A 72089-nucleotide genomic window follows, 5' to 3' on the forward strand; every position below is an offset into this window, starting at 1 on the left:
CTCTCTTGTCTGTTTCTTTGGTACTGTTTAAGATTTTTCTCAGCATATTCACCCAGGCAAATGGGAGAGTCTCTAAACTCAGCAGGGAGAGCCCTATTTTTCTGAGCAAAACTGATTCTCATTTCTTAATTCTATAGAATGGTTTCCATTTACCCACAATCGTTACATTTTAACTAGCTATGATAATCCAAGGGATTATTGACATTGGTGAGGCCTCATCTGGAGTACTGTGTCCAGTTTTGGGCCCCACAGCACAAGAAGGATGTGGAAAAATTGGAAAGAGTCCAGCGGAGGGCAACAAAAATGATTAGGGGTCTGGAACACATGACTTATGAGGAGAGGCTGAGGGAACTGGGATTGTTTAGTCTGCGGAAGAGAAGAATGAGGGGGGATTTGATAGCTGCTTTCAACTATCTGAAAGGGGGTTCCAAAGAGGATGGATCTAGACTGTTCTAAATGGTAGCAGATGACAGACCAAGGACTAATGGTCTCAAGTTGTAGTGAGGGAGGTTTAGGTTGGATATTAGGAAAAACTTTTTCACTAGGAGGGTGGTGAAGCACTGGAATGCATTACCTAGGGAGGTGGTGGAATCTTCTTCCTTAGAAGTTTTTAAGGCAGGCTTGACAAAGTCCTGGCTGGGATGATTTAGTTGGGGATTGGTCCTGCTTTGAGCAGGGGGTTGGACTAGATGACCTCCTGAGGTCCCTTCCAACCCTGATATTCTATGATTCTATGATAATTAGTCATTCTGAAATTAAGTTTTATCAAAGTAGTGAAGCGTGTGCTTGAAATCTATAGGACTACTCACCTGTTTAAAGTCACAATGGAAAATAAAGGGAAAATATCATGTTCTATTTCTCAATTCAGTTGTACAGATCTGTCTACATAATTACTTCCATTTAATTTTTAGCACAACAGCCGTATTTTTTATACAACTATGTGCCTCATCTTTCAAACACAGGATAAATCCAACCCACATTTTAGAATTATGACCCAAGTTAAGCTGCTAAAAGATTCTCTGGAATGTTAAGAACAAGTTTGTATCACTAAAATATTTTCCTGCTACCAAAGAAGAAATGATAATGAACTAAAATAGAATCTCATTGAAGGGGCAGGTATGTGTGTGTGTGTGGGGGGGGGGAATGGAAATAGCCTTTCATTACAATGGTTTCCATATTATTTTTGATCTGTATTATGAGGAATATAAAGCCATCAAGGGCCTTGCATCTATTTTGACAGACTGCCCTGATTTATAGTTGACCACTTATAGGTCCCTGATCTGAATTCCTATTAAAAACTTTGAAAAAGTTGTCACAGTGTCTTTAATGGCAAATCAGGAAACACTACATTCCCCTGTAGCAGTATTTCATAATTTGCACTCATTCAAAATTATAGCAATAGTCAGAATGTTAGTAATGAAGCTCCAAAGTAAAATACATATGCATGCCAGCTGTTTTTGCATCACCAGATTCATAGTAGTGAGAAAATCCTACAGTGTTCCTGTCAGGGTTCCCTCCCCACTCTGAACTCTAGGGTGCAGATGTGGGGACCAGCATGAAAGACCTCCTAAGATTATTTCTACCAGCTTAGGGTAAAACTTCCCCAAGGCACAAACTCTTTGCCCGTAGAGGGTACGCTGCCACCACCAAGTGATTTAACAAAGAATCAGGGAAAGGACCACTTGGAGTTCCTATCCCTCCAAGCCCTTAAACCCCCTTTCCTGGGTAGGCTTGAGAATAATATCCTAACCAATTGGTTACAAAATGATCACAGTCCCAAACCCCTGGGTCTTACGACAATAGAGAAATCAGTCAAGATCTTAAAAGAAACAGAACTTTATTAGAAAGAAAAAAGGTAAAAGAAGCACCTCTGTAAAATTAGAAGGGAAGCTAATCTCACAGGGCAACCAGATTTAAAACATACAGGACTTCCCTCTGGGCAAAAACTTTAAAGTTACAAAAAGAAAACCAGGAATACACCTTCCTCTCAGCACAGAGAAAATCACAAGACAAAACAAAAGTAAACTTATGCATTTCCTTGCTAGTATTTACTGATTCTAATGGAGTTGGATTGCTTGCTTTCTTGATCTCTCTACAGCAAGCACATAGAACAGACAGACAAAAGCCTCCCGCCGCCCCGGATTTGAAAGTATCCTGTCCCCTTATTGGTCCTTTTGGTCAGGTGCCAGCCAGGTTACCTGAGCTTCTTAACCCTTTACAGGTGAAAGGATATTGTGCCTCTGACCAGGAGGGATTTTATAGTACTGTATACAGGAAGGTTGTTACCCTTCCCTTTATATTTGTGACAGTTCCCCTTTGGCAAACAATGCTTTGCATGGCAGAAAATGAAGGAATAGGATGGGATTGTTAATATGGTAGCTGAGTGATTACTGAAAAACCTTATCCATATTTGCTCAAATCTAAAAATGGCTGTGACCCTTTTTTGTGGCAGTTCTTTTGCCTTGTTTAGTGTTTGCTTTCCAACTTGATTTTTTTAAAGGAACCTAAGAGAGTTAGGTGCTCAACTCCCTTTAACATCCAGGGGCAGTTGAGTGCCTAATTCCCTTGAAGATCCCGGTTCCAAGAACATTCACTGGATCAAGTTTTACCCATAGGAATGTTCATGCAAGGTGAATGTTAAGTTTGCATCTTCAAATACCAGTACTAGCATGGTTGTAGTTTGTATGGAACACTACACTGTGTGACAGCAGGGGGACAGGGTTTCCAAAACTCTGGCACACAGACAATTAAATGAGCTAGACAAGGAGTTGCCCAAACCATCCACAAGTAGCACTGCAGATGTACATGTACATCCCATGAAGTTGACAAGTGAAAGCTACATTTCTACTCTCTTTGCATCCAACTGCTTACAGTATCCTAATGCTTCTAGGAATGATACTTCAGACAAGGCCTATCTGACCCGGAAAGAGAGAGGTTACAAGTGTTCTAAACTTCCCTAAACCTGCTTGTTTGCTTCTTCTCCCTGAGAGATTCAAAACCCCTTTAGCTCAAAACCTTTGATTTTAAGAGTTATGCCCATGAGGAGACAGAAACAACACTTGTGACTTACATGATCTACCAAAAACACTTAATGCAGTTCAGATTTTAACCCACCTACTGTTTTGGGAGTCTATCTGACCCCAATGTGTACAAAAGTGTAAATAAGATTTTTACTGTCAAATCTGTGCTGCTTCATACATCAAGTATTCTCTGACTAGGATGAGGTCAATTGTTCTACATTGGTTTTATCATCCTACCTGTTGTGGTTTTTGTGTAGCAAAAAGTTACTAAAAAGGTAGTGGGATGAATTAGACCCAGGAATCTTAATCATTGGGGAAAATGAAAGTACTACACTTCCAAGGTGTTTGAGGATTTCTTGGACCCCAAACTCATAAACATTTAAGTAAAACATAAAGCAAACAGCAACCTCTTCTTTCTTTAAGAATTCCCAAACTATGATGAGAACAACCTATTAGTGTTGGTTTTCTCTGCATATCTGTTGTGGTTTTAGTGTAGTGAAAAAAGTCACTCAAAAGGTATTGGGGTCAGTTAAACCCCAAATTAATTACTCAGGTATTCCAGCATCAGATTGTTTTTGTTTTGAGGCCACAGTTATGATTTGATTATATGACTCTTTCAGTATTGTTTTTATCATTGTAGTTTCAGTGGTTTGGGGTTTTCAACAAAATGCACCAAAAGGGGTCGGGGTCTCTGAAACCCAGATAACATGTATCATGTATCATAACAGTTGTCCAGCAAATTGAGTTTCTTTGAAGATAATGACATCATATTATTTTCTCAAAAGCCTACACTTGCTAGAAAGAGTTTCTGGGGAAGCCCCAATTGTCAGATACCTTTTCTGGCAAGCCCACACTTGACAGATGCTATTGCTAGGGCAAAGTCAGTCAGCGTTGCTGGGGAAAAGACTCTGTTGCATTGCACATAAGCATGGCATGTCTGAATACATATATTGTTTGCATTTTGTTGAATTGCATATGGCATAATACATCTTTGAGTAAGAGATGGCTGTTTCTCAGAGACCTGGGTACAGAAATGGTGAAGCCACTGGTATAGGAAAGGAACATTGCAGCCTTGCCTCAGGCTTCCAGGGAAACAGTGTCTAATGTGCTGGGTACTGATGCAGCCTAAGAAATGGGGAAGATGTTACATCTGCCCCAGAGAACTAGGCAGAAAAACACATACAAATGTGCAAAGTGTATGAGCCTTGTACATTCAGAACAAGCCACCTATTAACTCCATTTGTTCAAATTAGTAGGCCATTTACTGCTACTTTGCTTTGTTTGTGCCTTTTATATTGTTGCTGTTGCTATATATGTTCATGATGTAAACATGGCTTCAGTCAGACCCCAACACCTGTATAGTGTGTAGCTTTTTAAAAAATGTTTGATCATGGGGTCAGTTAGGCTGCAACACAAGTACTGTGTAGTGTGCTTCTTGATATAGGAAAGATTTGACTTGTTCATAGTTTTATAGTTCACTGGTTAGAATAAGTCCGTTTTAAACACATCCCATTTGTTTTTGGTTTTCCAATTTTGAGACACAAAGGGTCTCCAAGACCACAGTTCGGAAATAGCTGGGTGATTTTTGGTCCAATATGAGAGTTAATTACTGAGTAGTAAAAAGAAAAGGAAAGGAGTACTTGTGGCACCTTAGAGACTAACCAATTTATTTGAGCATAAGCTTTCGTGAGCTACAGCTCACTTCATCGGATGCATACCTGAAGTGAACTGCTTACAATCAATCCAAGTAGAAACCAAAACAAATATTTTTCAACAAGCTAACAGTCAATATGAATAATGACTACAACCAAGGAAATCTCAGTCTGATTGCAGACATTCAGTGAGCACAAAATGAGGCTAAATTTGTCAAGTATGTTATTTGCTGTGAATTATTGCTTAAAATGTTGCTATTAAGCCATTTTATTATTATTATTATTATTATTATTATTATTGATGCCTAATACACATTTAGGTGCATTTTTAAACACACTGTCAGTACAAACCACCCACATTCATATAGCATCCATCCTATTAGGTGTAATTCTTTATTGATTTACTAATGGGAAGTCTTGAATATATATAGGACGTCTTCTTCCAGAGATTACAGTTTACTAGTGTACTGTGCTTTGAATGAATCTGTACTCATCCATCACACAGTGCATGGCTTTCAATAAGAAGTTTTCATCTTTATCTGATGTTTCTTTTTCAGGTGAATGTTTTATCTTCTTTGCGTCAATGTTTAAAAATCACCCACTGCTTTGACAATATCTTGTTCCACTGTTCACTTCATGGTAATAAATCTCTGCAACCTTCAAAGAGGACACAATCAAAACACAACCTAATCTGATTTTCCTGTGACTACGTTTTACATTCATATCCCACAATGAATGAACATAAAATAATAAGAATTAGAATGGAAATAACTTATTAAGTCATCTCATTTATCCCTTTGCCATTGGAGGGCTTGTTCCCTACAGCGTAGTATCTTGTGCTTTGTCCGGTTTAGTTTTAAATAACTCAAGCTATGAAAAGAAAGATATGGTAACCTACTTTATGTGACATGATTTTTTTTCTGATTTGGTTCTGAGCTCCTCAGTAGTTGATTTAAGAATGTTTTCATTCTTGATCTCCTTCCTTCAATACAGAAAGTCCTTGGCAGTTTGTCCTTTATTTTTCATTTCTTGTATCTGCACTAAAAATTCTTTTGCTGCTACCATCTTCATTCTCAATTTGTATGTCCCTGACTTGAATTGTAAATTCCATTGACCTTCCTACCTTCTTGATCTATCTAGATTTCTAACACACCCACCACCAGAGTCGATGCCATATCCTTAAATAAACGCTGCAAGAAAGTGTTTGTGAAAACTTACTTCAATAAAAAACACAAATCTGCTTCAACAGTATTCACAGATGAATAGATTCGTAGTGTTTTAAGGCCAAAAGGGACCATTAAAACATATGGTCTGACCTTCTGCATATGACAGGTCATTACATTAAATCGAGTTACACTTGCATTGAGCTTAATAATTGTAATATGTTAATAATGTAACACGTTTGATTAAAGCATAACTTTATGTTTGGCTAATGCATATTCATAGCGCTTTACAGCTTTTTGTGGATATTAGTGAAGGGGAAAAAATTGTTTGAAAGAATATTTGTTAAAAGGCAAAGTGTCAGAAATATGCACCTGAATGTGCATTTGCACAAGTGTTTGTGCACAAGTATTTGTACCAGAAGTGCTCATTTAAGTGGCCATCTGCAAAGTTCTTTATGGGTTTGAGACTCATCCAATCAGAATATAAATAATACCATATGACCTATGTGTTCACTCACACAGCGCAAATAATAGTTACAGACACTGAATACTAAAAGAAGCAGTCATAGTGAATAGTTCATGATGGGCATTCCTTAGGCTGAAATATATTCACATAAACTTTTAGCTGAATCATTCTGAATAATGAATAAATTTGTAACAATCAAAGTCTGTTTGCAGATCATTTATGAACAGGAAAAGGAGCTAAATTAATCAAATATAACGTTAATGGTGAATATTGCAGCCAGCTCAGCATGACTGATACTACCACTTAAATTCAGTGGTGGAAATAGTACAATTTCTGGCTTTCCGATTTCCTGGTATGTTGTCCTTTATAGTAACTTCCACTTTCCTAAATAGAGTTGGACAGATGCCCATTATTTAACTAAACGGTATATTTTTTGTTTCATTAATAGAAATGAGTAGGATTTGAAATTCCTGTAATCTACATATACCAAGGATGCCCCATATTATCCATGTATTCACTGACCTCGAATGTATAAAGTGGTATTTTTGGAAGTGATGTCACAATTCTAGCAAATTAAGCTTTTCTCTTCTGTGACATTAAATCCCAAAATATCCGTATCCAGAGGTGTTGCTTCTATTAATTTACTTTAAAAGAATTGCAGTGCATTTGTAGATAGACAGAGGTGCAGGGATCTAAGTCCTCAGCCTTCTTACAGAGCAGCACTATCCCCGTATTGAAACTTCAGCACTTGTCAGAAATTCTTGTGAGATTTAAACAATCGGTAAAGTAACCAGTTCCACAATAGTTAAGTACTTCCCAATTGGAATAGATCAAATCAGTTGTCAGTGATCTCTTATCAGCTTATTATATATGTATCATTGACAGATTAGACCACAGACTGCAATGCATGATGTGTTTTTATTGATGCTAGAATACAGCATGATGCTAAAAGCTTGAATATTTGTATGAATTAAAATGCAACATAGTAAAGAACATACAATGCAGTGGATATGATTGTTTCAAACAAGTCATTGGAAAGACTTGGGTGCAAGCCCAAATGGTTGTATAATATATGTAATGTGCTTTGCAGATGTTGCAGAGATGCAGTGACAAGAGGCAAATTAAGAGGATTGTACCACTGAGTCACAATATGTGGTATTATCATTCACGGTCTTGGCGAACCCAGAGTGATTTTGCAGAGTGGCCACAGTGAGTTGTAGTAGAGTTGTGAAAAAAATTCAAAAACTCACCTTAGGTTTCTTTGGAAAATCAAAACGGAGTCAGCTTTGTAGAGATTTGTCAGGGTCTGTTAACCTTTCGGCAAGTGTATTCCATAGTTCCAACAAGCCTGGGGTAAGTTTCAAAAAAATTGAACTGAGTTTCAAGCAATTTGGGGTCCATTTATAGTTTCAGGGGGAAATCATGCAAGACATTTTGTGGGTTTGATTTTAGTTTCATTCAAACCTAAAGGTCAAAGTGAAATGAGAAGAGGGAGAATCTACCTAAAGCACAGTGATTCACTTGTGCAAACAAAAAGCTGGTGAGTTTTGCTTGTTAATAGCCGATATCCGCAGCCATGTATTTCTTGCAGCAACAACAACAAAACACCTTTTAAAAAAGTGTTTGCTGAAGATATTGGGTTTTTTTTGTTTATCTCAAACAGGGATAAATAAACAATAAAAACTATGGAGGCCATGAATAAGTGTTTTTGTAACCCACAGTTAGTGGGCAGATTTCAAGCAGATGTGCTGGGAGGGGGAGGGATTTTGGGGGTGTGTGGAGAGGGAGGAAGAGCTTGTTATGTAACATCTCCCCCTAGTGGGAAGTGACATGAAATGTTAACATCCAGCAGTTTCGAGAGAACCCAAACTTTCTAAACTTCACTTCTGTTCCTAAACCAATAAATAAATATATCCTTTTCTTTTAAGAAGAGCCTCACACTGGGGGAAAGCACTCACTGTTTCACAACAATTTGACTCTTAGTGATATTAAAAAAAAAAAAAACCTGGAGGAAAATTCTAATGTAATGAATTTAAGTTTTATTTTAATAACTTCAAATTGTGTTTTAAAATCTGAAAAGAGACTGTAAAAATTGCATTGTGGCATTCCATGCTTCCTTTCTCTCAGTGTATTCCCTGTTACGTTTGCTCAGTTTGCAGTGAGGTTTTTTCTAAGTGCCAATGCAGCAAACTGTGTTTGGGACCTGAAAGTCAAGCTGTGCTTCATGCATTATCACTAGGAATAAAGATTCTGTGGGGTAAACTCTATCCTCAGTCATACTTGTCTCTTTAAAAATAAACATCTGAAAAATTTGTATAACAATCTGTAACTTTTTATCTGTGAAGTTGTATGGAAATTCCAGTTTGTATTAATTGACAAATAATTTGTAATAGCATAAAGATAGACCATACTTTAAGGCATAAGTACAAGGGACAAAGTTAAGATTCAGAATTAACACTGTATGATTACTAGCCGGTGTGCATGCATTTTCTAAATTATATCATGAACATAAGAAAAAGTACTCAGGTTTGTAGTCCACTCCTTTGTGACCTTTCCTTTCTTCTGAGATAAAAATGTTGCCATCCAGTCTTGGATGCCATGGGACTAAGGCCCTGAACTTTTCTGCAGGACAACTTATAAAAATAAAAGGGAAAAAAGTGCATTATTATTCCCTGGACCACCAAGCCTACATTTGTGAGATTATAGAGAAGTCAAAACTGACTGTCATACATTGTTTAGTGTACAGTACTGTTTAGAATGTGTTTTCCTAAAGTTAATGTATATTTAGACTGGCTATGAAAGGTTATGTATATCCACGTAAGTCACAGTTGCCTGTCTTTTGTTATATATATTTATACACATGTCCACTCAAAGGGCAAAATTCTTCTCTTAGAGAGAATAATTTTGCCCTGTGTATGAATAGGTATCACTTTACAGTAAGTGGATGTTGAGTCATGAAATGATTTGATATGTATATAGCATAGCCATAAATTTGTTACTGAAATAATACAAATAGGATTCATCTTGGTTTTTAACACTGGGATTGCAGCTGTTGCTTTGTGTTCTCACTTTCCTAGGATTTAGGCTGTCTTTAATCTTTCTAGCTCAATGGCATGATTCCTTTTCCTTTATCTAGAAACCTTTTTGGCAAGCTCTTTCTACACTTATCAGGCTAACTGGCTCCACACCTGAGACTAATTTCTATATTTCAAGAAAGGAATCTACTCTGTGAGATGCCAGACTATTAGTAAGCATAAACAGAGACTTACAACGATTGCCTGTTCCTGAAATATCTTAAGCATTCACCATTTCCAGAAGTTAATATGTGATGGGTACATCTGAGAATTACCAGATATATACAGATTGTACCTCTTTGTTCTGTGCACATCTGCAAATGTCAGAGATGAACAAAATATTTTATTCAGACACCTTTCTTTGGTTCTGTACCTTGATTTTTTTATTTTATGTCTGGAATCAGATGTTCAACAAGTATCAGTGTTTTGGCTTCTTGGCACATTGCCAAAAATCAAAAGAGATCATTGTCACAATACGTAAGACAAATCTTTAGTTATAGCTAGTGTATAGCTTATAAACGTGAAGCTGGGAAAAATAACTCTGCTAATAGATATTACAATTAGAGTTGGTCAAAATTTCCCCAAATATGATGTTGTATCAATATTTGTATTTATTATTATTGTATTTGTTATTATTATGTACTGTGTGCCAGCAATGTGCGCTGCATTGCATAGCACATAAAGACAGACCTCTCTCTTGTTTATAGGTTCACATTGTCTGGAACCATTATTTGCCCTTTTTGAAAGAGAAATACATTGCTTGGAAGAAGAATAGACAACCAGCCTTCTCTCATCTTTGAAACCTTCTCAGCTGTAAGGCATGCAAGAGAAGAGACTTACTCTCTAGTTCACCCTGAGGCCAATATAATATAATTGGGTTAAAAAAATTAGATAAGTTCATGGAGGATCAGTGCATCAGTGACAATTAGCCCAAACCCAAGCTCTGGGTGTCTCTAAACCTCTGACTGCCAGAAGCTGGGACTGGATGACGGGATGGATTACTCGATAATTGCCCTGTTCTGTTCATTCCCTCTGAAACATCTGGTACTGGCCACTGTCAGAGATACTGGGCTAGGTGGACCATTGGTCATTCTTACGTACCAACCACAAAGTAAATACCTATTATAGAGACATTAAAAGAGTACCATAATTTAGGCATCTATACTAGGCACACAAGTCATTCTTTTTAGTAGGATTTCTACAGTCACACTTAAGGGGTCTGTGATGGGATGTTCACCCCTCAAAAGGCAGAGCAGGTTAAATTAGGTCAATTAACTTTATAAGCCACACCTGGAAGAGATTCAGGGACCAGTAAAGCTTACTGGAACATGAAGTCCTGTTGAGAAGTGGCAGGCTGGGCTTGTATAAAGGGATGAAAGGTCTGCCTTCACTTCTTGTGAGAAGGGAGATTTGTTTGGGGCTACAGAGTCTGGCAATAAGTCAGAGCTGAAAGTAGTCTTCAGTTACTCACTGGTAAGAGGGAGTTTGGGTTGGTAAACCCAGAGAGGGGTGGGGGTAGGGGTGGGGGTGGAGGCAGAAGATAGAGAAGTAGGAAGGAGTCCAGGGAGATAGTGGCATGGTCTGGGAGCAAACAGACCATAGTTGCTGGACATAGGAATCCTGAACTGGAATCCAAAGTAGTGGAAGGGCCCAGGTTCCCCAAACAGCTGCTGGGAAAATGGCACAGGACCTGGCCTTGGATTGGAAATCTGTCTGGAATGGCATGTGGATGACTCATCCAGTGGGACTTCGATACCTCAGAAGAGGGCTGGGTCACAAAGAGGAAGCACTGTGAGTCCTGGAGAGTGGTGGTAGTGGTTGGGGGAATGCAATGTAAACAACCATCAGAAGGGAGGCACCAGCCCTGAAAGGAGTTAATCCCCAGACCCAGCCACAAGAAGGCACCCCAGCAGTGAGGGAACCTACTACAGGGTCATAATTAAAATATAGTCAAAATACTGGAGAAACTAGATGGGCATTAGTGTTCAAATAAAGCGGGTCCTCATGTCTGTTTCTGAATAGAGTTGGCTGGAAAATGGAAGTCCCTTCCCATGAGAAATTTCACTTTTTTGAAAGTTTTGCATCCTGAATCAAGATGAAAAGTCAAATATACCAAAAAAAAAATTCCCTTTTGGAAGACCTAATGCAGATTTTTTTACGTGCTGGCTGCTCTTCTGCCTCCCTGCAGGCAGAAAGTGCACTTGTCAAGAGCCTTCCAGGTGGGCTGCTGGAGGTTGAGAAATCAGACTTTCCATGACCCTGGCTGTCCGCCTCACGCCCATCCCCACAAAGTAAGTTGTTTACTGCATTAATTTTGGTTAAAGTAAAAGTGTTTAATTTGAAATGGCAAAGAGTATTTTGATGTTTGGAACTGAAATGTTAATTTGATACTGAACCTTGGAAGTTGTTTAATGTTTAGCAAACTTTGGGGATAACGTTTCCTATATTTGAGGCTGGAAAAGATAAACCTACCTTGAATTTAAGTTAGTTTTAAATAAATGAAAAATGAACTTTAAGCTTCAAGACTGAAGGAGTTTAAGAGTATTGTACATATACAACAGAATGCAAAGAGACTGTTAGAGCTGTTCTTGAATGTTAGAAGACAAATTAACAGCAGAAAACAGAACTAAAAGACCTCAGAATATTACCATTGGCATAATAATTTAAATTCTCTTTTAGATTTATGAGATTCTAGAAAGCACCTTTGTGAAGTCTGAATGCCAGCTACTGGATGGGTGGAAAGAAGTCAGTGACCCCTGACTAGCCTAAGTGATAGATATTATCTATAACCTGAAGAAGGGTCATCCCACAAATTTTCTCTATCCAATGGTAAAAGTGCTGATATCAGAACATGGTGCACAAGGAGATGGCCCAAAACCATCTATGCAACTGAATGGAAAATTTGTGCATAAAAAAAGACCCTCATCACCATAGGTTGGTGGAGTAGCAGCCGCACCTGAAGATCCACACATCCTGAGTGAAGAGTTGTCTTGATCCTGATCCAGAGACTCTCCACTCACTTCTTATAGTCCTGAAAAGGTAATCTTCCTCTCCCCAAAACAGAGGCATTTCTTTAACCAAGTCCTCCATGAACAAAACATTTGGAGGATTTGAGTACTAGGATCCCATATCCTAACCAAAGTTGCCTTGGGAAATAGAATATTTCCTAAAGATTGAGGACATGAAGAACATCTCTAGGCAGGGAATTCAAGCTGAGGGTGAGATTGTCTTATCCTGCTTCAGTGTAGAGATGTTGAGCAAAACAATATGTGTCACACATATACTATAGGTGAACACTGTGCTCTGAAGGGAGTGTAAGATTTTGACCAGGGAAAGAAGAAAGTACTGCCTTCCTAAACAGTTAAAAAAACTGGAATTAGAATCTTTGTAAAACCAGTTTTCAGTATTCAGTTTAGTTTGAACAGTAATGAAGTTGCTAGAATTGCACTAGTAATGGTTTCAACTACCCATGTGTAGATAAATATTAGCATTGAGCTATATGGTTGTTACCTGATTGAAAGCTGTTGCTTTTTAATACTGTATTAAGCTTTAGAAACTTTTTATTTCATTCTAAGGCAGTATAGAAAGAATTATTAGACTTAAACCTACTTTGGTTTAATAACGTTTTTATGGTATTAATATAGTTTAATATAGTTTTTCTCACTTTATTTTTTTATTTCTTTTGTTTGTTTCTAGGATGATTAGGCTATACTTTAGGTTATATTAGAATATGATTTAAGTATATCTGGCTTGATTACAACATTCAGCTAAATAACTACTATTCAAATGCACAACTATGATTAAAAATGCTTAAACACATAAAGAAATATAAATTCAATCTTTTTTGTTTCTTTACACATAGTGCTACTTTGACTCAGTTATTTACCTTGTATACTGTGTAATTCCATTGTACATCCTTCACAGTTCAGTTACATTTACAATTTTGTTTAAATAAGTTTTGTTTCAAAGTTAAACTGTTTTGTCTATTTGGTTGGTGTGCCTTAAAAAACTCAGTTGTATAATGTGGGACCACCTTTTTGGGATAGTCTCATAAATATTATCAATACCATCTGTTGATTTTGTTTCCCCTGAACTATTCCTAAGAGAAAGAGTTAGTTAATAGTCTTATCTCACCCATTACTGTTTCTCGCAGTTGTCAATCTTGTCATTTTTTTTTTTTGGTAATTTTAATTAGGTCATGTGATGTTACTCTTATCCGCACCCCAAACAAGTTACAATGTGGCATATTACCAACTGTCTTTCCTGTCATGGTTGTTGAATAAGAAGAGGGCATTAAAGTTACCAACATACGCTGAATGCTGGTGAGTGCCCACGTTTGACTAGCTCATCCAAATGTAACTTGCTAATCTAAACACTGCGTGCACACAAGTGCTACCTAAAACTTTTTTCTAATCTTGATATGATAAAAATAAAGCTAATAATTGAGTTAGATCATGTTCTTCCTATAGGAAAGGAATAACAAATGCACAACTGGCAAATGATTGGCTCTCACTGTCTCTTTTCTAATTTACAGCATGGACTCAAAGAAGAAATGTATTTCCAAACACCTCTTGGTACTAAGTCATTTGAAGAACACTATAATTAAATTCTCTAGTTTGATGTTGTGGATAAAACACTTCGTCTCCCACCCTCACACTCGTATCTCCAGATGCCCAAATGAAAAACTTGGTTTAAATAATATGAAGGATTTGAATGAAACTCAGAAAACCCAGGAAATTCTAAATTCAGGGTGAAAAGAATCAGTTCTCCTAGGTTCTCTTCCCCTGGCATACTGTTAACACTCTGTAACTCAGACTTTCCAGCCTAACCTTGTGAGCTATTGTAGATATTGGTGTTACCAGGTATTAATTAATATTTGCAATCCTTGGAGAAAAAACAGCTATGTAAACTCTATGGTAAGTACTATTATTTACATGTTAATCATTTCATTTATTATAACTATCATGGGCATGCAGATTATTGTGCAGACTAATAGTACGTCAAATTATAAGAACATTCAAATGATAATGAAAGCATTTTTAAAATAACAGAAGTTCAAAAATGTCTTAAACTGTTAAACCTTTAGGGTTTTTGCAACCTCTTCTCCTTTTATTCATAAATAAGGTTCTAGTTAGGGTTCTGACTGTGGAGCCCTTGCTCACTATAGTGAGCAGTTACTCATGGGCAGAGTCCTAAGAAATTCAATGGGATTACTAATGTGAGTAAATACTTGCCAATGTAAGTAAGCACTACACAGTCTGGTCTAAATTCTAACATACCCTTACTGAATCCTCTACACACCAAAAAAATCTAAAAGAATCTAAAGATCACACATCTTTAAATAGTCCCAGCTGCTACTCTGACTTCAATTCCCTAAAGTAATTGAATTAAAAATACTCCCATATAAAATGATAAATTAAAGTGAATGATAAATACTCCCAAATAAAAAATACTCCCACTCTTTGGAACTGAATTACTGAAAAACCTCTGCTTCAACACGTGGAGATGAAGATTCACTAAAACGCATGAGAACCTATCTGGGTAGGCTTTTGAAACTGAACTGGAAAGTAAAAACAATAACAAGTGAAAATAGCATTCAAGACACAATTTAATTCATGTTTATTTTCACTGTGTACAGAAGGTGGAGCCAAATTCTCAAGTATCTATAGACACATTCTTCATTCCCTGCTTGAAATGCTCTTCTGACTGGCTTTTTCATTTATATGACTGCTTTGATGGAGGGTGGTTTGTTCAGAAGGGGTGGACATTAGCCAGAATCAGTTACACTGATCAGTTAATTTTTTATTTGAACAAAGCCACCACTTTTCAATCTTTAAGTTCTCTTCATTAAGTTCTGCTAGCACAGTCAAAAGGAATCAGAGGCACCATTCATTACCCTCCCCACATTCTGTCCACCAACCAGCGAATAAAATTGGGGTGAGTTAGTATGTCACGGGATGTGGCATGAGAAGGGGGCAAGCAGCACTGAGTACACTGCCATGAGTGAGTAGTGGTGTCAGCTCAGTTGTGAAGAATGCTGTTCAGTTGCATGCTGTGATACTTGGAGTGGGGTGGGGAGAGCCACATCCCCTGCAGCCCGTCCTCACTTCAAACCTCGAGTTACTTCAGTAACACCTGTTGTAATTTTTTTTAAAAAAAAACCCTGAATTTAATTGTTCTTACTGCTTAAACAGTATTTCAGAAAGACTAGAGAAAGGTGTTGTCCTGGGAGTTAGTAGATCTCCGTTCTAGTTCTGTCTTTATCAATAGCTGGCAGTGTGGCCATGGGCAAGCTGCTTAATTTCTCCATATTTTAGTTTCCCTATGTGTTAAAATACTTCATACTACATAGCTTATAGGAGTAGAGTAAGGCTTAACTTTCACTGATGTTTGTAAAACACTCTGAGATCCTAGACAGATGTCAGGATAGAATCTCAAAATATTACTACAGCAGGAGTGACAGTGATTGTTATTGTTAAGGTTGAATAAAGAATTCTATTAACCACCTGGTTTTAGTCACTTCTAACTTTTGGAAACCTTCAGCTGAAATTCTTCAGTCTTGATCTCTGCCCAAAGATGATACCCTATATATTTTTAATTGTAATGTTTGATTCAAAAATAGTTTACCTGATTTTGAGTAAAAGGAGAGTAAAAAACATTAGAAAAGATTGTTGCTACCTTTTTTGAACAGCCCTACAGTCACAACACCTTGTGGGTAGAAAGGAATGGCAATAATGCTTGCTAAGAAGGAATCTTTTGAATGTCCCAATTGTTTTTCATTCTCAGTAAATATTTATATAATAGTAGCACCCAAAGGATTGGGGCCCGAGTGTGCTGTACAAGCAGAGAAAAGAGACAATCCCTGCCCCTTGGGTTTACAATCTAAAGATTTTTGGCTTGTATTTGACCAAGTAATGACCTTTTGAAATTCATAAGCTGTGCATTTTGTGGTGCTCCCTCCTGCAGTCCTAAATTGTGTGGGATAAGGTCTTCTGGGTGGATTCTAGGCCAATGGTCCTAGATTATGGAAATTACCAGGGTTTTGACCAATTTGTTGAACGCAAGCAGAACTTCAAAGCTATGAAGAATATAATTCTTCCTTTTCTTAATTTCACAAAATAAAACCAAAACACGACTATTCTAAAAAAATGTTAAGGTTGCACATTTAAGCACTAAGATAAGTAAGATACCATGCACAGTTATGGTAACATGCATTCTGAATTACCAACCCTCCATCAGCAAGACATGGGACATTGCAGCTCTGCACCAACCATAACCCTAAGCATACAACAAAGAATGATGTTGAAATTTTTCTGGTCATCTAGGGTCATAGTTAAGTTACTTTCCTGGTTAGAGGCCTAATTCCCCTGTAATGCACAACTGGTGCTGTGCATGCGTGCACAGCTGAGTGTACTTTGCATTGAATGGCCTCATTCTCTGAACCACAGTTAAGGAGGGCTGAGCAGTACAGGGGAGTACAGTGAAGTTAGATTTGCAGTCAACACACTCAGGCTTTGTCTACACTCCTCACCTTTTAGTGACACAGTGTAGCTGCTGTTTGTTGGCAGGAGAGAGCTTTCCTGCCGACAAAAAAACTTCCACCCTCAACGAGTGGCAGCAGCCTTGTTGGCAGGGGAGTGCTCCTGCCGACAAACGCTGTTCACACACTGGTGCTTTTCATTGGTAAAACTTTTGTCGTTCGGGGTGCGGGGGTTAACACCCTTGAACAACAAAAGTTTTGCAGACAAAGTTTCAGTGCAGACAAAGCCGCATGCTCAGATTGCAGCTCAGGAAGAATGTGCTATGCATCCACAGCACCAGTAGGATAGTGACACCCCTTTGCTCTGAGTGGGTCTTAGAAGTCAATGGGAAATTTTTGCCTCTGTAATGTCCACCAATTTGGACAAACAGATTTTAACATCAGTGACCTGATAGACATATTAATACTATATTTCAAATGAAACTCCACTATTCAGCCTTTCTTGGTGAACTAGTTGATTAAAAAAATAGCATCTTTTAGAATAAAGCCTTTGTGTAGAATTATATATTTTCACCATACCATATGTGTGTGTAATAAATAGAAAAGGAATACTGGACTGAGTGCTGTATTAAAGACAATAAATATTAAATAAACTGTCAGAATGTGTAGTTAATTTCCTCTCTGATAAATCTGAATCCTGGACAGAAAAAATTGAAACAGAACTGCAGTCTCTGAACTGTTGCCCTAATATAAAGGATCTTACTCCAGTGATGACTGAACAGAGAATTAAAAGAAATACTGCATAAATTGCCTCTGAGTTTTAGTCACAATGATCTATGTAACAGAAGCTGAGTGAGGATAAAATGTTTGAGTAGGAACCTGAACTTGCCTGCACTGGTTGCATTCTAGCCTGCCAGATCAAACCCAGACATGTTCCACAGAAATAGCATTGCCACGCTCAAGTGTTGCTTCATGACATCATGACTTATGCTTCAAAATGCAAACATCATCAGATGGCAAGACTGGTCCCAATACTCCATGCTCTAAGATCTCATTCCAAAAAAGTGAAAGATGTTTGGGTTCAATAACAGAAAATCTCCATGTGAGATCCCACATCCATCTTTTCACTCACCCCCTAGTCCTTCTTAGATAGGAACAGACCTACAAATATCACAGCTCTGACATCCTTCAAAATTTCTGCTGAACACTGAGGAATCTGACTGGAGGGCAGCTGTGTGAAAATGTTCACTTGGTTTGAAAAAGTTAGTTTAATTTGTCACACAAATAAAGGTGAGTGGAATTTTGGCCCCTTTTCTGGCAGAGCTGGTAAAATCGAGCTGTTAAACATGAATTCAGTGACAAGTCTAATTCTTAAAGAGACATTGGCAAGGTATTTGCCATAAAATAACAATAATAATAATCTTTCTTATTTCTTTATAATGTCCTGTTGGAAGTTTGAAACAGAACACTTTCCTTTCAGAGGGCAATGCCAAGTATTACATTTACTATTACCAAATTTCTTTTTCTTATAGTGCTTATATGCACTGGCTCATTATTGTATGGTTACACTATGAAGTTGGGTTGCTGACATTTACTGTTGGTTTATTTAGGTGGAGAAACACTTCCAAGCTTTTCTTTTGAGAACGACATGCATGAAGAATTACAAAGACCTTCCAGACAGATATAGGAGAAAAAAATAAGGTATGGCAAATTTTGGCCCAAGGACCCTGAAAGTCTCTCATATAGATTACAGCACTGTATTCCAGCATGCCAGACTGTAGAGGAGAATCTGATTCCCTTTCAAATTAAGGCAATCTTCAGGAGGAACAACACTTCCACCAATGGCAAACTCCAAGCCACTCCAAATCTTCTCACCCACCTTAGTAGGTGTGGGGCCTTCTGGGTCCAGCTGATAATCCCATGGTCACCTAATGAGGTTTGTATCCATACTCCACTTAATAACTAAAGTCTATACTAGGTTGCATTAGGAACATTTTATTTACTTAAGTGGCTATCCTCACCCATATTCAGGGAGGGAGGGAAGAAGGGACCAAACCCCATGGCTTGTAAATTATTTTAACTTTCAGCAAGGGCCCAGGGCCCTCTAATGCACATAGCCCCAGTCCTCTTACCCAGATGCTCTCCCTCTTCAGAGTTAAAGTTCCCAGTAAAGGAAAAACAATACTCACAGGGCTTGGTGACTACAATAACTAAAAAACACCTCACACAACAGACCAATATCAAGGGAAACCAGACAAGATAGAGAATCAAGTGTATCAGGCTGTGGCGGCAGGAAAAGGAGGGTTTAGGGGTATATAGATAACCCATGTGTTATCTTTTTAAAACAGGAGACAGTGTGAACACTGAACTGGGAGTCAGTATATTTGGGTTCCTTTGCCAGTCATGCCACTAACCTGCTGTGTGTCTGTGGACAAATATCTTTGCCTTATTTTCCCCATCTGAGTAATGATACTTACCTTAATCTATAAAGTACTTTGAAAGCTATGGGTAGAAAGCACTCTATAAGAGCTAAGCAAAAGACTATGATATTATCCATGCTTAGGGTTACATGGTTTGACATCCATAGTTCCAAGAAGAAGATGAGTAGGAAACTTTACCCAAAATCAGGGATGAACACCAAAATGGCTATTATTTTACCTTCTCCCTGTTATAAGTCTTTTAAGTGAGACCAGAAGCTGTGAACCCTGAATGGATCCAGAAGTACCCTTCCCTGAGGATTAGGGCCCAAAATGAACCTGAAAAACTCTAAGTGTAGAAAGAAAAGGAGTACTTGTGGCACCTTAGAGACTAACCAGTTTATTTGAGCATGAGCTCCACAATATGCTATGCATCCGATGAAGTGAGCTGTAGCTCACGAAAGCTCATGCTCAAATAAACTGGTTAGTCTCTAAGGTGCCACAAGTACTCCTTTTCTTTTTACGAATACAGACTAACACGGCTGTTACTCTAAGTGTAGAGCATCACAGAAGAATGGTCATGGGGAGCTGTCCAACCACTTGGAGCTGTTGGAGTAGTAGTTAAATCATCCTAGTCATTGCCCAGGCCAGGGCAATAAAGGAGCCAACACCACATGATACAGAAAAATACAAATAAAATTCCTAATGTAGTGTCCAGAATGGTCCAGTTCATATGGACACTTGTTTGACTCTGTGTCTGAGAAACCTCACCATAATGGACAGTACAAAATTTGCTGTGTTTTACAGAGAAAGCATTTTGTTGTAAGGGGGTTTATCGCAATCAGGTCGGGGCAAAAGCCATTTTGGCTTCAATCCAGTTGGAAGGGTCTTTTTTCTTTTTCTTGTGCGCATTCAGTGAAATGAACTGAAATACTGTGATTACTCAGTGCTGCTCACTATTTGAGATTGAATGCCCTGCATTATTTTGTGGGTGTTGTACTGAAATTTCCTGGCATGAGTTTTCTGGAATGTAAGTTCACTGCTCCCCTGGAATCTTCACCAAAATATAATGTGCTGTGCATCTCTTGAGGCAACCAGAGGGCTGAAAAAGTACATTAACAAACACACTGTTACTTTCTGTTGAGCACCTAAGGGAAATGGAAGCAAGTAAACTAAAGATATGCAAAGAAACTAAAGATAAACTTCTTATGCAGTGACTGCCACTCCACAGGGAGGAGAATGAAGAGGGCAAAATAGACTATCCCAAGCCAGAGCCTGGCAGGCTGGCTCAGGTTACAAATTGATTCCTCTCACTCTGTTCCCTTTCCTAAGACTCCACACTCCTTAAGAAAGTTAAACCACCTCATTTGTCCCAGGTAACCCTGAGTCCTATTCTGGATAAACTACCACTCAGTGTATCACTTAGTATATCTCAAATATTCCTTACTGAGTGACTCTTCATTTGTTCAACTTCAATACACTCAAAACTCTCTCCTTTATTCCAAAATGTTTTCTGCTGTCTCTTCTTGCTTTTCCTCCTCCCCCTTTTCTCCTCCCCATTCCCTAGCTTTCCCTCCTCTCCCCTCCTCCCTTCAGTGGCTGGTTAAAAGCTCTCCCAGTGTTCCAAGTTTGAAAAAACCTTTTTTTACGAGGTATCAGCACTTTTCTTTCATTAGTGGGCAAGGAAGGATGAAAACTACAAAACAGCAGTAGACTTTTAAAGTTTAAATAGACAGGTCTGAAAGCCTGAACTTGCTTTTCCATTTTAGCTCACTCTTCCAAAGAGGCACTTGTTTGCTTGCTTCTCTGATCATCAGCAGGGGTAAGTTGGAAAGTTTTTACTTTGTTTGATTTCAGGAGTTTTCTATTGTTTTCCCCATTATTGGAGTATTTAAACCACAACTGTACAAAACAGCACAACATTTGTAAAGAAGTTATCCAGTTAACATTTCTGGAGATTTATTGTTTGTTTTTGTTACATTTTGAACATTTCTCTAAATAATTTTAATTTTCAACTACTAACCTAGTTCTACAACAGGTAAACTGTGGCAAAACTTCATCTGCAAAACTGGATTATGAGACTCTCTATTGGATTTTGGTAAAATAATTCAATGTGCACAATTTTCTAGGTCTAAATTTGCTAGTTTACTTTTAAATTGTTATTTTTTCTTAATCAGTGTGCCGGAATCCCTTGTTGCACTGAAAAGGTCTCAGAAGTTAATAACAGAGAGACTGTATACTAAGTGTTTCCCATTTGTCCCCCATGCATTTTGCTTTCATATGGCAATCTTGATTGATGTTTAATAGTTTGTGCAAAGCAAGGTTCTTAATTAGTTGCTTTGTTAAAATTCTGCTGGTACTAATCTGGTGACTTTCACATGGTCTTGCTGATTTTTTTCTCCCTTCTTTTAAATGGATGTGACAAAATCCAGAAGTGTGTTTAAGGATTTCTTTAAACCCAGTTTGTGTATAGTTAGTCTGTGTTAGCAACCCCAGTGAGGGATTTTAGAGGAGCCCTGCAGCACTCAGGCATCCGCCTCACCACGCTGGCAATGCCTGTGCAAGTTCTGTAAGGGAAACAGTCTGAGAATAGTCCCAATATGTGTCAGGATACATTTCCAATAATCTGCCTTGAATGCTGTAGTACAGGACTGAAGAGGAACGGAATTCTTGGGCAGCATCTTTCACAGAAGTGACTCTTGTCTGAAGTTATAACAGATTGCAAGACTCTGGTGTGATTCTTTATTGTTGTTGTTGCATGGGTGCTTGCCAGTAATTAAAGAACAAAACAAGGGGGATGAAGAAGGGACTTCAGTGGAACATCACAATTGTGTTTTATTGTGCCCAGCTAGGATTTCCCCACATCTGTCCTAATGTAACTGACTGGCCCTGCAGTTTGGGGTATTTTCCTAACAGAATGTTCACTGAGAGTCTTCTAAGTGAGTTTCATTAAAACCAACAACAAAGCAGACCTGAGAAACAACTCATGTCTCTGATTTCTCTGTGTCTGTGCGCATGGAGGGAACTTGCACTGAGCCTTTCATCTTGCCATCTTAACATCTGGACAGCACACACTGCGCTGTAGAACTCCTGAAGTCCCCTGACTTTGAAATGTTTACTGAAGTGTTTCCCTCAGAACCTTCAAAGCTAAACATTGGCACTGACCCATGATACCTAACAAGCAAATACAAATAGGAGAAGGATGAGCAACGGGCTGAGTTCAAATGGGGAAAAGGAAGGAGCAATGGATTTGATTTGTAGCAAATATGTGTATATACACACACTAAATATTGTAAAATGCTTTCAGCTCTCATTTGTATCAAGCCTGAAAAACGAGTACAGTCTGATGCTGAAATCAAATGCACCTCAGTTTAGGTAAAAAGACACTTGTGGGATTGGAAGTCTATGCAGTGTTCCTAGTGAAACAAATAATATTCCCTCCACCCTTTGAATATGGGCACCTGGATACACATTTATATCACATTTCCTTTGCAGGCTTCCTTATTTGAAAACTTATACATGTTAAACATACAGGATCAAATTCATGCCTACAGTACGTGGATGCAGCTTTCACTGATTTCAAAGGGATCTGCAGCGACTTACACCACAGATAAATTTGAACCAAAACATGAATGCATGGTTCATAGGCTGTTAATGGGTTTCATAAGCTGGAGACCTGACTTGTACAACTGGAAGTTCTTGTGTTTTTTCGGTCTTGCATTTGGTCCCTCTGTAAAGCTCCATAGAGGTAGATTGGGTAGAAAAGAATGAGATAGATGTAGAAAGAGCAGCTAAAGATGGAGGAGAGAATCCATCAGTGGTTATTAGTACTGGAAGCTTGGAAAAGAAAACAAATGACCAGTTATGACTGTTGAGCACCAATTACTGTGCAACCATTTAGGGTGCCCTCTCTGTCTTGGTGGGTGAAATTCTCTATCCCTGACATGCATCTACAGACCTACAGATGGACTCTACCTTCCCAGTGGAATGTAAGAGTACCATTTCCCTAACCTTTGTGAGACTGAATACATGCAACATTAAAAAAAAAAAATCCTCAACCCCAAGTCTCGTGCATCTTAGCTCCTTTCCCTCAGCTGTCGGCTGCTCTTGGGGAAGGCTCACAGTGATCGATGCTCAAGGGGAAGGAATCCTCTCAAAGGCTCTGTTTTCTATTAGTTATTTATTTCTATTTGCGTTTCAAGGGCAGGCTTTTGCAGGAGTTTAGGGGAGGGCCAGAGCTCTTAGCCCATTTCCTAAACGCTCTTGCAGCTGTACAGCCCCATTTCAGATCCCACACACTTACTGCACTGCAGCCCTGTGCCTGATCTACTCATTACCATGTGACCTACTGACACTGCAGTCAGACCTGGACTCTTTAGCAGGGCACTCAGAGTACCCTATTCCCCCTGGAAAATATGAACCACATGACATGATGAATGTCTTCCATAAAAAAAAGTTCTCAAATTTCTCAATTGTGATGTATAGATCAAATTTCTTTTACATGTGGCCATCCAAAACTCATACAGATGAATATTGTCATAGTTCTTTCTTCTGTACAGCATAGTCTCTGTCTCTACACACACACACACACACACTCTAGAACCGAGAAGAAATCCATCTACTAAAATGCTTTACAGTCCAAGTTTTGTATTAGCCATCTCAAAACACGCTATATCATCACATAAAATAGTAATGAGTAAGAACTTAGGCTACTTCATGCCAGTCCCATAGTTAAGTACCTTGCTGAATTTGGGGGTCTGACTATTTATCAGTTATATCAGCCACTGTGCTATGATGCAATCATTCCATTAGGATGACATTGCTAAAAGCAGTCTAAATCATAAAAGGTAAGAGATATTAGAGGCTGCTCACTAAAGGAGATCTTTAGTTTTAAAGCAATTTAAAGCAGTAAGAACATTTAAATAGTTGTTCATTGCAGAAATAGAGAAAAACTCTTTGTAATATCTGGTAAACAAATAGTGTAAATTCATTAATAGAAATGCTCTTTTGGTACACTGAAAGTAAGCAACGTAGATTCAGTCAATGAATTTTCTCTGCAACAAACTGAAATACTGTGCTTCATAGAACAATAGTCTCTACTTAAGCAAAGGAATAATATGTTTGTGCCATTTCAAGGTTATCTGCTTAACAGCACACTGTTATGATTTGATGTAAGTGTTTTAGCACTGGCAAATGCTAAAGGGTAATTGATCTCTTTTTTTAAAAAAAAAATTTGCTTTTCAGAACTATGTATAAGTAATTCAAGCAAGGAATGTGTCCTCCTGGAGTTTGTATTGCCAGAGGATATAATGAAACTTAACAATTTTGCATGCTGAAACAAATTGGAAAATAGGCAATAAATTCTAAAAATACTGCAGGTGTGGGATTAAGTAAGTCAAAACTGGAGTATATCATCCTATATTAAGGGACCCGAGTGGAGTGTAATTAAAAAGCAAGCAGCCTATAACTGCCTAGAAATAACACCTCTTCTGTTTTTTTAATCATACTTTTAATCTGAAATAACATTTACACTGTAATGAAATCCACTGAGCCTGGGGAAAGCCTGCTAATGCAGTATTTTCAAATCATTCAAAAACTGGCTAATAAAATCAAGAAGCTATTATTTGAAGAAAAAAAATCCTTGCTTTTGTCCATTTCCATAGTTAGGACATGGAGAAAGGAGTTTGCCTTTTAAACAAACTTAATATATTATGCACCACAACAGATTGTTTTCTGTTTCAACAATTATAGCTTGAGAAGCAGTGTTTTACTGAGGTAGCATAACCTGCCAGCTTTTATGATAAAAAAATTTGCTGCTGGGCTCATAATCTTTTTTCAGAGACCCTTAAATGAATGTGTCAGTCTCCTTCTCAATCAAAATGGACCAGTGAGGACAAACACCTTTCCCCAGAACTAACATGGGAAGGCAAATAAATACTTCCTAGAATCTCCCTTGTAGAGGTTGATACATGGCCTCTTGTGCTAAATTCTAAAAGAGGCCTGATTCTTCAAAGGACTACTTGCATGAGAAAGAGCTAATCTTGTGAGGGGGTTTAAAGGTTATTATGGGGAGTCCTTCTTCATATCCTTAGGAGGATGTCCATGTGGGTTAAGGAGGTTAGAAGGAACTCAAGGATAAGAGACAGCAACCACAAGTAGGTCCTTTAAACTCTTGCCTCTTCTTGCTCCCTCAGCCTGCTGCCTGTGGGAAGGAGGTGGTGCCAGTTAATTTATTTAACAGCAATTACTATGGTTAAGGTTGCCAAACAGTTTCCATTATAACCTCCTGTTTTCCTTCACTCCTAACTTTCCTAAAAATTATCTTCAGGGGCTGAAATGTCCTATTCTAAGTCTATGGTGGTTTTTTTTCCCCCCGAGAAAGTTTAAAGAAAACAGTTTCAATCATTTCTGGATTACGAATATGTGAAATGTAGAACTTGGCAAGTCAATAGCCCTTACTGAGGAGTACATCCCTAATCCACTGTGAAAGAAACTGGTTAGAAGTTAATAAAGTTATGAATATTGGAAAATCTTTTACTCAGTTTGCGTGGTACTAAATATCACTATCTGACAAATCATGCTTCCAAAGGGATGCTTCTTTTAGGTGCAAAATTTTCAATGCCGGTTAGATGTTCCAGGATACAGATTTCTAGGTAGGTTAACATGTACCATTTGGCCAAAGGCAACAGTGCTTGTTACCTCTGCCAGGAATCAAGCATGCAAAATTGACCATTTCATTACATTTTAAGGTATTTGTGTATTTGCAGATATGCTGCATAAGGTACACATAATCTAGAAATGGACACTTCAATATCAAATTGAGAGAGACAGTTAAACTAGCCTTATTTCAAACTTCTTGAAATGCATACCTATTACTTGCACACTGCAGGGCTGGCGCATTAGTTGAAGGCACCCATGTGATATTTATATGGTTAACAATGGGGGAGATAGGAAGGATTTGCTTTCCTTTTTGTTCCATTATTTCCTTTTTCTCTTTCAAAAAAAATATAGAAATTTAAATGCAGAAATTACGTAAACACAAGGCTAAAAACAACACAAAATAAGGAAGCCACATAAGTCAGGAAATGCAGACATTAAGGTTTCTTCACTATGTGAACCTTAGCCTGGCTACATTTCATATATTTAATATTTTCTGGTCCTGTTTTCTGTGTTAAATGTATACACTACGAGTCACTTCAAGTTAAGCATGTGTGCAAATATTTTCAGCTTTTGGACCTATATTCTTAAACATATCACATACAGTATACGGAGTGAAAGTTGGCTGAGTTAACTATGCAAAAATAATTTTAACCTATGTATTTTGTGATTTTTATTATTTTAACTGTACAACCTTTCCACTGCTTTTGCATGATATTGCAATGTGTTTTCTTTTCTTTTTGACTGAAGTATGAATGTAGTACTTGTGAAGATTGATCTAGATTGCTGGCCAAGCATTTGAAATATTCTGTTTATCCAGAGAATACTCGGGCAGCGTCAATGCAAACTTCCCCAGACTGCTTCCATATTGAACCTCCACTTTGATCTGGCTCATTCAGGCTTTGGCATCTGTGCTGAGACTATGACAACAAAGATGCCAATTAGTGCCAACTCGGATGGCAACTTTTGTGGTGGTGACTGCTTTCCATTGAAAAGTGGAATGAAATTGGCAAACACATTTCCCATAGGGCACTGAAATACAATGCAATATTTAATTTGTCATATATTTTATTTACATTAAATACAGGCCTACAAATTAAGGAGCTCACCATAAAGCATTTCTCTTCTGTGAGTGTAAATCAGTGTAAATGCAAGTTCCTAGAGCTATACCAGTTAACATTATAGTGGACTGCCAGTTCTACTATCAGCAGAGGATCTGGCTCTATATTTTGTGCATGTGGACTTCCTATAGTGACTCCTGCTTGATACCTCACCAGTGGAACTACTACTATGAAATATTCTCCTTGTTGTAGAAGGAGAGTTTTTCTTGGCCACCTACATATCCCCCTCTATACTAACATCCATGAACCAAGATAAGGACTGTGTTATGGTGGCTTACATGCGTTATAAACCTACAGGTGTGAATACAGTTAACATAGCTTTAATTATTACTATTTTTGTTTTGTTTTTAGCCAGCATCCTGTGAAGATGGGTGACTGGAGTGCCCTGGGAAAACTTCTTGACAAGGTTCAAGCTTATTCTACTGCAGGAGGGAAGGTATGGCTCTCTGTCCTCTTTATTTTCCGCATCTTGCTCTTGGGGACAGCAGTGGAATCAGCCTGGGGAGATGAGCAATCTGCTTTCCGGTGCAACACTCAGCAGCCTGGTTGCGAGAACGTCTGCTATGACAAGTCCTTTCCAATTTCTCATGTGCGCTTCTGGGTTCTGCAGATCATATTTGTGTCTGTGCCTACCCTCTTGTATCTGGCACATGTGTTCTATGTGATGCGGAAAGAAGAGAAACTGAACAAGAGAGAAGAAGAGCTCAAGGGTGTCCAAAATGATGGTGTGAACGTGGAGATGCACCTCAAACAAATAGAGATGAAGAAATTCAAGTATGGAATTGAAGTGCATGGCAAAGTTAAAATGCGAGGAGGACTGCTCCGTACTTACATAATCACCATTCTCTTTAAGTCTATCTTTGAAGTGGCCTTCTTGGTGATACAATGGTACGTCTATGGGTTTAGCCTGAATGCTATTTACACTTGTGAGCGAGAACCATGCCCACACAGAGTGGACTGCTTCCTCTCCCGTCCAACTGAGAAAACCATCTTCATTATCTTCATGCTGGTAGTGTCTTTAGTATCTCTTGCCTTGAACATTATTGAGCTTTTCTATGTGTTCTTCAAGGGTGTCAAGGATCGTGTGAAAGGAAAACCAGACCCCTACTCTCCCACCGGTACTGTGAGTCCTGCCAAGGAATGTGGATCCACAAAATATGCTTATTTCAATGGCTGTTCCTCTCCCACTGCCCCCTTATCACCCATGTCTCCACCAGGCTACAAGCTTGTTACTGGTGACAGGAACAATTCCTCCTGTCGTAACTACAATAAACAAGCCAGTGAGCAAAACTGGGCAAATTACAGTGCTGAGCAGAACAGATTGGGACAGGCTGGCAGCACCATCTCCAACTCTCATGCCCAGCCCTTTGATTTACATGATGATCCCCAGAACACTAAAAAACTGGCATCAGGGCTTGAGCTGCAGCCCCTCACCCTTGTGGACCAAAGGCCACCTAGCAGAGCCAGCAGCCTAGCCAGTAGTAGACCTAGACCTGATGACCTAGAGATCTAACCATTCCGAGCTGCTCAACTATTAAATGAAATGCATTGGAAGATGCATGCAGTGTTCATTTTGTTCCAGTGGAGGTGGTACTTAATAGTCTCAACCAGGAGTTTTTAACAATCATAAACACTTTTAAGTTACTTGGTGTTTTCTGGGGCTCTAGGGGTGGCATGGGGGTGGTACAGTACATATTGGTATTTAAAGCAGCTGATTTAAAGAATTTAAATACTAAGAAAGAAGAGAAGATTAGCCAACATTAAGGTAGGGTTTTGTTTTTCTAGAAAGGATGTAAATGTCTAAATGTGTGTGTGCATAGTGTGTTCATTTCTAAAGTCTTCTGTTGTACTAAAAAAAAAAAGAAATCACTTTTTTCAGAATGAAATGCTGCCTGAAGATGAAGATATGTTTTTCCTGTTGAACAAGTGAAAGACCTAGTATTGTCTTTGATCATTTCCCTGTCAAGAACATTCCATTATTAAAATTTGCACTTTGAAGGTAAACTTCCTCTTTTCATCCTCTTGGCATCAATAGACTTCTTCATGGATAACTTTATATCCTTTGAATCACATCAGTGAAAATTTCAAACAAGGCCCACCAAAATACGTTGATCAGAGGCTTCTCGATTCTTCATACAGGTAGATTTTGTTGTGTGTGGAGTTTGGATGTTCTGCACACCTACATCATTCCTACAGTATCATCCACATTTTGTTTTCTAAAGCAATATTCACATTCAACAGCTCACACATACAGTATAATGAAAGCCTTTTAAAAAACCATTTTGCTACCACTTGCAGATTTAAGAGTTGGAGTCAGACAATCAAGGCACCTTCAGTTATTTCTATCACACATGTATGTGTATTTGGGATTTGTGTGGGGAAGGGGTTTCCCTGGAGACATGCATACATAAGACACACTCACAAGCTTTGAGAAACACACACAGCAAACTTATAGTTGACATTTTCTGATGGTATTTGTGGAGATGTGGGCCACCATGGTGTTTACATTATATGATTCCTGCAGTGCAAATAAAGCACATGTCTGACTTTTTATTTTAATTCAATATCTTATTTTCCATGTATCCTATGATGGATGCTATTACTTTGTTAGGTATGAATAGAGGGTTTTGTTTTGTTTTTTTAAAAGCGCCTAATCCTGTAGATCTTACTCTGGAAAAACTCTCTCGAATGCCAGTGAGAGTATTGCCTGAGCAAGGACTGTATGATCAGGTCCAAAAAGCAGCAGTGGTGCTCTTGCTGGCATGAATGATTTTCTTTTGTAGCTGTTAGAGATGGAAAAGACCTATTAGATCATTTAGTCCTTCTCCCTGTTATGTAATAATTGATGCTTGAATGATAGAGATTGTAGTACTGTAAACAAGCTTTAGTCTTTAATGTGAGAAACTTAGAAGAAATGCTTTGAGTTGGATTAATAATAAAATGTGCCTACATGAATTTTTCAGTAACTGGGTTTTTTTTGTTTTTTGTTTTTGTCCTACACATAATCATATACTCAACTGTAATAGTCTGGTTCAATCCAATGTTGACAGTTAAATCTTTCTAGATGAATTCAGCAATTTTGATGTTTGCACTTAGATTTTGTTTGGAATGAAAGTGAAGCTGAAAGGGTTTCTAAAGAGTACAATTCTAACTAATTTATTTGAAATATATGCTAAAGAAATCTACCAGTTTCTTCAACCACATTGCCTTTTAGCTCAACACAGATCAACCAAGGGAATACATTGCTTGGTTTCATTGCGCAGTAGCACAGATAAAGGGTTTTGTTTAACACATTATACTAATTTGTTTGACATTCCATGTTAAACTACCGTCATGTTCAACTTCATTGCATGTATGCAGCCATAGACCATCAGATCATGTTGTCTGGAGAACATACTTTAGTCAATAAATTTTTAATTTAGTATAAATCAGCTTTCTAATTGTCTTTTTACTTTGACACGATTGTTGTTTATCTTTTGTCTCAAGATTGTGGTGCGATGGAAGGATTCATCCAAGCATTTCCCATATAAAAACAGTTTACATGGGTTTATGTGATGGTTTGTATTGTGGGTACGCACGTGTTTTCAAACTGGATTAACTTAGTTTGATCTGATTTAAACCACCCATGTACACAAGCCGTAAATTTGCTTTGAATTGAAAGTTCACAGTAATCATAGAATCAGATTCTGGTTCCCTGAGTGAAACTAAATTAATGGAATCAGTGGGACCACTCATGCAGAAAGGTGCTAGTCCACTGAATCAGGATGTCAGACTCTGGCCTATAGTTTGGGAATATACATTTAATTATCTGCAAAATAATAAAGGATAGTATCAAGACACAGCTTCTTTTAAAAAAAATCCTTATATATGCTACTAATTTCTTAATTATAGAAGCAGACTCTAGTTTACATTTCACCAGCTATGCTGTTTGTTTACTTCTGCACTGCTCACAATGAAACTAGACTAGTTAGTTTAACTTTCTGGGTAAAATCCTGGCCCCATTATAGTCAATGAGAGTTTTGCCATTGACTTCAAAGGGCACCAGGATTTCTAACCAGTTTCACCTTCTAGTCAGGTCACCCCTGCAGAAAAATATATGCAAGAAGAAGACACCTGAATATTCTGTATGGATCACTCCTTTGAGAAGGAAGAGACAGGAGACAAATGATAGAATCATAGAAATGTAAGGTTGGAGGTCACTTAGCCTATTCCACCACACTAAGGGAGGACCAAGTAAACCTAGACCAACCCTGACAGTTGTTTTTTCCAACCTGTTCATAAAAACCTCCAATGATGGGGATTCCACAATCTCCCTTGGAAGCCTGTTCCAGTACTTAACTATCCTTATAGTTAGAGTTTTTTCTAATATCTAACACAGTACCCCAGCTAAGGCCTCACCAGTGTCGAGTAGAGCAGGATAGGCCTTTGTCTTATATATGACACTCTTGCTAATGCACCCTAAAATTATATTAGTCTTTTTCAAAACTGCATCACATTGTTGACTCATATTCAATCTGTGATCCACTAGAAGCCCAGATCCTTTTCAGCCTAGCCAGTTATTCCCCATTTTGTAGTTGTGCATTTGATTTTTACTTCCCAAGGGTAGTACTTTGCATTTGTTTTTATTGAATTTCATCTTGTTAATTTCAGACCTGGTACACCAGGATATATCAGGTTCTGCTGGAAACATTGTCCCAACAGTGAGGGTCAGACCCGAACTCAGTATCTCTCCCAGTCCCCATTCACTTGCCACGTCACTGTAATTTCAAGCCCCTCTCTAGGGAGTTTTTCAGGAGTGCCAATAGCTTTATTTGCTATTTACATAGTTGTTTGATCTGTCTGTAGGCCTTTTTTTATTTTTTAACATAGCAGATGTCTATCAGCTACCACACCCATCACCCCAATTTTCTATGGAGCCTTTTCTGGCCTTTCCACAGGCTCAGAGGTAGGGGAGCATGTGGTATGCCTAGCTTGACCAAATTCTAGAGAGGTTTTTCCCATTTTTTGTGGGGTTTTTTTGCACTTTTTCTCCTCATTGTGCTGGGCAGAAGTTGGGAGCATCTGGCCTTAGTTTATATTTTCACTTTAAAATACTTTTTTTCTGATTTTCCTGTCTACTGAGGGAAACAGGAAGCTATCCCTGCTGCTGAAAAATGGATGGGGGCAGGTATTACCCAGAAAGTAGCCAGAGATTCCTTGAAGCTTAATTGACAGATGCTGCAGCCACTGAAAATTAACCTGTTTATGGTGTAATAGGGTTGCACTTCATATTTCTAAGCATCTCAGTATATATGTATCCAGAGTTCCCCCAAATCTGTGTTATTTCCAGTCTCTGGTTCAGGCCCAGCTCTTCTTTTATCCTTAACAATTCTTCCACCACTCCCATTTTCAGTATTTGAAGTAAACAGTGTAGGGCAGACAAGGTGGGTGAGGTAATATCTTTTATTGGACCAACTTCTGTAGTGTAAGGCAGAGCATTTACCTTCTTCCTATAGAGTTCTCTTCTCTAAATATGTCTGAAGGGTCACTTTTATCCTTGGCTCAGAAACTGCCTCTGAAGAGCACTTTTTTAAATGCAATAGACTGCACCACATGATATATTTCCACAATGTTTTTCTGAGGGAAGATTGCCCCCAAACTTTCATAAAGGGTTTTATCCCACTCCTCTACTAGCTGCTCAGTTCAGACACTTGTAGCTTGATCCTCCAGCTGATTCTGACCATGGCGCTGATGTATCTGGCCCTGCAAGGATCATTCTGGCATGTGGAGAATCCTCTGGTGACACAGAGCTGGTACAGAGGGCTCCGCACTGCCCTTCTCTCTGCTACTAACATAAAGGGTGTGTCCAGAAGAATGGGGTCATGGCTGGGAAACCACTACTCTGAGCCAGTCTCTGGCTGAGGTTTCTGCCCATTTGAGCTGTTCCAGGATCCTCCAGGCTATTGTAATTTATACTTGAAGATTAGCTCTGCCCCAGGATCAGGAGACTGAAAGGTAAGTTTTATATCACCACTGCAGCCTTTGACCTCCTCTGATTTGTACTGTGTGCTTCTTGGCCATAGCCAAGGATCGACCTTTTCCCAAACTCTGTCTTTCTTGAAAACTTCTTAAAGTGCAAATTCCATGATGCTCGTGCATCGCTGGGTGAGAACAGCAATAGCATTCTGATCCTAGTAAAGAACTTTAAATGTACCCTTATTCTTTGGTAGAAGCTAAAGGAACATTGTATAAACATGTCTTGAATACTTATTATTAACAGCTGGTGTAAAGAGCTGTCAGAAGAAGCCATTTACAGTGCACAGCTACAAGTTTTATTGGTCCTGTCAAACCTAGGAGCTATACTACATATTCTTGATCACCATTACTGGCACCCTATTTGTTAACTAACTGAATATATACAGCGATAGAGTACTCCTGTAACACTGACTGGTGCCAAAATGCTAATATCATTTCGTACCCATGATGATCCAAATGCAGCCGCCGATGCACCAGCATGTTGGGATTTAGGGCTGGAGGTAATTTTGGTGGGAGGGGGTGGTTAGAGTACTGGCAGAGAAACACCCAGAGACAGCCATTCTTGGGATTGTTATTAGGGGTTAGTAGTGTACAGCATATGGGATCATATTGCTGATTACTGCCAATGGAATCTGTGTGGCTAAAACAATGAGGAGTCCGGTGGCACCTTAAAGACTACCAGTTTTTTTGGAGTCATGTATCTGAAGAAGTGGGTTTTTTACCCACGAAAGCTTATGCCCAAATAAATCTGTTAGTCTTTAAGGTGCCACCGGACTCCTAGTTGTTTTTGTAGATACAGACTAACATGGCTACCCTTCCGATACTGTGTGGCAAAAGACCCTCATGCCAAATGAACAGTGCAATCCCTACTGCATTATTGAGAAACAGAAGTGGCAGAAGTACCTGGATAATAAAAGAAGAATCAGGACTAGAGACCTATTTAAGGGGGCAAATGGGCAGACATTTAAACTCTTCCTCAAGACAGATCTAGTCCAGAGTTGCATGTTTCCAACTGGTGGGATAGTGGATAAAAATATTCACACATTTTAATCAACATAAAAGCGCCTCTCAAATTCAATGGTCAGATGATCAGGCTCATGAGGAGATATGATGAAATCTAATGTTCATGAACTTAACCCCCCTCCAAGGAAAGGTTGTGCAGCTAAATTGTTTAGTCTTGCTTCAGTGAGTTGTGAACATACTCAGAGTCATACAGCTTCCTCATGACTTTTCATTGTAATTCAGTTAAGTGGCAAAACAATTTTTAAAAACATTAGCGGCTGCTTTGTGACAAAAAAACCCATAAATATAATAAATAGAGAACTTGGTGTCAAATCTAGGAAGAGCTAGATTGGGACAGTTAGTCACAGTCCTGCATTGAAGCAATTCCATGCTGTGCCAATCTGGGGAGTGCCATGCGGTGTTCTGACTCCTGTAGCTCCCTGGATCTGCCCCATCACTTTAAGAGGTGCTGGGGCATAGTGTACTTCCCTAGCCCTGCTGGCTTGTGTAGCACGGGGCCAGAGCTAGGGCTCTTCCTCCTTTCTGCCCCTCCCTGCCCTCTTTGTTTTTTGGAATGTTGCTTATAAAGGGCCTGATCAAATACTTGAGCAGCAGCCTCACACTCCTGAGTTCCAGCTCCTATGTATGCTCTGAAAGGGTGGGGAGCATCCTTTCCCCATCCTCCTTTCCCCACAGCATAGCTATGTAAGGGGAATCCATAATCTGGCCCCAAATAAATAAGACATAGGGAACAATCACATTGGATGAAAAAGGCTCCAGCTGGTGTGATCATGAAACATGCAGATTGGAACTCATTAGTGACACTGGCCTCCCTTATAAGTTGTCAAGAACTAAATGGGGGAAAACAGCATGGAAAATACTTTAAGGGATTATAGAAACCTCTGGATACTTTAGGATCTTAATACCACTAGTCCCTGCTGAAACAAGCACTTTCAGTCTCAGCTTCTGCTGAGTCATGGAGTTTGCTGCCTCTGAAGACTCTGAAGTAGTTTGGCTCAAAGTTGAAGCTGTTCTGGAATCACACAAACTGACACTTTAAACATAAGAACAATATTTTCTATACCATTCACAAAGTCATTTACATCTCACCGGGGTACATTCTGCAACACATAAACACACCAGCAGGACCTGTTCAAAATACAGCATCAGCCTTCACTTGGAATGTTCCTAGCTTTTGTCTGGGCGTCAATAATCCTAACATTGCTTCAATGTGTTTTGTTGCCAATAGTCTAAAAGATTTTCCAGCACTCGGCCTGTATTTATATGCCTTTGTGTTTTCGCGTCTCATGGAAGTTATCTGAAAGCTAAATATAAAGCCAACAAACAGCCGTCTATACTTTGGTGCAGATAAAAATACATCTCTTGGGTCAGAGCCTCAGCTGGTATAAACTGGCATAACTCCACTGAGGTCAATGAAATGAAACAGTTGGAGATGCAAGTCATGTCTATATCTCTTTTATTCCCGCAACAACTTCTACTCAATAATCTGTCTTCCCTAAGGTTTTACACTAAGGTAGCTATACTACCACAACCTCCCCAGTGCAGATGCCCTGCCTGGGTGTAAATTGGTGCTTGTGCTGCTATGACTTACCCCAGTGTAGCGTGTGTATGTGAGGGTATTGTACTGGTGTAACTGGTTCAAATGTACCTCATCTATACACGCACCAGGTCTAACGTTTGAAATGCATTACACCCTATGGCCTGGATCCAGAAAATGTATCTGCTCCGATGGACCTGCATAGAGTTCCCTGAAGCTAATGAGGTTTTGTGTGGGTGCTGGGATATGCCTATTCAGACTAACTGGCAACATCAGGGCTTATTTTTCTTCTCTTACTTAGTAAATTATTTTGCCTTACCGTCGAAAGGGGGTTTGATTCTTGGGGAATGAGAAGAGGATCAAGGTCATGAAACTTATGGATCTTCTGAGATTGGCTTGAGAGCCGGACTATTTCCCCAGCAACCCAGTGCCTCCATGCTGCCTACAGCCCACCTTAGTCTACGTGGACTTTGTGCTTTCCCCTATACTGGCTATGGCATTCAATCATCCAGTGAGTGAGTGGGGTGTTCAGAGTGCTGAGGAGAAAACTAGATAGATAATCCTGATGGGATTTGTATGCATCATCTGATTTATTTCCTGTGGGGTTTGAAAGAGAGATACTGTGAAGATCAACCACTCAAATAGCACTGCTCTGCAGAGTTCGGTCTCCACAGAGAAGCTATGGAGGGGCTTCCATGGGCTTTAGGGGAAAGGTACAGAGCCCATACTCCTCCCTTCCACTCCATCGGAGTCATCTCCATTGCTGGGACCCAATGGGATAGCCAAGTTCTACCTATTTGTTCAATAAATGCTCCTACTCCTCTCCCCATTCATAAAGCCCTTCCCGTACCCTTACTTACCCACATAACCCTTTACCCTTATGCATTCTTTTCCATTTTCACACATAGGCATTCAATTTTTTTGTACTGTAGCAAATCTCCCCTTCCCACCTCTGCGCATCATACGGTAAGGGGGCATTCAAAAGCTTTAGAATAGGCTGTTCCTCTGAATATCTTTTTATAAACAAATTGGTATTGAAAGCATTTCAGAGCTGTCTGGGTTTGACTGCATCTTGCCAGTTTTAACCATTGTTGTGAGGGAGTTTGGGCTGGACAACTCAAAAAACCCATTTTACATCTCTCTTTTCAGCAGTCTACACTTGCCTAGATCTCTTTCTTTTCAGTTGCACTTTATAATTAAGGCAAACAGCAGAGGAACTGAAGGTGCTAGTTATCTCAATTTCCCAGCTGCACAGATGCAATGAAAGTAGTGGGATATAGAATTTGTGCAAAGCCTTCTTCCACCTTCTTCCCAACTGCACTTAAAGCCAGGCTTCCACTGGTGACTATGCACACTATATAAGTAATAATAATACTTAGAGTATCACTTACACATCTTCAAAGTGCTTTTCAAACATTATGTCAAAAATGTGGTCTAGCGTCATCTCTTCTAATAATCTGGGAACTTCTCTCACATGTGTTGTGGGAGCAAAGAAGAGAGTCTGAACAGCTACAGAAAACTTCACGTATAACCACCATCACCACTATACTGAAATTAAATAGAAAAGGCTGACTAAGAGCATTTTAGTGATTAATGAATGTAGAGCTAGCTGGAAACCAAATTCAACAAGTTAAGAAAATGGGTAGGTTTGCTGTGCTGGCAATCAGCTAATTGAGGTCTCCAAACACATTTCACCTTGACCTGTGTCTCAGTCAGGCTGGCAGTAGATCACAAGTAGGTTAGCTCATTTACATGGAATCTTAATCCTTATCCATCTCTATGTGACTTAATATGTCCACCTTTCTTTTAATAAACAGGCCAAGGTGGTGCAGACAAGGTACTTCTGAACATGAGTAAGGCATCAGAAGCTGGACCGTGGTTAACATCCATCTTTAGATCATGATAGACTATTCAGAGAGTTTCTAGCGTGTGCATTACAGCTCCTTTTGCATCCCCAGTAGCTTACTCTTTTCAACCTAGTGAAGATTTGCCTAAGAAGATCACCCTGTCATTGGTTTGTAATTGGCTCCAACCCTCCTAAAGAGTGTTGACTCATGGGGGGGGACTAATTTTTAAAAAGTGCATTAAGAAATCTGGGTTATCTGAAAGTAAACATGGCACAGAGAGACAGACTATTTTGGATCAAGAGAACTCAGAATATCATTGGACTTTTATCCCCTAAGCCTCCTACCCTGCATACTTCACCAGCAGAAAGTTGCTTTTATCAAAGATCTTTTTTTCACATAGAATTAATAGGGCACATAAATCAGAATGCTGTAATTCTAGAGGAATATTTTGTAATGCTCTCTTAAATCATGAAGTGTGTTGAATGGACAGCTGGGGTATAATTTTAAACCTGGATGCTAAAAGGTGTGATTGTACAGAAGTAACTATGCTTCCCAGGCTGTTAATGAAAGCGTGCATCACATACCTTCATTTACACTCTATTTTAAGAGTCAGTGTTTTTTAAAAAGTTGTGTCCTTTCCTGTTCTTTTTAAGTATCACACAAAACCATAAACTCAACCATATGTCAGAGTGGGGCTCTGCTCTGATTGACGGTTTAGACTCTGCTTCCCTGCTTTTATTCTGACCACTGAGTTCCATTTATAGTTGGTAAAAATGTATTCTTTCTGTTTCTCATATTCAGCATGTTTGTAGCTGTTGTGGTTCTAAAGGAATATAACTGGAGGAAAAGTCAATGGATGATCTCAAGTGGCTCCGGCTTCAACTTTCTGTTCACTCTCTCTCTCGTCTCCTGGTGCATAAGGCCATGCTCACCAGTTGTGCCAACCATGACTAGGCCTAACAGGTGCCCTTGTGGAGAGGCAGAAAGGCCAGCACTGGGCAGTGGAGCAACAGCAGTGAGGTGAGCCAGGTGGGCTGCATGAGCTTAGCAGCTGCTGCTGCACCAGCTGCCTCTCAGGAGAAGCTGACCCTGAGCACTGTGGGATGTTGGCTGGCAGGAGGAAGGAAAGTGAATGAAGAGACAGGCCTGAGGCACAGGAGAAGCAGGCTAGGGAACAGAGTTGACCACAGGGAGCTGGTTCTCTGAGAATAAAGGGTTGCAATATAGTGAAAGTGCTGAGCTATCCTCAACAGGAGACTAAAGTGATGTATTGGGATTTGGTACTAAAGTGTTAAAATATGGGAGGTGGGAGAGACTCAGGACTTTAGGGCTCACTGGGTTGGTCACGCCCTAATATAGCATCCTTCTGAAACACATGACATTCAACATCTAGGCTTGTAACAGCTATGATGGGGTCACTTTAGAACGATGCCAAACCTTGTACAGGATTATACAAGAGAACAGTGTAGCTAAAAATAAGAGGGATGTAATTAAGAAAATCAACCCCACTCCCCCTTCCACAAAGTTTAGATTTCTCATTTTTAAAACAGTCCATAAATCCATGTTTTCCTACATCTTACTTTTATCTCTTCCTATACCCCTGTGTTCTTGTTATATTTCCCTCTTGATTGCTTCCTCTGTCTCCTTCCATTTGTAAATACATACCTTCTTCCATGCTATACCTTGTGCTTGTTTTCCATTTACTTTCTCAAAACTGCAGTGTTCTCTGAGGCACTCCAGCTGTAAAGGTCACTAGAGACTCTGTTTGTTCTGTTTTCCATTGTTCTGTATTGTACTCATCCTTTCCTTTTAGACTGTACTCAGGATAGGAATTCCATTCTTTGGCATGCTTTATCGAATGTAAATAGAGGTGCACATTTATAGCACTACATAAATTAAGAAAAAGGATATTTCTTCAACAGTGAGATCCATTAGACAGTACAGTATGGTCCAGTCTTTAGATATTTAGCACTAGACGAGTGGTTCTCAAGCTGTGGGTTGTGACACCATTTTAATGGCATTGCCAGGACTGGCTTAGACTTGCTAGGGCCTGGGGCCAAAGCCTGAGCCCCACTGCCAAAGCCTGATGGCTTCAACCCTAGTGGGTGGGGCTCAGATTACAGCCCCCTCCTCCCCCTCTTGGAGCAGTGGGGCTCGGGCTTTGGCCCCCCCTTCTGGGATAGTGGGGCTTGGGCGGGCTCAGGCTTCAGTCCCCATTTGTGGGGTCATGTAGTAATTTTTGTTGTCAGAAAGGGGGTTGCAGTGCAACGAAGTCTGAGAACCCCTGCACTAGACTATGAGGAAAACTACTTACAGCAAGTATATGTTCTAGGAAACCATCCTTCATCACAGAAGGATGAACTGGATGACCTATGTAGGTGTTTTCTACAGCTATCTGTCTTGTTTAGTTAGACTGTAAGTCTTCCGGGGTAGAGACTGTCTCTTACTGTGTACAGTATGTAGCACAATGTGGCCTCCATTTTGGTTGGGACACAGCGGTATACAAAGAGTAATAATAAAAAGTCTGTGAGGTGTTGGTGGCTTCACTGGTAGGCAATGAACTGAAAGTAGAGTTGGTCAGAAAATGTGCTGATCCTTCGCCCCCAAGACAATTTTAACTATTTGGCAAAAAAATCAAAAGTCAGAATTTTTCAGCCAAACCCACAAAAATTTACCTGAAAGCTTTTGGTTTTAAAGGGAACATTTGGATTCAGAAATGGCACCGCAATGCCTCATGGGAGTTGTAAGTCAGGTGCCTCATGTCATCATTCTGCTCCCTGGGCAGACTCTAGCTCCCACAACACACCGTGGTCTGCCCTCGTGTTGAGCGACCATGGTGCATCATAGGAGATAGGCTTTTTGAATTTGGTGTGTTCCCTTTATAGGGAAATTCTGTGTAGAAAGCAGACATCCTTTATGGAAAAACCCTTTTAGTTGAAAACCCAGTTTTCCATCCAACCCAGTTTTGATGGAAACTTTTCAACCAGCCCCAACTGAGAGTGCTACTAGTTATGTTTAGGGCTATCATTTGGTCAGGGAATCCATGACTTCCGTGACTTCAGCCCATAGCGGCCAGGAGCTGCCGGATTCCCCCACCTCCCATGGTGGCCGGGCGCTGCGGGCTACTCCTGCTGCCCCCAGTGGCGGGGGTTCCCCGCAGCTCCCCAGCCTCCGTGGGCAGGGAGAATCCCTGGGAGCTCCCCAGTCCCCGCGGATGCGGGGGACCCCGGCAGCTCCCTAGCCTCACAGCTCCCCCGCCTGTTGGGGGAATCCCCCAGAGCTCCCCAGTCCCAGGGCAGCCGGGGATCCCCCGCTGCTCCCCAGCCACCACAGGTGGGCGTCCCTCCCAGCTCCCAGCCACGGGGTAGGAGCCGCAGCTCCCAGCCACAGCCAGGCAGGGTGCTCGACCGTCCTCCCTCCCTGTTTTGTCATGGACATTTTTATTAAAAGTGAGGGACAGGTCACAGGCTGCTGTGAATTTTTGTTAATTGCCTGTGACCTGTCAGTGACATTTACTAAAAATATCCATGACAACAATCTTAGCCTTAGTTATGTTCACGTGCCACAATGGGCTGTAAAGCTAAACTGGTCCGGGCAGAGCCTGGCTTTCTGTTATTTGTGTGTACAGTGTCGAGCAGAATGGGGCACAGACCTTTGACTGAGGCCACTATGGGCTAACAGAGTAGAAAGACATCACCATCATCATCCATAACAGGGCAATCTTTTAAAATGATAATCAATTCCAATAGCATTCCATTTTACACGGCTCTTTTCACCAGAGAAAAAAAGACAGGGGAATCAGAATTGTAATATTTGAGTTAAATACTGTGCGCCTGATTTTCTACATGTAGCACAGCAAGACTCTTTGTGTTTCACAGGGGAATTTGAATGAAAAATAGGCAGGTGGTTTAAATGGAAGGAAGTAGCTTCATCTCCTGCCTGGAGCTCTGGCTACAGCATGGTGCTGAATCAGCAGAGACTCTTGCTGCATGAGCCACGCCCACCTTCCAGCCAGCATGGGTTAGTTTTAGGGTTGTGCTGGCCTCCGATCCATACCCCAGTATGAACTGCTTTCTACTTCTGCAGCCTTCTCTCTTGGGGGAACTGTCCACTGCTGGATCCCTATGCCAGGATCTCTCTAGACCCCTGGAGGAATTTAGTCCTAGTTCTATTTTTAAGTTGCATTCAAATAATTGGACTTGAATGCTACTGATGTATTTAAATAAAACAAAACATAAAATTAATTCTACATAATCTGAGCATTCCAGCAGGTGACACGATTGGGCACACAGAGAATTCTAAATCTAATTTAAATTACATTCCTCGAATGGCAGAAAAAGTCTGGGTCATGCGTCGAAGCTTGGTACAGAATAACAGAGTCATTCTTTTGTAAACTGCAAGAACTTTATTAAGAAAAGATAAACAGCTTTGTCAGGGGTCTCTAACCGATTTTCTAGTTTACACATAGCATTTCCTCTTTGCTTTTTTTCACCTTAGGTACAGGTGTAATACTTATCTTCACCTAGTCTTTGACTGAGATTCCCAGCACTCCATGTATGACGTTCATGGGAGAGAAAGGCTTGCATAATTAGGCCCTAAATCTACTATTTCCCTGGAGGTATCTACAATATCTAGATAGTGCTTACATCTCCTTCTTCCCTGCAGAGATAGCTATGCCTGGTAAGAAGAATATGCATCTTTCAATAGCAGGATTCTATAAATAAAGAGTACATCTAACCAAATCGGTGACATCACACTTTCCAGTGGTGGGAGGTGAGGTAATGGGGTGGGGAGAATGAGAGTACTATTGGCAGATAAATAAATTGTATGGGTTAAAATTAGCACTGGGCAAACTGTTTCAGTTAAAATAAGAAATGGTCTGGATTATTGCCCATCCCTCAAACTAAACTCAAGCCAATTTTATTTTTAAGTTTGAAAAGTAGTATGTATGTTATGTGTGTATAACATATATGTATGCGTGTGTATGTATGTGTGTGTTTATCTATGTGTGTGTGTGTGTAGATAAAACAATGAGGAGTTCTTGTGGCACCTTAGAGACTAACAAATTTATTGGAGCATACATTTTCATGGGCTAGAACCCACTTCATTGGGTGCATGGAGTGAAAATACAGGAGCAGGTATAAAGAAATGAAAGGATAGGGGGTTGCTTTACCAAGTGTGAGGTCAGTCTAATGAGATAAATCAATTAACAGCAGGATACCAAGGGAGGAAAAATAACCACTTTTGAAGTGGTAAGAGAGAGGCCCATTACAGACAGTTAACAAGAAGGTGTGAGTAACAGTAGGGGGAAATTAGTATTGGGGAAGTTAAATTTAGGTTTTGTAATGACCCAACCACTCCCAGTCTCTATTCAGGCCTAATCTGATGGTATCCAGTTTGCAAATTAATTCCAGTTCTGCAGCTTCACGTTGGAGTCTATTTTTGAAGTTTTTTTGTTGAAGAATTGCCACTTTTAGGTCTGTTATTGAGTGACCAGAGAGACTGAAGTGTTTTCCTGCTGATTTTTGAATGTTATGATTCCTGATGTCAGATTTGTGTCCATTTATTCTTTTGTGTAGAGACTGTCCGGTTTGGCCAATGTACATGGCAGAGGGGCATTGCTGGCACATGATGGCATACATCACATTGGTAGATGTGCAGGTGAACGAGCCCCTGATGGCATGGCTGATGTGGTTAGGTCCTACGATGGTGTCTCTTGAATAGATATGTGGACAGAGTTGTCACTGGGGTTTGTAGCAGGGTTTGGTTCCTGGGTTAGTGTTTTTGTTGTGTGTTGTGTAGTTGCTGGTGAGTATTTGCTTCAGGTTGGGGGGCTGTCTGTAAGCGAGGACTGGCCTGTCTCCCAAGGTCTGTGAGAGAGAGGGATCGTCCTTCAGGATAGGTTGTAGATCCTTGATGACGCGCTGGAGAGGTTTTAGTTGAGGGCTGTAGGTGACAGCTAGTGGCGTTCTGTTACTTCCTTTGTTGGGCCTGTCTTGTAGTAGGTGACGTTTTGGTATCCTTCTGGCTCTGTCAATCTGTTTCTTCTCTTCAGCAGGTGGGTATTGTAGTTGTAATAACACTTGATAGAGATTCTGTAGGTGGTTGTCTCTGTCTGCAGGATCAGAGTAAATGCAGTTCTATCTTAGAGCTTGGCTGTAGACAATGGATCATGCGATGTGGTCTAGATGATAGCTGGAGGCATGTAGGTAAGTACAGTGGTCAATAGGTTTCCGGTATAGAGTGGTGTTTATGTGACCATCGCTTATTAGCACTGTAGTGTCTAGGAAGTGGACCTCTTGTGTGGACTGGTCCAGGCTTAGGTTGATGGTAGGGTGGAAACTGTTGAAATCTTGGTGGAATTCCTTGAGGGCCTCCTTCCCATGGGTCCAAATGATAAAGATGTCATCAATGTAGCGCAAGTAGAGTAGAGGTATAAGGGGACGAGAGCTAAGGAAATGTTGTTCTAAGTCAGCCATAAAAATGTTGGCGTACTGAGGGGCCATGCAGGTACCCATAGCAGTCCCGTTGACTTGAAGGTACAAATTGTCCCCAAATCTGAAATAGTTGTGGGTGAGGACAAAGTCACAAAGTTCAGTAGACATACACACACACACATACACACTGGATAGCTCAGAATTGGAATAAGATGTATTTTGCATCTAGGGCTCTAACCTTGTAAATATATATGCATGTGAATAATCCCACAGGTGTCATGACCAAGTATAAACATGCACTATTGCCCCTCTAATCAGGAAGTCATGTATGTATTCAGAGAGCACTAATGCATGTTGGAAGGCCAATATACCAAGCACATCATGGTTTACACCTTATCTCCCAAAAGAAGAAAGCTGACACTGTCAGCAGGAGACAGCTGTCACCAATTAAAACACCTCTAGCATGTTAGCTTCATCTGCTGGGAGTAGAGTCATCCCAAAGTGCTGTTCTAAGGAGTGGAGCTAGACCTGCCTACAGCAGGACACAGTTTCCAAATATCATATGCTACATTTAATTGGTTTCATAAACTGAGGTGTGGGGCAGGGGGGTTGGAATCAGTGGCTGACTGGATGAATCTCCCTGAGTTTGTGGCTTCAGATAACAATGTGGAGCACAATGGGGGAGGGGGCAGGAATTGATCATTTACATTTTTTTGCATGTCATAAACTTCATCTTGCAAGAATTTTACTTTAGCAGCCCAGAAAACAGACTATTCCCACCTGAAGTTTCACAGCACCAAACCATGAGCAAAAGTGGTGTTTCCCATTTTCAGATGCTTCAGCATGGGAAGTGGGGAGGGAATTACCAAAATGTCACTGAAAACCAAAGTTTTGCGGTGTGAAAAAGCCTAAAATGAAAAGGAAAAGTGTGTACACAAATTTTCACAAAAAGATTTTTACTGCTTACCCATAGCCTTAACCTGGCTTCTGGTAGGACCACCCACAGTATCACTCAACAGCACTAGACCTCCTCTGGCTCCTTCATGGTTTCTACACAGCTTCTCTTTCTTGTTAGAGCTAGACAAGCCAACACAGCTCAGATGGACTGCCCTCATGTCTCATGAAAACTTAGCAATGGCTGGGCAGTCAAGAACTCTCTCTCCTTCTCTGCAGACCTGGATCCCTTCCCCACTTCTCACAGGAATCCTTCTCCCTTCTTCAGAACAGGCTTCCCGTAACCCTTAACCAAAAATATCTCCTAGAGAGGAAATCTGGTGGCTTTCTAACCACTCTTCTTCAAGCTCATAAGGGGCAGAAGGTGGCCCTTTTCCACTTCCTAGATCTTCGGGGCTGGTCATATAACATATGTGGATGGATAATTTATGCTTACTCTCCAGATATTGGCCCACAAGAGGTACAAGTGTCTGCTACTGCTAGCAGCTTTAACAGTTTTCCTTTAGTTTGAAAGGTAGATGCTGTTTGGGGAACTGAAGAGCTAGAGTTGTAGTCCTGGTTTGCCAGGTGTATGTGTGTGATTTACATAATAATTGTCTGCAACACATAAATGAATCTCAGCTGGATGAGCTACTCCCAGCCTGTGGGAACTTCAGCCTTGCCTAGTCCCAGAACAGGAACCACTACTCCTACTCCATGTGTGACTAAGGCTTTCACATCCTGGGGTTTTGAAATTCCAGAGTGCTCTGGGGCATTTTACTAATATGACCCCTAAATACAGATATAATCTGACCCTGTTCACCCATCACTGCTAATCAGTTAATATCCATTTCTGAAGCAACTGCTCTCTGAACAGCTCTCACCTTGCTGCATACAATGAGTGCACATCAGAAGATTTTCCTCTTGAAAGTAATGAAAAGCAGCAAAACTACAAGAGACCTATAAAATTTAATTAAAATGCTGCCTGAGGTCCTACCTGTAACTAGCTGAGTTGAAGACACTTTAGAATGCATATTAATTGGGCCATATAGTACAGTATTTAAACAAAACAAGGATTCTGATTGTCTGAAACTTGCAGCAGAGATTTTAGAAGGAAGCTTCCTTGGCCTTGGCTACATTTGTTTACATTGCAATAAACATTAAAGACTAAATCCTGCCCTGTGATGACACATGGATGAGCACAGCTGGGTAGCTTGTAGAATCAGCTGCAGTTCTTGTGCATTTATGTGCATTGCCCCAGCTTGCTTGCAAAGGGCTTAACTGGGTCTGCTAGGAGTAGCCCAGAGGAAAGGGTAATACAGAGTTACACTACCTCAGTGGGTACGTTTTTCCTTATGGAGGAAGACTGCCTCTTGGAGCTCCCTGTTGGACAGGGTATTGGGGTGTCTGCTACTACATCCCTGTAGTGGTATGGCATATGTCCCACTGCATGCCAGGTTCACTGCAGGGCCATGACTTCACCTCCTCTCCTTCTTTGCAGTGCTTTGTGACCCTGAGGAAGTAGAAATGGAACGATACATGTGCTTCCAAGAGCTCAGAACTGTAATTCTCCCTGGTCCTTGAGCAGGGGTTGAGCGCCCTTCCCACCCTGCATGCTTGCAATACAGGTCAGGCATAATCTGGGCCAAATATAGAGATGGAGCACGTAGACCCCAATTCTGCAATAAGCTCCATACGGGAGAAAGGATTTGCCTGCACAGAGCTCACTGCAGGACTGAAGCCTAAGACTATATGTTTCCTTGGGCTGAGCACACTGTTGGCACTGAGCACACTACCATTAGCAATATTGTGAGCCATATATAAGAGGGAATAATGAAGCCCTTACAGTAAGACATGATGTAAGAAGAGTGCATGCATCTTTCCTCTTGTACTTGATGTCTTTTATACACTTGGAGATGGTTGTTCAACAGTGTTATAAGAACAAATGAATCAGAAGTTAAGGCTAGCAGGATGCTTTTTGTTATATTTATCGGAAAGCAGGGAATTATTTTTGTTTAACTTTGGATGGTTCATGAGAATGACCTCAGTGCATTACACCATTAACAAATATTTATACTCTAATACATATTTAATATATTTCACATTAGGGAAATGTTAGAATTTTGTTTTTGTTAACTAGTGATTCAGGATAACCTTTTTTTTTTATAAAATGTGAAAGGCAAATAGCGAGCCACTATTTTACATCCTAATCCTCTTTGGCAAGTTTTGTCAACTTTAAATCCACTCATATTATTAAAAGAAATCAACATAAATAGCCTTGAATAAATATTACTTTATTAATCAAGGGCTGGCAACCCTACCAATGAAATATTTACACAGTCAACAGTCTTCAGCTGGTCATATATTTTCACACTACTAAGTAATTTAAAACATGTCAACCATTTCCAGATTGTAGAAAAGATCCAAACACGGTACTGATGCTGGCTTATGAAGGCTGCCTTTTTTTAAAGCCTAGAGGCAATTATTCCTGCAAATTATCACCATATATCTCTCACAGATCTCCTTAGCAGCAGAGCCCCTGAAAATTAACAGTAAATAGCAAGTAAAAGAGCTAGCGGAAAGGGCAGACATAGTAGCAGCATATACCCTTTCAAGGATTTTGCAGAAAACTGTTTCGCAAACATATTATTTACATGCTGGTGATACATAATGAATATTATATTTGAAAATAGTTTTTCCCCCCTATTTGACCACCTCTGCTGTTCATCCTCCCATTCCTAGGAGGAGCTGATGAGGGAAAAGGAGAGAAGTTAATCCATGTCTTTCAATGATCTGGAGTGCAATAAGAAATACCATCTCATTGGCAGACACCCAGGAAAATCTTTAATTTAGTTTCCCGAGCCAGAAGGGAGAAGGAGCTACACTCTGGTTCCCAGGGCAAAATGAACAGGTGTATGCCAGGGCTGATTAGCAGAGCAGACATGTTTAATGTATTTATTCATACCATTTTTTTTAGACCCCCACCTCTTGTGCAATAGCATAGTATGCTGGACACCACATCACATAAGCAATGACCTCGTATTTGGCAAAAGGAGGTGTCAGAATGCTCAGCCAAGTGAGAGGTCTAATTAGCTGAAGGTGCTTTATTTTTTAAAAAAAGGCACAAATATCCCAGTAATTCTCAGCCAGGTCTAAGAAAGTATAACTCAGAAATCTGCCATGGAAAGCACTACTTTAAAAACACTGTTCCCAATGAATGTCACTACAGCAAAGAAACAATTAAACCTCTGTCCTAGAACTGGACAATAAACCTGATAGCAGCATAGTGCTCCTGGGACAGATATGTTTGGAGAGGTTTTGTGGCAGTCATGATGTTACTGATTAGTGATTGTGCTGCACTTGAGTGTGGTGAAAAGAAAGTATTTCAGAATAAGCACATTTTCTTACTCACACTTTATGTATGTATTTTGGCCAAGTTTTTGTTGAAAAATAATTTTGCCCAACAAAGTCTAAAGTCCCAAAGAGTTATGGGATATAGTTGTGATAGTCGGTATCCCTATGTCCACCCTTTTTCAAAACTATGATAAATTTTGTACAAAGTATGCCTTGTGAGGTATCATTTGAAAATGTATAATTTGCTGATTATTATTGTTGTTAATGTCCTGGTAAAATATGTGTGGCAACATTGTATATAAAGTTATAAGATTCTACTGGGTGATGTTACTGGGACATGGGGAAGCAGCCACAAGCCAGTTCCTCAGACACAAAATACAAACTAATGCCTCAGTCAAGTGTCAACAAAATCCAATGGACTCTCATCTGGCTAAGTGGCCATTCTTTGACAGGAAAAATGGTGTGAGTGAGAAATTCACATCTTGGCAAAGAAACAGCTGCAGATTACCCACAGACTTTCTGGTCTCCTGAACCCCAGCTGGAGATGATTCTCAAAGAGAGGAAAAGGTATAAGAATGGGGAACAGATGGCCCAAAATATCTCTTTCTTCATCTCTACTCATGGCATTGACAACACTTGAAGGACAAAGGAAGCATCATTGGACTGTGGAGGGATCCTGGCTGAAAGGAATTCAGTCTTACTGGCTAGAACATGTGGTGAGACAGACCTTTTGCTTTGAATTCACTCTAGCTTGTTAAATTAGATTTTAGTTGCGATTTACTTTATTTTCTTGTAACCAATTCTTACTTTTATGCCTCACAACTTGTAGTCACTTAAAATCTACCTTTCTATAGTTAATAAAATTGTTTTATTGTTTTATCTAAACCAGTGTGCTTGGATTGCAGTGTTTGGAAAACTCCATTTGGCATAACAGAATCTGTGCATATCATTTTCTATTAATAACATGATGGACTTTATATGAGCTTGTATTGTCCAGCAGAGAGCTGGGCAGTACAAGGCATATATTTCTGGGGGAAAGTCTGTGAGTAAGAATTCGCTGGTGTTGCTCCGCAATGTAATTCAAGGGTGGCTGGGCATAGCACTCTTGCAATATAACTGGGACTAATTTACATGCTGGAGGCTGTGTCTGAGCAGACCAAAAGTGGTAACTCCCACAGCAAAGCAGTGTAAAAAGCACCCCAAGTTGGAGAACTGAGGAGACACAGCTGTTCTTTGGTCCAACTTGTACCCTGGGTAATGTCACAGAGCTAAAGGACATGCAATATCCTAGCAAAAGGATGCTGATCTGAAATTCTGATAAGAGCCTTAAACAGATTCTGCTTGATTTTTGAAATTTAATTAGTAAATCCCACTGCTCTGAAAGTGGGATTCACCAATTAGCCTAATAGCTCTTTTCCGTATATAGCAGTGATAACTCTGTGTCAGTACAGGCAAATGGATCAAATTCACAGTAAATTGGCATACGTGATAGTTAACTTTTCCTTGCTACAATACATGCTCTGGCTTTAGACCCCAATTTGGTCAATGAGACAAATGACGTGTTTAAAGTTAAGCAAAATAACTAACTCAGGGCCCCACCTTTTCTCTTCTAGGCAAATAGAATCAATTTCCACTTTCATTTGTGATCTGGAAAAATCTCAAATTGAAATAAAATATTTAAAGGAGAACGGGTTGATAGACATTGATATTCAGCAGAAATAGCAGCTAGACAACAGTGAATTAAGCTATTTCAGAAGCAGGCTGGTGCAGGTTGAAAGGGGAGTGCAGGAGCCAAGTGATGAAGAAACTTCAGATTTTTAATAACATGCATTTTTTTTAAAAGGTCAGCAAACATTTTCCAACTGTCTGCTGGTTGATGCGTCAGTGCACTCTCAGGTTTTGGCAAGGGCATCGGCCCATATGAAAGAATGATTGCACATAACATTTCAATTTTTAAAAAACAAAAGACAGTTTCCAGCCAGTGTTTAGCAAAACAACCAAAACTGTTATGAAGTTGCTTTAAATATACTTTTCCCCCTCCACTCTGGACCCATCTTATCTTACTTCTTTTATATCTTTGGATTTGCAAACTATATGCTATATTTTAACCTGATCTAATTGCAATTGAAATAATATTGTATAGCTGGTATAATAGTTTACTGAAATATTTGCATGCCACACAGCAAGCTTCACACACAGAGGGGTTGTATCGAATCTATTCAGTTCCAAATATAATGTACATCACAAATTACTAAGGCTAGAAAATGAATTTTACAAGTTTTAAAGAGAGGCTTTGGTGCATCATCGGAACTGTCTCAGTTTCTCAAACATAAATGCATAGGAGCAGATCCTCAGCTGGTGTAAACTGCCATAGCTCCATTGACTACATCTGCCATATATTAGCTAACATGTGGAAACTTCCACCTGATAAATCCTAGAGAAGACAAGGCAGTTTGTAGTTTTCACACATATTAGCAGGGTGGGATAGACTACTTGTCTTCACAAGGGTTTTACCTTGTGTTAGTTACTGCATGTTAGCTACCAGATAGTATTTAGATTTGAATAATAACTGAAAAGATGCCTATTCAGGGCTCTAGGAACTGTAACATATCACTAGCACTGCAATCAGATCTCAACAGCATTATAAGAATCAATTCTGCAGTAACTCAGCCAGCCAGCCATATACAAAACTCTTTTTCTGATCCTTCATCATCTAGGGAGTGTACCCTCAGCTCTCTCCAAAAACTGTCCAACAGGTATCTTTAGCAGCATGCCCAGAAGGTCACTACATTTGAGCTTTTTCAGACCAAGGGAGGAGCAAGTTCCAGAGTCCTGGAGCCCAAACAGAGAACAACCCACCAGCCACTCCCTCGCTCGTATGATCGAGGGAGCTAGCTCGAGCACCTATGCTGACTACAGTTGGGGCAGTAAGACATGGGGAGAGAGGAGATCCCTCAGGTAGGCTGGTCCCAGGCCATTTAGGGCTTTATAGATCATGACCAACACCTTAAATTCCACATGAAGACCATGGGTATGGGCAGCCAGTGCAGATGCCTAAGCACTGGTGCACATGATCCCTGCCAGAAGCCCTGCTCAATAAGAGAACTACTATGTTCTGTACCAGCTTGAGTCTTTGAATGGTTTGGTTTTAAGATGTAGCCCCATGGAGAATGCACTACAAGTGTCTAATCTAGAAGGAACACACCTTTATTTCCTAGAGATGACTAGGCCTAAGGGTTGTTCTGATTTAGTTATTTCAGTAACAAATCACTGAACTAGTAAATAGTAAAACTGGTAAAACTGGACTGAAATAGTAAAACTGGTATAAAACCCGTGTTTACTGTGCAGACTTGGGTAACATTTTCAAAAGCACCATCTATATGGCAAGTGGCAGCCCACGGTAGCAAGTCTCAGAGCCCAGGCTGACAGACTTGGGCTTGCGCTACCGTGCTAAAGATAGCTGTGTAGATGTTTGGGCTCAAACTAGGACTCTAAAGCCTAGGGAGGAGGTGGGCTTCAGAGCCCACATTTCAGCCCGAGCCCATCACAGCTGTTTTTAGCATTATAGTGGTAGCCTGTGAGCCCAAGTCCATCAACCCAGCATCTGACACTTCCTAGTGTGGGTTGAATAGACTTACCCTAAATGATTTAGGACCCCAAGTCCCACTGACTTTCATTTATTTAACACTGTGTTGTATACAGCTGTGTCGGTTTGTGGTGCCAGTTAGGAAAAGTTTTTGAAATTGTTCTGCTTGACTTTCAAAGGTATGACTTGAGCTGGAGCAAATCACAGAAACTGTTGATCTTGGTTTTTTCATTAAAATAAATTGATTGTTAGTAGAACACTGGGGCAGCTTGTTTCCCAGACCCTGCTGATTCAGTATTTATTATAAATATTTATTGAAAGTAAAGTGACTCACACTGAGCACTGGTCAGATTTACTTGGTCAGTTTGTGAAAATATCCATAGCTGTTATGTGATAAGCCCTAGTTTATTCTGGTCTCTTCAGCTCATCTCCCTATTGTGGATCTACATCTGTCATAATAAAGATAAATAGGCGTTTTTTGTTAATACCAGTGGTGGGTGATCCTTGAAAGTTTCTGAGTTTGGTTTCAGTTCAGCCAAGTGTGCAAACTTTTGGATGGTTATCTGAAGCTTATCTGAACTATATAGATTCCTGCTTTCTGCAAAGTTATGCTAGACACCTGGCAACATATACTGTCTCATCAGATTTATCTGACTTCTACTTTCAATCTTCACCATCAAGTACATGAGAACAATACTCTGTCTCAATATTTTAGTGCTTCCATTTCTGGTTTTGGCTTTAGTCAACTGTTTAAAAAACTTTAGTAAAGGTCCAGTTTGGCTTTAGGTGTGGGAGACTATACATGGGTCCTGAAAACGAGAACACAGCCTAAAATATATGACTTGGAAACAGGAGATCTGGGACCTTTCCCTGATCTGACAGCAATTGGTACAACCTTGGATGAGTCACCTAACCTTTCTGTGCCTCAGTTTTACCATATATAAAATGGAGATAATACTAACCAATACACAGGGAGAGCTTCAAAGGCACAAATTGCTACCATAGCCATTCAGTGAAAGGAGCTGATTCACAAATACGTTGTGAATAAAAGCACTGAGTTCAGTTCACTGTGATTTTCAGGTCATATTATTCACTATTTGTAAATATTTAGGTGATTCCCAGCTATTCATGAAGACGTATGTGTAGATCCCAACAGCCATACACAAAAATGGCTTGACATCAGAAAATTCATACCGGACACTTGTTGTTCACTACTAGTCAGTGCCCTGTTTAAAAAGTTCCAGCCAGCCAGTAAAAACTATACTAATGGTTTAGATGACCATTCAGTCACACAATAGGAATGAAGATGGACTGATATAAACAATTCCTGAACAGCTCAAAGGTTAAAAATTATTCATCAAAATTGTTCACAAATAACAAACCTGTTAGTAGGAATTAGGAATGTTTCACAAATGATTTCTGTACAGAGACCAGGGCAAGATTAGCAAAAACAACGAGGAGTCCTTGTCGCACCTTAGAGACTAACAAATGTATTTGGGCATAAGTTTTTGTGGGCTACAAAAGCTTATGCCCAGATAAATTTGTTAGTCTCTAAGGTGCCACAAGGACCTCATTGTTTTTGCTGATACAGACTAACACGGCTGCTACTCTGAAACCTGTCAGGGCTAGATTAGTAATGCATTTTGCTTGCAATGAATAGCTGAGCTAGGTTTACTAACCTACCTCAAAGGCTTGCTGTGGGGTTTAGGGCCAGATTCTGACACCCTCACCCTCACCTCCGATACACAGTAGGACCTTATTCCACAAGTTGTCCCACTAACATCAATGGAGCCACAAACTGTGAAGTGTTATTCAACATGCAAGGATATCAGAACCTGGTCCTTAATGGGTAGGATTAGCTTCTGCCACCATTAACCTCAGTAGGAGTTTTATCACTGAGTGGGATCAGGCCATTAATGTGGTTCAATAGAAATGCTATTGAAGTGCTAAAGAGAGGATTCTCTTTAATCTAAACTTCCCATCTCCACTTAGTTCTATTTTTGAAGTATGGCATTGTGGGCTGTTGCTTTCAACCTGAATTAAACAAAGGTTTTCATAAACTCCTAATGAAAAATGCCCCACAACATAGAGAAATACAATTACACATTTTGTAGTAATAACCACAAACACATCAAATTAATCAGATTAGAAGAGAAACCAACTACTTCCAAGATCTAATTAGATAACATTTATCTATGTTAATGAGTATTGCACATTCACTTGTAACACTTTTGTGCAGAATGTTTCTTAAAGGGACATTATCGGCTAAAACAAACAAAAATACCCACTACTGTCTAAAAATAGCAATTGTACCTACTATTGTTTCAAGTAACAAGACTGTCATAACTGAAGATTACAATTTTTTTTAATATTATGTTTGTTTCCTGTATTTGTCGTAACATTCCATATGATCATCTTCACTTGTTCACTCTTTGTATGAGTCTTTCACACAGCAACTGGGATAGAGGGAGAGCAAAGCATTTAAACACAGGAGAATGTGGTTGTAAAACCATAAAAAGATTATGAAGATGGTAGGGAGAGAGTTAGTGACAGATGTAATAAGTGAAAATACTTTTAACTCATTTTGAAAAATTGATTAGATTTCAAATTGATTGTGTCATTTTGAAAAACTAATTTATAGACTATTGTTAATCAAGTTAACACCTGTCATTAAATTATGACAGTAATTGCATATGTAATTTAATTAGTGCATGACATGAATGCTACTAATATAAGAAACAATTGGTTCTCTACTTATTATTGCAGTATTATTAATATATTTCATTCAAAAGGATTCCAAAGCATTTTACAGAATATATACTCCATATGTAGGAATCTTTTAATCACCAATAAATGCAGCCACAACTGGAATAGAACACAGCAGTTGTTTAATAACACACTGCAAAAATATAGGCCTGCTTAAAACAGGAGTGTGATGAAAGCCTTATTAAAGTGAAACTACACGCTTATGTTGAATGTTTAACTAGGTAGCACGTTATTTGCCCAGATTGGAATTTGGAAAGACATAGGGGATAACACTCCTCTTGTGAAAAGTGTCATGAGATCTTTAATGATCATTAGTGGTCAGGAATCTCCCATCCAAAAGATGCTTGTTAGGAGCTAAGGGTGCTAGAGCCCAGTCGATAATGTCACATTGGTAGTGTGGCTGACATACTGCAGGTTGCACTACCACTTGCTGCCACTGGGGGATTCCTGTTGGGGCAGGAGTTGTTCCAGCACTGGGACTGCCCCGGGGAGTGGGGGGCGGGGGGAGGGGCAATTCTGACAGGCAGTCTGCAGGCAGCAGAGGGAGGAGGCACAGAGCAAGGAATACAAGCCTCTCTGGGGCTATTTCCGATCAAATGCTCATGCTCCCTGCTGCCTTTGCTCCTGCTTTTGGAAACCCAGCAATAAATGTAGGGGTGGGGTGTATGTGTGATTTCTGAGCTGTGGGGAAGTGACTTTTGGAGTATGATGGTGGCTATCCAGTTGGAAGGGGAAAGGTTCTGACTTTGGAGGAATGTGTGTGTATGTGGCAGGGGTGGGTGCTCTCTGATCCTGGTTGTGTTGGCTGGGAGAGGGTTCAGAGCTGAGGGGGCAGCTCAAGCCATGGAGAGGAATCTTCTCTCATATGTGTGCTTCTGAGCTGAGGGGAGCTAGAGGGAGCTGAGGAGGTTAGTAGGGTTCTGAACTGGGAGAGGAATATGTTACGTTGGCAGGGTCCAGTGCAGGGTGAATGGAGTCACTTGGTAAATGAGGGTGTGGGTGTATTGGTGGTATTTTTGAGAAGGGGGTTGTAGGGTAAGGCCTAAACTGCAGGGAGACAGGTTTGGATGAGAAAAGAATAAGAAAGGTATCACAGAAGGATAAATACTAGTTTCTCCTGCACTATCCTGAACTATAGGACGAGCCAGTTTTCATTTTGCAGACTGATCAATTTGTATGTACGTGCGTGTGTGCTTGTGTAAAGATTGCTTCCTGTTGCTCCACACTGCCACCTCCAATAGCACAATTTAGTTTACTCTCTAGCTGAGACGTTGCTTCAAAACTGACTCAGAGAGAAGAGCATTATTTACTCAATCACCAACATCACTTCTTGCAGCACTTGGGTTTTCCTTGGAGAATTCCCCATCCAAATACTTTATTGAGCAGGCCTAACCTTGCTTAGTTTATGAGATCTAGCATGATCACAGCCTGAGGTGGTTTGGCTGATGGCCAAGAGTACAAAATAATTGGATCTCGCATATATGCAGGCGCTCGTTCTTGACAAAAACATAAATTGTTTTTTCTCCTGTTGCTAACTCTGCCTAGACTGCCATTTCAAGGGGGAACATTGTAAAATTAAATTGAGACTCTTTTACCGATGTTTGTTTAATTGTAATTCCAGTTTTTGTTTGGTGTAAAATACAGAGTTTCAACCCCCAGGATTCTGTTCCGCTTGTGAAATCAGGGACAGTATGTCAGACTAAAATGTAACAAATCCTTATTAAATAACATAGCTGCTACACATGCTGGCAGAGAGAGTTGGTGGCTCTGGGTCTGTGGCAAACGGGTCTTTTTGGATAGGTGCTATTTTGTGGGGTAGGGGGAATAACACTGTGAGTAAAATAGTGACCTACAGTAATAGGTCATACTACATATTCCTGAAAGGCCATATGTGTGTGTGATGCGCGTACAAACTGGAACTGGGGTACCACTGTGCCCCCTTAATTCTCCAGCCTGGGCTGTCTCTCACAATGCTTTGCTAGTGACAATCAGCAAACCCCTCCAGGCACTGCTATCACTCAGTACAAATGAATGTGGAGCCCTAGGAGATTGTATGAATGCTCCCTGAGCCACTCATGAATCACACAAAGAAAGGTACGAACAAATCTCCCAAGCCCCCAGCCTTGCACCCCTGGAATATACTGTCTTGCCCTGGTTAGAAGACTGAAGAGTGTAAGTTTATTACCCAGTCTGCCCCTCCCAGTGCCGTCTTCAGGCATACGCAGCATACGTGGCTGCGTAGGGCACCTGAAAAGTTTGGGCACCATTCCCCTGGAATCCTCTCTTCTCTAGCCACTCCCCTGCGCTGGGCCGTTGGGCTTCTCTCCAACCCCAACCCTGTCCCCTCCCTCACTCCATCCTCCAGCTCTGCTGCTTCAGCCCCAGGGAGCTCAGAGCGGCATGGCCGGTCACTATCAGCGTGGTGGCCTGGCCCAACGCCGTCCAGAGCGGAGTCCCACCCTGGACCCTTCCTGCCTGTGCTGCTCGGTCTCTGGGGCCAGGGCAAGGACACGAGGAGCAAAACTTCCATGTGAGTCAGCGGGGGCGAGGGGGTAAGGAGGTGCGCCAAGCAGGAGAGGGAAGGAAGGATGGGGGGACTTAAAGTGACAGGGCACTCACTGTCTCTCACTCTTCCCTAACAGACGCACACTGTCTCTCTCACACACAGACTGGCTTTCACACCCACACATACTCTGCCTCTCACAAGTCACAGTCCCCAAATACAGATTGTCATACACACAGTCTCACACTCCCCAACACACAGTCACACACACACACACAGGCTCTCTCTTTGTCTCTTTCACACGCACACGCACACACACTTGTATTATTGTTGTTATTATTACTGCTTGCTAATTCCTGCCAAAATGCTTGTGGTGAGCCACGAGTAGCTAGGGGCTGCAGGAGGGCCGTGGGCTCTGGCAAGATGCAGCGCCCATGTAACACCACAAAGCCTGCCTTGAGCCACTGCTGCAGCATCTGCTGCGTACAAAGCTTGATGTGTGTCAGCAGTGGGGGGAGTTCTGGGGATCCGCGGGCAGGAGTGGTGGCTGTGCCCCCTCGACACACTGCCTGGGGACCATCTTCAGTGGAGCATAGGGGCACCAGTTTAATAATACTGCGTAGGGCCCCATAAATCCTAAGGATGGCCCTAGCCCCTCCTTCAGTGTGATGAGGACACACACTAGCCATTGCAAACTGAACTGAGATTTCCCAAGGACTTCAAGCAAAACACACTATTTCAGGTGAAACATAAAACAGATTTATTAACTACAGAAAGAGAGCTGTTAAGTGGTAGGCACAAAAGATCAGAGATAGTTACCAAAGAAAATGAAAAATAAGTGCACCGTCTAAATCTTAAACCTTATTACACTAGGCAGTATTTGGATCAAGCAGTTTTTCTCACCCCATTGGATGCTGTAAATAGTTTATAATTCTTAATTTACAGGCTTCCCCTTTAAGCCTGGGATTGGTCTCCTCCATTCAAGTCTTTGTCTTACCAGCATTCTTGTTGCTTCCAATGTAAGTGGGGGAGGAGAACGGCCAAAGCCTGATGCCACTGTCCTTTCTTTTATAGCCTCAATCCATGTGCCTGGAAAACACTAGCTCAGACATGTCTTGGTGGGCTTTGCTGGGTCACAGGGTTGAGCAACCCCCAATGTGTGATGCTTCTGCAGCCCTCTTACAGGATTATAAATCCCTTGTTTACAACTCCCCTGCTGATTAATGGTTGCTTAACACCCTCCTGAGCGTGGATCACCACCTAGCAGTAGAGACTCTCAAACTTACAACATATTTCAGTAACAATTATTCAGCAAAATCACATAAATTCATAAACCCTAACGATATACATATTTTGACAGAACAGTGGGTTTCAACAGATCATGACCTTTCATATGATACCTTATATGGCATGCTTTACATAAGAACATAAGAATGGCCAAACTGGGTCAGACCAAAGGTCCATCTAGCCCAATATCCTCTCTTCCTACTGTGGCCAATACCAGGTGCCCCAGAGGGAATGAACGGAACAGGTAATAATCAAGTGATCCATCCCCTGTCACCTATTCCCAGCTTCTGGCAAAATATATCATAATTATATGACAGGTATGAATATGGGAGTTTCAGGATGCTGCTTCGAGGTAAAGAATGCCACACGGTATTTCTCCATTTGCTTCCTGTTGTCCCATCATGTATTTTGGGCACCAGCTGCCATTGACATCTCCAATAGCACCATTTCTCCTAATATCCAGCTGAAATTGCAAGCAAGATGGTTTTAAACAATGAAACAAGAAGGGCAGGGCAGAGTGGGGGACTATTACAAATTCCAATTGCAAGGGGTTAAAGTTGAAGTATTTTATCTCTGTAACCCACAGGCTATGTCTTTATTTCTGTGATATGAGGTTTCTAGGCCACAGGGTCTGGTGTACTTGCAAATCCTATGACCCCATCCCTGGAATGCCGCAGATTCCCCTTGCAGTACAAAGGGGTCTCAGAGACACCTGATGTGGCCATTCAGCTCATGGTTCCTCTACTCATCGGCTCATCATGGTGGAATAGAAAGAATAGACTGAAAGTCAAATTAATCTAAACACCAGAAAAGTACAGTAATTCTCAAAAGTTGTATTTCTTGGGTCACTAAGGCTATTTTAAGATTAACCTTATATAAGGATACTGGTCTAGCCCTAACAGCGTTCTAGAAAATATAATCATTACTATCTATCTGTATTTTTATAGCTGTATAAATCCCTAGGGCCAAATTCTGCCCTCCAAGACATCCGTGGAACTCCCATTTACTCCACTGGGAGATGCACATACCTATCTGAGGACAAAATCTGGCCTTATTTTACCAGTAGGAAAAAGGGGAGGTCTTTTGCCTTTAAAAACATTTACTGTATCCTAGCAATGTGCAGCAATGCTATGCAAGGCTGACAATAGATAAATGACTTCAAATGACATAAAACTTTACAGCAATACAGTAGGAAGACTATGTGATGTTCCTCGGGAGTTGATGGGTAGAGCAGGTTGTGATGAAAAGCATTGCCTTGACCCAAAGCGCCAAAGAACTGAGCTAATGTGTGAAGCAATTTCTTAAATACTTAGGCTGCGGCTGCTGCAGAGCACAAGAATATCTCTGTCTCCAGAGATGAAAACAAACAACAGTGAGGAAGGAAGACATTTTAGAAACATTTTGCTCTACAGGCTTCAAGTCTCATAAAATGATTTAAATCCACAGTCTGTCTTATGTCAAGATCTCTTAATGAGACCTGGGTTTGGAACTGTTAAACTGCAACTTAGAGACCAACTGAAGGGTTTGAAAATTCTTAACAGCAACTAAATCTTAGGAAATGTATTTCTCACTCAAGCTAATACAGTCTGAATCAATTGCTCTAAGCGCAAAGAGAAGGCATGCCTAAAGACTATATCTACTATCTATCTAGTTAATTACAAATTGTAGTTTATTAGAATAAAATAGTGTACGACATTCTGGATTTAAACTATACAAGAGCTACAGGATTATTATTTACAAAGGCATGTTCTGTGTTCACAGTCTGCTGCAGTACAGGCCAACCTGCTGCATAACACGTTTCAAGCACTATCCCTTGACAAATGAATATTGAGCTGATATGACTCCCAATAGTGGTAGCTGGGTTAACATTTGACAAATTTAAAAAAGCAAGGCAGCAGACTGCCGCATTGACAAGTCATGCTGTATACGATTATTTATCAGAGGAAGTAAAAACAAGTCGCAAGATGGTCAGTGAGGATGAGACTAGAATTACCCTCACAAAGCACTGCAACTCTCCAGAAATTCAACTGCTTTTTGAACTTCCTTGAATAGAAATATAGGTTGAAATAAAATGGAAATAGCATGTAATATGGGACACTTATTTAGTTAGTCTCTAAGGTGCCACAAGTATTCCTTTTCTTTTTATTTAGTGAAGAAGGTCTCCTCAGGGACTCCTCCTTCATGTCAAATTTTGTGTCAAATGCTGCACAAAGTGTGCCTAGTGCAGCACCTTAGTGCCTCAGTTTACTCATCAGCCCCACACTTGCTTACACTGTTTTGGGGCATATCATTATGATCTTAACCCATCGGTGTACATTGGCTGTAAACAACACTTTTATGCTCCAATTTTGAGTTCTAGTTTTACTCTTGTAAAAGCAAATATACCCAGTAAGAATGTTCACTCAGGTGCTGAAAGAATGAAACTGAATTTCTGATCTCTGGTCTGGCTGTAAATTGATCCTCATCTGTCAGATATGTTCAAATTCTAAGAGTGTAGCTTATAGTGTTTTGATTCTATATTTAATATTTGGTTTGCTTGAATGCACCTCAGAAACAATTCAGTCAGAGAGACCAGCCTAGTAAACAAACTCTCTAAAAGGTTCTCAATGTCTGGGTTTATGGAAGGAGTAAAAGGGCATGGCCCTTCAACTTCAGATACTCATAGACCTACTGGTAATTGGATTTGGTGGAATTTGTACAGGGGCCTGACTCTTCGAATTTCTCCTTGGGTTTTCTTCCATTGCAAATAAGGCCCCCTTGGGAGCCATGTTGCTATCGGCTCCATGAATGCCCCATTTTAAGGAGGGAAGAAGCCACAGGAACTTATATTAATGTGGAAATGATCAGGATTAACTCCCAGAGAAAATTCTGCAGGAAATTCTGTGTGGTTTGTCAGGGAAAGATGCCAAATGAAGTGCCTTCCACTTGGCTTTGCCCATTTCATGGCAGCCAGTACCCCCAGAGACTTCTGAAGATTCAACCATACTTTCATGGCACGGAGGGTCATCTGTTGTTATGAGAGAATGGGTTTCCACTTGCTCTCCTTCCTTCATTCTGTCAGTACCAGTCAGTTTGGTTGCCCTCTGCACCTCCCGGTTTTTATTCAGTCTCTGCATTTTAATCGTGAATTATATATTCAGTGCATTTCTGGAAGTTCCTCACTGGTAAAATATGCAGGCCAAATCCAAAACCAATACTGGCATGTCTGAGTTGTTTCCATATTTGCATTCAAGTAAATATGTCACGTTTCAAGTACTATCCCTTGACAAATGAATATTGAGCTGATATGACTCCCAATAGTGGTAGCTGGGTTAACATTTGACAAATTTAAAAAAGCAAGGCAGCAGACTGCTGCATTGACAAGTCATGCTGTATACGATTACCACAAAATATATTGCACAGAAGATAATGTTATTAGCTCTCATTCCTTGCTAAAATGAATGCAGAGATTCCTGTGGCAATGAACTCACAGAGGTGATATCATCAGAATGTCAGTAATCTAAACCCATATATTTATCTGACAACCAAAACATAATAATTAATATAGTCTAGTTCCACATTGCTCTATATTGCAGCTGGACTCAATGTGCCTATCCCTGTTGTAGGTAGAACTGAATGGGTGTGTCATTCACAGTGTATTTAAGCAGACCAGTCCCTACATGTCCGACTTCTGATTGTATCATCATTGTTGTGATATTATTGATTTGTATTAGTGCATTATCTAGTCTTTGGATCTCATTCATCTGCACTATATTTAATGCCCAAGCATGCGCAATCTCCTGGCACTTCTAACTATATATGAGAAACATTTTTTAGTGGCTACAGGAAGAGATTGGGAGACGAGATTTCTGGGTTCTAGTCACAATTCTGCCCCTTTCTTTTTTTGGGATCTTGGGAAAGCAATTTAAAACTCCGTGCCTCAGTTTACCCATCTGTAAAATGAGGCAATAGTACTTGCTTACCTCTAAGCCCACTGAGTTATTGTAAGGCTTAATGAATTAATATTTGAAAAGTGTTTTGTGATTCTTGGCTAAGCAGAGCTATATGATTGCATAGTATTATTATGGGTTTCAGAGTCGCAGCCGTGTTAGTCTGTATTCACAAAAAGAAAAGGAGTACTTGTGGCTCCTTAGAGACTAATCATGAAAGCTTATGCTCAAATAAATTGGTTAGTCTCTAAGGTGCCACAAGTACTCCTTTTCTTTTTTAGTATTATTATTGTGCTTTGAAAAATGAATGCCAGCCTTTGGATTTTAACCCTTCTTTTTTGGCTTTCGTTCTCAGTTCTTTGCTGTTTTAATGGCAGAGTCCATAGTTTATATAAAGACATTGACCTCAGTGGATATAATAGCAAACTGAACCTGGTTCTGCACTTTATGTAAATAACATCTAGTCATACTGAGCTTGTTTTGTATGGGGACATTAACCAGCAATGCTTATTTTTTTATACCTGGCAAATTTCCTTGAAATTTTCATTTTGAATAGATGCAGAAGACTAACACCAACAGTTTATTTTGATATTCATTCTATACACATCCTCAGAGTACTGAGCCACCCAGGAGACAGTACACTAAAGGTTACTTTAAAGATTTCATGCTTCAATTTTAAAGTTCCCTTTCCACATAAGCTGTCTCATACTGAGGGAAGGAACATAAGAATAACCTTTCTCTACTCCACTGCAGTCCAGTAGTTTTGAATTTTACAGCTTGCCATTGTTGTTACCTACTGCCTGGTTCTTCTTCCAGCTACAACCAGTTTTACTCGGAATAATTGTGTTTACTTCAGTGGAATTCCTAGTGATTTACACTGATATAAGTGAGTGGAGAATACGGCCCATAGATTTTTTAAAAATTCATTTATTTTTTTTACTGCTTTCTCAAGTCATTAGTTGATTCTTTTGCCATGTATGGAATGGTTCTTACATTTAGTCATTATGAGCTACTTATAACTTGGTAAGAAACTGTGGGCATCTTCTAACTCCTTGGGGTTCTTTCACATGCAGCTATGGTATTCATTCTGTTTGTCATGAATTCTTACCAGAGATAAAGCACCATGCATCTCTGGGTGTGTTTTGTATACCTACCATCTCCATACAGGAACTTCTGCAGCTGAACATTATTACCAATAATATGTTCCTTGACCTGCAGGAGGTACTGAGGCACAATGCAATGAGCATCTTCCTCTCTCTGAGATAATCAGGTGCCCTCTGATTTGGTCGATGGAAAGACTTTCATTGATTTCACCGGAGGTTAGAGCTACGCATTTTTACATCAGAAGGTGGTGTCTTAACCCTGGTCTACACTCAGCTACGTGAATAATGTAACTGAAGTCGACGTACTTAGACCTACTCACCACAGTGTCTTCACTGTGGTGAGTCAACTGCTGCCACTCCCCCGTTGACTCTACCTATGCCTCTCGTAGTGCTGGAGTACAGGAGTCGACAGGAGAGTGCTCAGGGGTCGATTTATCGTGTCTAGACTATGCACGATAAATCGATCCCCACTGGATCGATCGCTGCCCACCCATCTGGTGGGTAGTGAAGACATACCTTTAGTACTGGTTTGTTTGTTTTTTGGGGTGAGGGAGAATTTTACATTTGATCACAATCAGGCCATTCTTCATTTGTTCACTTTTTTACTAAGTTACATTTAAAGCAAAGGGGCAAGAAAACCGCAACCCAGACAGGGCTTCCGATAACCCCAGCCAGAGAGTCCATAAAATCCAACAGGGACATGGCTATTGCCAATCTATTTGACATAGGTGGCACTCAGATGTTACAATGATAAATACACGAACAAAATAATGGGTGATCATGAGTGAAGAAATGTCATCATATTAAGCAGTGATCATTGAAAATACAATGGTTGGAAAAGAAGAGACTCTTTAAGAATTGTTCATGTTATCAGCAAGACTGGCAGGATGACTGCTGGTTATAACAGACACTCAGCAAAGTCCATTCTCGTTATAATGGTATTTCTGGTTTTTTAGTTTTGTTTGTTTGTGTGAATGTAATCAACATCTCCAGTGGATACATTTATTAGCAATACTCTTATGGACTGTCAGCTCTAGAGACAGAAATATCCTAGTTGCATCACCAGCAGGGCTGCAAGTCTCCTCACATTAACCTACCAAATTGCCTCGTCCTCAGCCCTGTTCTGAAGGGACCATGGTCCCTGGTTAGGCTGCCCCTTCTGAAACCCTTTTCTAGTCTCCTGAATATTATCCAGTTCAAATGGCTAGCCCATTCCTCCACTTCTCTTTGATGTGGGTGTCTTGATCTAGCTCTTCCCTGACTTGGTGTCTAGGATACACCCTACTGGTGACAACTATGGTACCTACCAAGCCCAGTGGGCTTGGCAGCTGCATGAAGTTCCCTTTGGGAGTCCGTGGACAGTAAAGATGTGCAGTAACACAGAAGCAGCAGCTTCTTCAAAACAAATTAAAATTTATTTGCCAAAAGGTGCATGACATTTGGAGAAATGGATTTGAAACAACCAAGAGACATACACACAGATGGTCCCACCTACTCCTGGCATTCCATTCAAGCTCCTAGGTTTGGTGCTTCCCATTCTTTTGGGGAGTAAGTTACAGCCTGCTTGCTGCACACTGTCAGTCAGTGTGTGTCAGCCTGTAGCAGCTGACAACTTTCCCCCTCCCTTTTTGCAGGGTGGATCTTTTAACAACTCATTGTTTTTTTGATCTCCCAGTTCTCAGTCTTGGCAAAACAGCTAAGTCACCAGGGTTGGGCTGAGAGTCGCCTCTTCACTGCTATAATCTTATCTGTTGTGTCTGAGTGTTTGCTGGGATGCTCCTTATCTAGGCCACTGCTTTATCTTTCCTGCTTGCTTCCAGTAATAACCAATTTTGGTCTAACCCCATAGCAAAAAGAACAGGAGTACTTGTGGCTTCTTAGAGAATAATAAATTTATTTGAGCATAAGCTTTCGAGGGCTAAAACCCACTTCATCAGATGCATGCAGTGGAAAATACAGTAGGAAGATTTTATATACAAAGAGAACATGAAACAATGGGTGTTACCATACACACTATAACAAGAGTGATCAGTTAAGGTGAGCTATTACCAGCAGGAGAGAAAAAAACCTTTTGTAGTGATAATCAAGATGGGCCATTTCCAGCAGTTGACAAATACGTGTGAGGAACAGCAGGGGGAAAAAATAAACATGGGGAAATTGTTTTACTTGATTATCACTACAACAGGTTTTTTTCTCTCCTGCTGATAATAGCTCACCTTAACTGATCACTTTCGTTATAGTGTGTATGGTAACACCCATTGTTTCATGTTCTCTTTGTATATAAAATCTTCCTACTGTATTTTCCACTGCATGCATCCGATGAAGTGGGCTGTAGCCCACGAAAGCTTATGCTCAAATAAATTTGTTATTCTCTAAGGTGCCACAAGTACTCCTGTTCTTTTTGCGGATACAGACTAACACAGCTGCTACTCTGGAACCCCATAGCAAGTAATTCATCATAAACAAACATATCAAAGCAGGCACCATTTTCATACAAAATAATACAGATATTTCCCGGTTCTCAACACTATCTTTTGCGGCTGAGAGAAGTAGAGCAATCTTAAAGTCAATGCAGTTCTTAACATCTGCCGAGACAGGTGCCAAATTAGTCTAGTTTCTGAGGATTAGTGTGTGATAAGAGACCTATCCTCTAGCAAGCTGAGTGAGACAATGACCAGCTCATTTTACATCCACTATAATATAGCCCTTGTTTGGTAAAAACAGATCTGATCTGGGTTTGAACCAGTGATTTAGAAACTTTGTATCCTATTATCAATCTCTTGAGTTTAACTGTTCCTTTTACCCAGTGGTCATTTTTTCACTCTTGCACTCACACTGCTCATGAATCTACAAAACACCCAGAGCAGCATGTTCTCACATCTGTGAGTACAGAATATACTGATAACATTTTCAAAGGAAAATATTGACATTAATCTGGTTGCAATAATTCAAGCAAGCAATAGTTGGCTGACCATTTGGTAACAAGCCCAGTCAAGAAATCTTATACAGCCATGAATCAAACTGGAATAAGAAGACTCAGTTCCTTGCCACCCTCTCCCTGCTCAAGGTCTGGGTTCTGGGAGACGTGCAAGTATTTGGCAGCTACCTGCGTACCAGGGCTTGCCAGCTTTCCACCCTATCCTCCTTCAAATCTAGTTGAAACTCGTCTCTGCCATAATGCATACATAAAAACTACCATTTGATAATGTCTAGGTAGGCGGTGAGATATGATTGCTGATGCTGCTTGCCTAAGAATGGCACATTCAGTTTGTCTGTGGAAAAACATCCACCCTCCTGCCCACTTCCTTGTCCCATCCATCTGTCATAGCTTGCCTTTCTTAGATCAGGGATTGTCATTTACCATATATTTTACAATACCTAGCACAATGGGTCCCAAGGCCCTTAGGAGCTAATGCAATATAAACAAAAGTTACTCCAGGACAGCAGTTCTTGGCATCCCTGAGACATACCTCCTTTTAGCTTTTTCTAACACTGACAAATCCATCCATCCGTTTTGTACCATTACAGCCATGCCAAACCTGTGCTCTTTAAAGTTTTGCCTAAGACTTTCTATTTGCTTTATATGTTCTTAGTTAGTTATTTTACGTTCTTTAATAAATGCTTTCTGGACCATGTTTTTTCTTTTTGTTCATTCATTCTTTTCTACATTAAACAGTAGGTCACAGCCAGAATTTTTCAGGACAGTAAACGACATCATCAGTGCTGATTGCCACTAGCCCACAAGACAACACCGTATGAGCTTTCAGCCTATTTTACAGAGAAGTTCACCTGAATCAGAGATGTCTGCTGCAGATAACAAGAACTATACACTGAGTCCAGGACTAGAAACATTCCTCCCTTTTCCCCAGTCTTTGACCCATTCACACAAAAAGCGACATATGAAGCACTGCAGAAAATCAGAGCCATGGTATGTGACTCAGAATGGAGTCTATATGTCTTTTACTATCACTCATCTTGTTCAACATCTACATTAAACCATTGGAAGAAATCATAAGAGAACATGCATTCAAATGTCAGTATTATGCAGATGACCCAACTTTATGTTTCACTCATTCACAATAATGATAGTGCCATCATCCAACGGTCTAAGGGCTTGGTGGAAATCAGCAAGTGGATGAAGGGCAGCTGGCTGCAACTAAACAAGAGCAAAATGGAGGTGATGCTGGTGGGAAGAGGGAAACATGCTGAAGAATTAGCCACCACTCTAGCATCTCCTACTAGCAAGTAACTTGGCTCTCAAATAGTGAGGTCAGTTCTTTGTCCTTCCGGATATCTCATGATTGTGGGCATTCAGATAGCTTTTCAAAAACTGATTTTTTTAATCTGTCAGTAACAAAAGGCCACACACCCTGCTGGCGACCTGACCACAATGATCTCCACATTTGTTACTTCTAGGCTGGGTCACTGCAACTCATTGTAATTGGGAATGAATGCCCGATCTTGCAAAAATGCCAGCTGGGTCAAAATGTGCCTCCTCAGCAACAATGGCCACCAAGGACACAGCACCCAGCTCATTTTGCCCGTTGGCTCCTGGTTGAACAGTGTTCTTTGAATGTCCTGAATGTTCCCTTCTGCTGATGGCATTTCATGGAAAGATGGCACTTCAACTGAAATGTATCTGGAATACATGAAATGGCAGATAAGTTGATAATAAGTGTTCTTGTTGAGATATCTTTGATTATTAAAGTGTTGCCACATGACCAGGTTTGTCAGGCAAAACCACACGCTTTGCCCTAATAGTGTAGTACTCTAATGGAAAAACACAAGTCAGTGAAAGCTCTTCCTGTGAGTCATGGTAGTGACTCATGGTCAAGATGGAAAAAGAGAATTATCATCACCATATACAGGATGGAATTTGATGAGGAATCTTGGGTACTGCCCTGAAACTATAAAGCATTGGATCTTTATTCTTTGTTGGTCAAACTCTGGGGTCCTTGCCCAGTTTCCATTGCCCTGGCTTGAAAGGGAGTTTGTCTGAAAATAAGGCCAGTAGAAAGCAAATGAGGAACCATTAGGTTTTGATCTGTTAAGTTTTTGCACAGTCCTAATCACCTACTATCCCATTCAAAATCAATGTAACAAACACTCCATTTACTAAGAAAATTATAGCCATTTTCTCCCTTTATATAATGCTTTTGATCAAAGGGGGAAAATATTGTAAAGGCTGGAATAAAATTATTAGATCTGAACAAATGCTTCAGAAATATTTCTGAAAACATTTGCTCTAATTTTTACATTAATTTATGCATATACATACAAATACCACTGCTATCGATGGGGCTCAGACTCAGTGCCTTCACCACCAGAAGCACAAAGCCTACCACTTAAATTAAAGGAGGGCTTCTTTACCTAAGTAAAATAAGCAGCTTTTTATAGACCCGGTACCAGCCACTAGAGGGAGACATGAACACATTCATTAATACATTTAGCCACTAGAGGGAGACAGGAATAAGTTCATTAATCCAGTGCATTACCCTTTTACCTCTTCTGAGATCATTTTCTATGAATGTTTGATTGATCAAGTTTTACTTGCACAAATGTTAAGGTAAAGCAAATATATGGGTGGCAACCAAACTAATTTTAAATTTGCAGTTCTGAAAAAGGTTGAAACAGCAATTTGAACAGTATAAGAAAGCCATAGGGGCTAGTAAAATGAAAGTTGAGCTAAAAGGCACTGTTTTGGATGGTGGTTGGGACAGAAGCACTATAGAGACACGATGCGTTCCATGTTGAGGATGGTGAGGAAGGAGAAGAAAACTTTGAAGAGGCTGTGATGGGCTGGGTCATAGAAACCCTCTTGGGACTGCCACCTGATGTGCTGTGACTACCTCTGAGCCCGTTTTCCCTGCCAGCTTGGGACTTCAGTACCCTGTCTTGTTGAGCCAGACACGCTGGCCTGTTGCAAACACAGACTCAAGTCTGAACCACATCCCCCAAAAGCTGCAGACTTAACTGAAAACAGCTTAGCAGGTAAATCTCACCCTCAGAGATGTTCCAATAAGCTTCTTTCACAGACTATGCTCCTTCCTAGTCTGGGTCCAGCAATCACTCACACCCCTGTAGTTGCTGTCCTTTGTTCCAGTTTCTTTCAGGCATCTTTTTGGGGTGGAGAGACCATCTCTTAAGCCAGCTGAAGACAAAATGGAGAGGCTTCCAGGGCCTTTTGTATTCTCCCTCTTGTGAGCAGAAACCCCTTTGTTCTTCTGTGCAAAGTCACAGCAATAAGGAGTTTGTAGCCACCAGGCAAGTCACATGTCCATGAATGATTCAGCTTTTTGCAGGCCGACGCCATTGTTTATATGTTAGTTTGAACTTTCCCAGGAAAGCTCAGATGTGGACTGGCATCTCCCAAAGTCCATTGTCAGTTAAGTGCTTCTTGATTGGGCACTTACTGAGAATAGTCCTTTCTCAAGAAGCTGACCAAATGCTTCACTGAGACTACTTAGAATCAAACACATTGAGATACAAGTACATAGCCAATATTCATAACTTCAAATACAAAAATGATACACACATACAGACAGCGTAATCATAACCAGCAACCTACAACCTTTCCATAGACACCCCACTTGACTTCCTCTGTACAAGACCTGGTGCAACCATAGGACCCTGGTTGCAACAATGATCGATACTGTCAGAGGTCATGTCAATAATGTCACAGAGGCATTGTAATGTTTGAGGATCATTGTGTCACTAGAAAAAATGTTATCTATGAAAGATATAATTTCCACACAAGGGCCCAGAAAGAAGGGGAAACAACAGAAGAGTTTGGGGCAGACATAAAAGTAAAAGATGCTGTTCTTGTGAATATGGAACATCAAAAGACTACTTCATTCAAGGCCAAATAGATGTGGGGTTGAACAATAAAAAAGTATGTGAAAGGCTACTCAGGGGCATGAAACTGACTCTTAAAGAGGCAATATTCACATGCCAAGCAGCTGAACAAAAAAAAATGCAAATAAAGGCCTTTGAGAGGTACAAAACATATGACTGAAAATACCATAGTTAAAAAAATTAAGGAAAATGTGCAGAAAATAAAAGGCAAAGGGAAAAAATAGGCCAAACAAGAAATTCCATATGTAATCTGACAACTGGCATGAGCGTGGAATGTGCTCAGTATTTAGGCCCATATGTAGAAACTCTAGTCAACCCAACTGTGCAAAAAAATGTGCAGACAAAGCATGAAAATGCATCGGTTAAAGGTAGAATATGATATTCCCTCAGGGGAAGGCTATGAGCTGTTCATAGGTGAGAAAGAAGCTTCAAAATCATAAAAACATGCACAAATGTCCTATTATGAAATAGACACATGAGCACACATGGATGTAATATTACAAAGTGAAAGGAAGCAATCCAGTGAATGTATAATATAAAAGGTGAGGTTTAAATCCTATAGTGAGGAACAAAAGAAAGTGTTGGGGAAATATCAATTGTCAATGAGGTACAAAGGTGCAACTGAAAAGCAAGCAGGCTTGGGCTTGTACATATGTAAGGTGTTTGGCCTAGTTAGTAGGGCATAAGCCACAGAGAGCTAGAATAACAAACCTGAATTAGATGTGAACAGGTTGGTTACATCATATGAAGATGTGTTCTCAGGGAAGGGATGTCCTCTGGTGACATATAAGATTTGGTTATAGGAGGACTCAGTGTCTATAATAATACATGCCTCCTGACATGTTGCATAAGGCCTTGAACATGTGAGTGGACAAACAGCTACAAAACAGGTCAGTCAATGGCATCACTGGTATGTAGAAAGAGCCAACAAACTGGATTCAATTCTTTGTCATTGTAGAGGTAAAAGAGGGTGGACTCAGACTTTTCATTGACCCCACAGACCTGAACCAACAACATTAAAAGGGAATATTAACACTTGCCACCGAGGAATGAAATATCTGTTGAGATGGCAGAAGCCAAATTCTTCACCAAATTAGACGCATCCGCCAGATTTGGGAAGATTGCCCTGGATACCAGTCCAAGATTTGAACTTTTGCCAAATACTACTTCTTGAGATTGCCTTTTGGAAAATGTTCTGCACCAGAAATATTTTATGTTATGGAATAGGTTCTCAGATGCAAGAAGGTCTCTCGAGAGTGAAAGTATAGACTCATAGACTCATAGATATTAAAGTCAGAAAGGACCATTATGATTATCTAGTCTGACCTCCTGCACAATGCAGGCCACCAAATCTCACCCACCCACTCCTGCAATAAACCTCTCACCTATGTCTGAGCTATTGAAGTCCACAAATCATGGTTTAAAGACTTCAAACATCATAGACTGGGGCAGCACTGCAACTGAACTTCAGGAAGAATTGCAAAGAACACTGGAAATTGGAAGAAGAAACAGCCTTAAACTGAATGAGGCCAAGTACTGATTTCAAATATCTGAAATCACCTAGGGACAATCACCTAGGAGAAGATTTCTTGATCACGAAGAAAATAATGCTTGATGATTCAAGCAATGCAGATATATTACAGCCAGGATGTCACTTAGTAATAACTCTTGTGCTGTCAAGAGCATATGGTACATGTGATAAAGGTGTCAAGTGGTGTATCACCACAAATGCAGGATCAATGGGAAAGAAAAAAAAGCTAAGGATGAAACAAAACAAGCAGTAATACAAGCTGCAAGTAATGGATGGAAGAATCAACACCTCCATATTCCCCCTACAAAAATAAGCTGTCAGTGAGTTTGGGAG

General features: G+C 40.2%; 1 protein-coding gene across 1 annotated transcript; it reads left to right on the top strand.

Annotated features, from left to right (window-relative positions):
- The first annotated feature begins 20835 nt into the window (after positions 1–20835).
- On the top strand, positions 20836–30478 carry GJA1 (gap junction protein alpha 1). Its single transcript, XM_007069689.4, has 2 exons — positions 20836–21094; positions 27402–30478. The coding sequence occupies exon 2, from the start codon at positions 27418–27420 to the stop codon at positions 28561–28563; it is 1146 nt and encodes a 381-aa protein (XP_007069751.1). The 5' UTR covers positions 20836–21094; positions 27402–27417; the 3' UTR covers positions 28564–30478.
- Positions 30479–72089: the final 41611 nt, after the last annotated feature.

The sequence above is a fragment of the Chelonia mydas genome, chromosome 3 (genome assembly GCF_015237465.2).
Source record: "Chelonia mydas isolate rCheMyd1 chromosome 3, rCheMyd1.pri.v2, whole genome shotgun sequence".
NCBI lineage: Eukaryota > Metazoa > Chordata > Testudines > Cheloniidae > Chelonia > Chelonia mydas.

Excerpts from the sequence above, each read along its gene's own strand:
- GJA1 (XM_007069689.4), top strand. The coding sequence starts at position 27,418 with ATGGGTGACTGGAGTGCCCTGGGAAAACTTCTTGACAAGGTTCAAGCT.